The following is a 72,089-nucleotide window of genomic DNA, read 5'->3' on the forward strand; positions in this document are numbered from 1 at the left end:
TAAAAAAAAATCAATCATTTTATTAGGGGCTTATACAACTCTTATCACAATCCATACATACATCAATTGTGTAAAGCACATTTATACATTGATTGCCCTCATCAGTCTCAAAACATTTGCCCTCCACTTAAGCACCTGGCATCAGCTCCTTATTTTTCCCCTCCCTCCCTGTTCCCACCTCCCTCATGAACCCTTGAAAATTTGTAAATTATTATTTTGTCATATCTTGCCTCGTCCGATGTCTCCCTTCAACTGCAAAGAAACTAAGCAGATATTTTGAGTAAGTGTTCTAACTTTCCAAAATTGTAATCTTCAGCTAAGATTCTCAGCTAAGAAACAGTTTATGCTTTACCTGGTTCAATATCCTCTCAATCACACTTCAATTTAACAGAATTAAAAAAGTGTGAAGAAGTAAAATGAAAAGATTTGTTCTTCAAATATAACAGTTTATAAAGAAAATGAAGAGAGCCTCGTTAAAGTGCATTTGATACTCTGAATCATCTTATTAATGAATCTCAAGTAGAAAGAGAGGTCAAGTCCTTAAGAAAATATTGCTATTTATTTTTAATATGCTACTAAGCTTAAAGTTAAGATGTTCTAATAACTTTTGACTGGGTCATTGTGCTTGTCAAAATCAACAATTTAGTTGGTTGCATGGAATGGTCCAAAACTGAATTATAAGAGGTCTTACTAAATTTTGTTGAAAAGGCACCGAAAAAGTGAATCATCATATAGTCCTGGCTAATTCTTATAATGGCAATTCGATGTTTTCCACAGTGCTTTACCTCTAATGTCAACTTTTTAATTAATCCCTGCATAATTAATGTCTAGTATTTTTGTCCATAGAGGAGTCCTGGTGGTACTCTCAGGTAAGTGTTGGATTGCTAATCACAAAGTTGGGAAATCAAACCCTCCAGTTGCTCTGAGAAATAAGAAAGAGGCTATTTGTACTTACAATTAGGAGAGAGTGTGACTTAAGACACCATGCGTGATGAGAATTGTACGAGGCCCCAATAAAATGATTTAAAAAAAAGAAACCATGCTTTGTTTACCATAGATGGGGTACATATCCTGGTATCACTTTATGGTATCACCTCTCTCACTTCACCTGGAAAGTGATACATGTATTCACTGATTGAACATTAGTGGAAGGAAGACCTGCTGTGACCTTTGGATATTCATAGCTTTCGGCTCTGGCCACTACATTTTATTAACCTTTGGCTGACTTTTGGAAATGGGACTGAACAGTACCCACCACCACCTCAAAGTTTTGTGAGTTTCTATGGGATGTTTCAAGAAAATGAGAATATATATGTATATATATATATATACACACACACACACACACACACACGCACACTCAATGGAAAAGTGGGGAACATGGAGCAGAATAGCATCTTGGAAGAGTTAGACATTTAGGATATCTAACTCTTTTGGTATGCATTGGTGTTGGATCCTCTAACCATACACAGTCAATCTTTATACTTAGCAAATCATCTGTGAAGCTGGATTATATGAAGATGAATTAGGCATCAGGATCTGAGGAAGGCTTATATACAATCTGCAATGTGCAGATGGCACAACCTTGCTTGCTGGGAGTGAAGTGGACTTGAAGCCCTTGCTCATGAAGATCAAGGCTTGCAGCCTTCAGTATACATTACAGCTCAATGTAAAGAAGATCAAAATTCTCACAACATTGTGAGACAGGAGACAACATTATGACAAGTGGAGAAGATTCAAGCTGCTAAGGATTTTGTCTTACATTGTTGCACAATCAATGATCATGCAAGCAGCAGTCAAGAGATCCACATATGCATCTCATTGGGTAAATATGCTGCACAGAAGCTTTTGAAGGTGCGTAAGCGCCAGGCTGTTACTTGGAGGATTGAGGTACACCTGACCCAAGCCATAGTATTTTCAACTGCCTCCTATGAATATGAAAGTTGGACATTGAATATGGAAAGCTAAAGAAGAATCAAAGTGCTTAGATTCTTTTACTGGAAAACACCATGGACTGCCAAACTGTCTTTCAAGAAGTACAACCAGAATGCTCCTTAGCGATAAGGATGGGTAAGACTTTGGCTCAATTACTTTGGATATGTTTCCAGAGAAACCAGAAAAACCAGTCTCTGGAGGAGAACACACTTGGTAAAATATCAGGCAGACAGAAAGAGGAGGACCTTTGACAAGATAGATTTGGCCCAGCAGCTCTACCCAAGGGAGAAAACTTATGGAAAATTATGAGGATGGCATGGAATGAAATGATCTTGTTCTGCTAGTACATTGGTCTCCTCTCAGTTGGAATCAACTGAATGGCACCTCATAACAGGATCATTATATCAGATCACAAAATAGGGGATGATTTCATCCTATTCAGAATCATGGCTTAATTAAGATGACACATATTTCTAGGCACATATTTTAATACATAACAGCATGTCACCCTAGCAAGTCAAGAGTAATCTGTCCCTGAAACTGATCCAAATCTATTAGGTAGAAAGAACAGATTCATTCTGTTACACTCATTTTAATTCTGTGTCACTGAAGCTCTTGTTAGCCATCTTCCCATTAATAAGAACTTGAATTACAGATAAGAAACAGATCTCAAAGATGGGAGATTGTTGTTGGGAATAAAACATAAGGATTTATGCTCATTTCAGTTCTTGTTACTAGCGTTCTCTGAAGCCATCAGAACACTTGTATTTTTAAGTTGCAGCATGTCATAAGTCAGCATGACTTTTCTCATTGCTTAAGATATTACATTGTTTGTTTGTTTCATTTACTGCTGGAAGTTGAGACTAAGATGGTCAGCATCTACTGAGTACTTTTTAACTTCCTTGAAGTCCCATCACAAGTATCCACTACATGTTGTTATAATTAGAAGGCTTGGTGTGAGGGGATCAGGTCAGATTGTCATTACTCCTTGTCAAAGTAGAGATTGGTTAGTGAACAATCCCTGAACTCCTCCTTGAAAAAAAATGCAGGCTATAGATTGCTCTTAAAATGATGTTTTAAGGGCCAGCCCCAATCCTAACTACTACATGGACACCTGCCCCTTCCCTCAGAAGGATTTATTTTAAAGGATGGCATTGAATCTGCAGCTCTGGGAGAGGGACATTTCTGATCCGAGCACATGGGAGCAGATGACGGGAGAGGAGGAGAGAGTGGAGCACATCCTGGCCCACCAGGCCATGAGGAATATATTCCCAATTAGAGCCGCCAGTCCACAGAGAAGACCACATGGCCGGCCCCACTATGAGACATGATACCCCTCCCAGACCGATAGCCCTACAGGGGACAACACTGGAGACACCGTGTGGGAATTGCACCCGATCTGATCCCGCCACACTGATGCAAAACACTAAGGGGGTGCAACAGAACAGCAAGGGAATGGAGCAGTGAGGTCCGCAGGGAATGCTGAAGGTTGACTTTGGGGAAAGGGCATGGTGCCCCAACAGACTGGACTGGAAATCATTCCTAAAGGCTAACAAACAATCCTAGAACTAACTACAGGCTTGTCTTTCTTCTTCTTTTTTTTTTTTTTTTGGTCATAGGTTTGTTTTATATTGTTGCTTGGTTTTGCTCTGCCTTGATTTTGTGCCTGTTATTATCTCCTCAGGTCTGTCTAAATAAGATAGGCTGGATGAACAATCTGGAGGAGAAAACAATGGGACTGACAGTTCCAGAGGGACATAGGATATGGGGGGGTGGGGGAAAAGGTAGTAGTGTTAACAGACCCAGGGACAAGGGAACAACAAGTGATCCAACTCAATGATGAGGAGGACGTGGGAGGCCTGGTAGGGCATGATCAAGGGTAATGTAACCAAGAGGAATTGTTGAAACCCAGGTGGGGAATGAGTATGATCATGGGACAGGAGGAAAGTCAAAGGAAATAGAGGAACGAGCTGGGAGGCAAAGGGTATTTATAAAGGTCAAGATAAAGACATGTGCATATGCAAATATATGTATATATGAGGATGGGGAAATAGATCTAGGTGTATTATTTATAGGATAAGTATTAAGGTGGCAGAAGGACAATGGGCCTCCACTCAAGTACTCCCTCAATGCAAGAATATTTTCTTCTATTAAATTGGCATTCCATGATGCTCACCTTCCGGACACAACCGCTGAAGAAAAAGTGGGTGAATAAGCAAATGTGAAGAAAGCTAATGGTTCCTGACTATAAAAAGATTTAGCATCTGGGGTCTTAAAGACTTGAAGATAAACAAGCGGCCATCTAGTTCAGAAGCAACAAAGCCCACATGGAAGAAGAACACCTGCTGGTGCAATAACAAGATGTCGAAGAGATCAGGTAGCAGGCATCATCAGAACAAAAAAATCTTACCATAGTGAATGGGGCAGGGACTGCGGAGTGGAGACTTAAAGACCATTTTTTGGCCACTGGACAACCCCTTACAGTAGGGTCTCAGGGAGGAGATGAGCCAGTCAGGGTGAGATGAAGCAACGATGAAAAATACAACTTTCCTCTAGTTCCTAAATACTTACCCCTCTCCCCCGACTATCATGATCCCAATTCTACTGTGCCAGTCTGGTTAGACCAGACAATGTACACTGGTACAGATCAGAACTGGAAACACAGGGAATCCAAGGCAGATGATCCCTTCAGGACCAATGGTGGGAGGGTAGAGGAAGGGTGGGTTGGAAAGGGGGAACCGATGACATACATCTACATGTGTCTCCTCCCTGTGGGGCGGACAACAGAAAAGTGAGTGAAGGGAGACGTCGGACAGGGCAAGATATGACAAAACAATAATTTATAAATTACCAAGCGTTCTTGAGGGAGGGGGGACAGGAAGGGAAGGGAAAAATGAGGACCTGATGCCATGGGCTTAAGTGGAGAGCAAATGTTTTTAGAATGACGAGGTCAACGAATGTACAAATGTGTTTTACACAATTGATGTATGTATGTATGTATTGTGATAAGAGTTGTATGAGTCCCTAATAAAAGGCTTAAAAACAATAATGTTTTAAGAAAGTTTGTCTGTCCTCAATGTGAAAAACATGCTGTTTTTCATGTAGGCACTGCCTACGAAGTGAAAAATAAAATACTTCTTGATACACTTAGTGTTTGCTTGTTTGTTTGACCAGCAAGTTTATAATCATCTACGGTGTTACCAATTTTTGATCCTGGGAGAGCTACTTAACCTCTCTAAGCTTCACTTCTTTGTAAAAAGAAAACACAACTGTGGATTTATGATACCTAACTAAGGTTCTTAAGGAGCCCTGTAAGCATTAGGCTGCTAATTGCAAGATCGGCAGTTCTAAACCACCTGCCACTCTGCTTGAGAAAGAAAAGGTTTCCTGTTCCCCTGAGGAGTTAAAGTCTCAGATACCCACAGGGACAATTCATGCTTGCTGTATAGGTTTGCTATGACATAGAATTGGTTCTATGGCAGTAAGTGAGACTAAAGTTCTTAAGTGGAATATTTAGCAAATACATGAGCAAAGCTTAGCTAAGTCTAGTGCATACAGGACTCAATAAATGGAAATTAATATCATCCTTCTAAGGTTATTAATTCGTTCTTCTTTATCTATTCTATCTTTGATGGAAGTTAACAAAGAACGACTTATCTGCTATTTGAGACAGACCTGTGTTTTTATGTACAAATTACCAAAAATTATATACTGACTCTTCCCACCTGATATAATTTCTTCAAAACTTGCATGCCATAACCTTTTCAGCTTGTCTACTGCTCTTAAGTTAGCTCTACTTGATCAAATGCTTCTAGCTCAATGTGTGTTTAAAAGTGAAACTCAAGCCAGCTGTACTGATTTAGAATCTATGAAGTATAGTTATTTTTAGGAGACTCTGTAGAGGTTAACATCATTATTTTGATTATGAATCACAGACAGAACACTTTATTTTTGCAAATACTTTGGCATAATTTCATAATGTAAAGTCAAAAGTGGCTCAGTGAGGGATATGTCACCCGTTACAGATGGGGAAAAGAAAACCCGAGAAAGTTAAACAATTGCAGAGCAAGTCAGAGGGTCGGAGCAATGGTTTCTGCAAGTCTGTGTCCATCCAAGACTGATTTAACCCGAAAGGGAAAAATTCAAAATTCACACAACTGGATATTGTTAGTTTGCCTTTCTCATTCTCTCTCTCTCTCTCTCTCTCTCTCTCTCTCTCTCTCTCTCTCTCTCTCTCTCTCTATATATATATATATATATATATATATATATATATATATATATATATATATATATAATAAAATATATATTATCTATATATAAAATCGGTGAATAATCATTTTGTATAGAGATTTAATTAACAAGATTAATCCATTTTGATGATGGTCCAATAGTAACTTACCACCTACAATTTAATCAATTCAAACTCATGGTGAATTCATGCATGACTGTTCTCATATATGTTAGAGTGGGGTTATCTACTCTAGTGAGTTTTAAATGGATGATTTGGTTGAGAGTAGATTGCCAAAACCTTCTTTGGAATACCTCTGGGTGGACTCAAAATGACAACCAATTAATTAGTAGGCCATGTGGGTTGATCATTCATTAGTACCATCCCAAGCACTTCCAGTAGTAATTCGTTTGATATCACTTTATAGATTAAAGACATAAAAAATACCAGGGTACATTATGGCTCTAGTAATATTATTTTCAATAATTAAATCTTGTGTTATTTCAGGGAAATGCTCTTCATCCACTAGTCAGCCATTGCCACCTTGAAGTCAAGGAAGGTGACTTTCTTTATCTACTCTTTTTTTAAAAATGCCAGCTGTTGTTGAGTTAATACCAACTCCTAGTGACCCTGCAAGATAGAGTAGAGATGTCCTATAGAGTTTCCAACACTGCAATCCTTAGAGAAGCAGACTGCCACATCTTTCTTCTGTGGAGTGGCTAGTGCGTTCACATCACTGACCTTTCAGCTAGCAGCCATATACTTTACCGCTGTGCCATGAAGACTCCTTGCCCGGTTATATCGACTGCCAAAGGATCATATTAAGATTGATGCTTATAACAATGGAATTCCAGATAATTATTCATTTTATAGTGACTGTGTTAGCCAGGGTTGACTAGAGAACCAAATCCAGAGACACTCACATATATGTAAGACAGGACTTTATATTAAAAAGTAATCATGCATCAATAAAACACCCCAGCCCAGTTGAGATCAAGTCCATAAGTTAAAAAATAGCTCACAAGTCCAATAGTAGCCCATGAATTCCTCTTGAGACTCAAGCAGCACATGCAATGATGTTGAATGTAGGAAGATCACAGGCCAATGGCTGGAAAGTCCTGTGGGTCCAATGGCAGTGGACACATAGCCAGAGGAGTGGCTGCCATAAGCATGGCTCCATATGGCTTGTCCACAGGAAGGTGAAGCAAAGAGAGAGTGTGTCCTGCCTCCAGGGAGGAAGAGAGCAAAAATCCCAGAATCCTCATGTGAAAGCCTCACTCACAAGAAGGGATCAATCAGGCTGTGACCTGATTGAGAGACTAGACTCCACCCCTATAACCTCTTTATTGAGTTGACATGAAATTATGTAAGTACCCCAGTGCCCTACTTTACTTGCTTTATAATTTCAAAAGGTAAAGAACTGCATAAGATGTAAGAGCTGAATTTTTTTAATCTTACTTTTTATTATGACTTGGGTTAAAGCTTACAGAGAAAATTGGTTTCTATTCAACATTCAATACACATTTTGATTTGTACCATTCATGAAAATCCCACAGTGTAACAGAGCTTTCTGTGTTCTCCCTTTGTGAACCATAGCCATTCATTTTTCATGCTCGTCCTTTGCTGTCTTCTGACCTTGACTTCTAGGGAAACACTGTCTTTGTGATCTTCCAGGGTTGATTGCTCTGAGAAAAGCGTACCTCCCGGTGTTGGTGCTCACTTCCTAGACCAGTCTATCATTTCACTGAAAGCTGAGCCATGACAGTGAGTTTGGTTTCACAACTGAAGGACCTTAGTCAGTAAACTTATATTTTTGGCGTTTTGCTTGTCGATTTTGAGTTTTCTTCCACACGTCTCTCCTGCTTCATGTAGCACCTTCCTATCATGTTCTCTATCAGTGCGGTGCTGTCAGGATCGGTCATTTGCACCACAGAGTTCTTCTCTTCTTAGGCCCGTGGAGACTGGGGTTTATACGATGCATTAGTCTTCCAGACTAATTGTTCCTATTTATTTACTTCATTCTTCTACACATGGGAGAGGACAATATTATACCTGATATGGCTACTCATAACTTTTAAGACTCAGGTGCAACTCACTAAAGTTGGTCGAAGACATTGCCTCTATGCACCATGTTACATCACTTGACCTCAACTGTCCCTTCCGACCAAGTTCCTGAGTCCCCAGATCCAGCAACTCCTTCCTTCAAGCTGTTTGATTATGGATCATTATTTTTCATATGTGATACCCTTGCATAATCTATTCTATTTATGATTATATTTGTAGAACACATAAATATGTATACATACATAGACTCAATCAAAACTCTATATTTATTGGTGTAGTACCAGCCAGAGGGGACTAGGCATTTTGATATTAATATATTCTAAAAATTGTTTTCAAAGGGCTTATTTGGCTCTGGTAGATATTAAAATTGAAGTGAATGAGAAAACTCTCCATAAAGGCACATTTCTTCTTTCAAGATTTTTTTTAAGCCACCAGAATACTTTTTTTCCAAAACAAACTTATCACTTTCAATGTACTCTCTGTTGCACTTAATATATTTGTCAAATCTGTGATTCCATTCTTAGAAGCACTTTCTTAAAATGCTCTCCCTTTGTGTTCCTCTTCGTTCGAGGAACCCAAAAGAAGGCACATGGAGTGAGGTCAGGTGAGTAAGGTGCATGGGCAAGAGAGGCATGTTGTTTTTTTGGTCAAAAACTGGCACACTAAAATGGCTTCGTGAGCAGGTGCATTGTTGTGATAGCAAAACCAGTCCCTGTCTGCCACAAATTAGGCCTTTTAGGTCACAGTTCCACTATCTTTTCAGAACTTCTAAGTAGAAAGCTTGATTAACAGTCTGACCTGGTGGAATGAACTCCAAAGGCACTATAAGCTGACATTGTCATCTGTTAGTGAAGTTGACATGCATCCAGAACAAGGTTTGTCATCAAAAGAAAATTTTACCTTTTTTGAAATGAGAAAACCACTCATAACTTGAGTTTTTCCCATAGCGCCGTCCTTGTAAGCTGTGTCAACATCACAACAGTTTCTGTGACATTTGTCCTGAGCAGGAAAAAGCTTCATGCTGTTCTTTTAAATCTACCATCATAAAAAACAAAAACAAACAAAAAAAACCCACCAGGTTTGAGTGAAACTGCTTTTATGAAAATATTCACTATGACCAGTGAAAACGTTCCCAGGTGATTCCACTGGATGCACTATCTCAGCTTGAGTTGCTTGATGCTTGTCTTTTGGGGAAATGCATACCATGAAAGCTCTGCTACTCCCCGTGCAATTCTGTTTTGTTTTTTTTTTGGTGGTGGTGGTGGGGGTTGGTGGTATGCCCTTCTACATCATCAGAATTTGGTTTCTTTATCCTGTATTCACATGGTGATTCTACAAGCTCAGTCTCAAGTTTTCCCAGGTTCAACCCAACAAGAAAATATCACATTACATATTCATCTTTACATAAAAAAACAAAACCAAAAAACAGGGGCAGTGGACAGCGGGGGAGGGTTCTAGCCAGAGTGCTTTGCTAACTCCTAAATTAAATCTAGTTACTTGGCCACCATAATCTAGAAAATTAGAATCGCCAGTGGTTTAAATTTAGATCATCTGTGCCCCTCTAGTTTCGTGTTTTTTCACCCTTTGCAAACCATATGGAAGGAGAGCCTCAATTTCCTAAAGAAGCAACAGCTATCTTATTGAACGAGTGAAGGGTGCATAGTCAGAAAGTTCATTGTTACCATCTATTCTTGTCCCTGTGTGGTGCAAATGCACAGGTCCTCACTTCCCAACGAAAAGACAGAACGTTTGAGCTTTCTAGGGAGTGTTTTGGAAGACAGACCCAACGCTTTGCTTCTGGAAGGTCAGAGCATTGAAAACACTGGTAAGGTTCAGCTATTTGAGTGACATTTTCCTCCATGTATAAAACAATCAACTCAAGGACAAGAAATAGAAAATGGTTTTCATTCTCAGTCATGACTTCAATGCTAATACAACACTTTACAAACAATTCATATTGTTGTGATTCAAATTGTTCACTAACATATTTTAATAAACACAGAATTCTACATAAAGTTTGAGACAGAAGCATAGACATTTTCCATGAAAACTATTTTTTTCTTAGAGAAAATGGCTTCAACTTAGCTTTATCTGGACCAAGGAGCTCATGAAATAGTTCAACTAAAAGAATCAATTTCTGAGCACAGCTCATCCAAATATTTAATTTAATAGATATTTTTATTCTTTCTTTTTTTTCTTTTTACTGCTCCTGACATGTTCCTCAGCATTATATATTATAAGATAACTGAAACTCTTTCTGTTCCACCAAACCTGAGTTCAAGGCAGCCAAAGCAATGCATATGGTGATTCAGTAATTTCCCAAGAAGACCCTCAGACCTCAAATTAAAAGGAGTCAACTTAAGTGCTTAATTGTTTTTACAGAGTTTTTTCTTCATTGATTTTAATTAAACTCTTCCTTGTCTTGTGAGCTTGGAGGACTTTCATTGTCTATTGAAATAACTTCATTTGATGTCAGATTGACCAAGAAGTTACAGAGATCTAATAATTTGGCAGAAACAAGTCATCCTGAAATATTGGGAAAAAAGAATCAGCCTTCACTTGCCAGTGACAGTGACAGGTAAAATATCGATTTCTGTTACACTCCTCAGGAGTCCTGACAAGGAGGTGGTAGTTTTCAAGAAGGTAGAAAATAAGAGCCCGGCACTGTGCATGGACACTACTTTGGATTAGAAGATTCATACAATTAAGCAACCTCTACTTTTCTCTGTAAGAAATGAATGTGTAACTTTAAATGCAGTTTAATTTTCTTGGCCTAGAGGGGCATTTACAAACTTCAGTCGCAGCCTTCCAATACCACAGAAATAGCCAGTCTAGCTAAGGCATATAGAAGCTCTGGGTTCAATATAAGCTGCTGCTTAAAAGTGCAGGCTTTGTAGACAGATTGACATCCTACATTTCCTTTGCGTACTCCTCCCTGGATAATCGCAAATTCCCTTCAATAATCAGTGCTAAGATCTACGAAACGGGGCAAAATTTTTAAATACTTGTAGTTAGTCACTGTCAAATTAGTTCTGATTCATATCTGTACCATGCACAACATAACGCAATGTTGTCTGGTACCATAACCACCTTACAAATTGTTAGTATGTTTCATCCACTGTTGTGGCTACATGTATTTTGAGTACCTTTGAACCTAAGGTCCTGGTATCTTCTAGGACTTTATTGAACAATATTTTGTGTGATCCATTAGGTGGTTTTAGCTTTCTAATGTCAAGAACTAGATTGTTGAGTACTTTTATTTCTCTGTATTAGTTTGGAACTTTCACTGAACCTGGCCAACATGATTATTTTTGAAATGCTGGTGGTATAGCTCTCAACACCACAGCACCATTGCTAGTAGGCTCTAGCATCATGACCATTGTACTAACTTCTCTCACCGAGATCCTCTGTCACCGTTGCTAGTCAAAAACAATGATACCCTCCTCAATTGGTCCCTCCCAACAACATGTCTAAAGAAAGCAAATCAGACATGTTCCGCTGAGATCCATAAGACTTTCATTGAATAATTTCTGAAAATTACTGAGCAGGCCTTTTTTTACTAGCCTGCCTGTCTTAGCTTGAAAGTACCACTAAACCTGTCCATGATGATTTACTGCACTGGTATTTGAAATCTTAGTGGGATAGCTTCCAGCATCGCAACAGTACACTAGGTGCCACAGTATGAGAAACGGACAAGCATTGGCCATGTATTTTTGGGTACTGTTGGCTTAGGCTGTACCAGTGGAAGCAAAATCAGAAGTTATTACATATGTCTATATAGAGATAAGTTGACATCAAGGAAATGGCTATAATACATGTGACCGTGGGGGATTTCCAGCCTTGGCAGGTTCCAAGTCCTTGGTTCAGATGTTAAGCTGCAGGCTTTTCCTGGTTTGTGTAGCTTCGGGGGCTAATGAACCTACAAGGAGAGGAAGATCCCAGGATTCCAACTACAGAGTTAGAAAAACCCAAAACCCAAATTCAGCAGTTACATCTTCTGGTTACTGCATCAAATTAATCCGACCCAGACAGATGAGAGGGCAGGCCTCTGATAACACCCCAATCATCAGTGAGCCAGGTGCAGAATCCAGTCCAAGCCCAAGCCCAAAGCAGAGCAAGCTCTTGCATGCTTTCCAGATCTTGGAGGGAGGGGCCACGCCCTAGAGGAAAGGTCCTTTCAATTATTTCAGGGCAGTGACCTGAGTAAAGATGGTGCATTCTACTGTAATCTTACGCTCTCCTCCCACTATCAAGTCTCAGAATGAATTGGCATTGATTACAATGAGTTGGTCACATCATAGGGAATTCCTAGGTGTTGTCAAACCACTGAAATTTCATCCCAGTAAAATTGACATAAAACGTTAACTATGACAACTCTGAAGATGATTCTTATTTATAGCCACTCTATAGGACAGGCTAAAACTTTCATAAGAGGTTTCCCAGGCTGTAATCTTTACAGAAGCAGACTGGCCCATCTTTGTCCCATATAGTAGCTGGTAGGTTGGAACTGCTAAACTTCTTTCAGTTAGCAGCCAATACTTAACCACTGTACTGCCATGACCCATCTACCTCGGATTGTTAGCATTTAATGAATGCAAATTATCATCGTCATCACCAAAGTATTTTTTGGAGTTTTGTTTTCTTCAATGTTATCTTCTCTCCATGACTCGCTGAGTCACAGAGAACAATCCCTACTATTGAGTTGACTTTGAATCACCAGGGCCCGGTGGGACAGGGTTGAACTGGCCCTGTGGATTTCCCACCTGCACATTTTTCTGGGAGCAGACAGCCTTGTTTTTCTCCCACAGAGAACACGGCGGGTTCTAATTTCTGATCTTGCAGTTTGCAGCCCAACTTGCAACAAGGAGTTATGGGTAACTCATCCCGGTGCCTGCACACCCTACCTTTTATCCAGAACTGTATGCTTTCATAAATACCCTTTCAATGCAACCAGGCACATCTGAAAGCAGTCAATGATAAGCGTGGGCTTTTATTTCTCTTACAAATAGCCCAAAGGTCATGAACATTTCATTGAACCTCCACTTGCTTAAGTTGTCATCTCTAACAAGGTTTACACTTCAGATCTTGAGAAATCTATTTCATGGTTGAAAAAATACACTTTTATATTTCAGAATGAAAGATGCACTTCAAAATTTCAGGGCCATATCAAATGCATAAACATCTGTTGAAAACAATGCTTACTTTGATTGGAGGGGGAAAATGTTTTTTTGCCTGTTACCACAGTGCATAGAAATGTATGAAAATGTAATATGTTTTCTCTCTAGTTGTCTAACTTGCTAAACAACTCCAATCTTTGAAGGAATTGAGATACATAAGTCATGCTCTCTTATACAGTTGTAATTGGTACTTTACTTCTTATTTCTTTGTTCACAGGGGTATAATAAATTAAATCCTTGATTGGAAGCCTGTCAAATAATGCAGTTAAGCTGTCCCTACCATATTACATGGAATATCGACCAAACTTCAATAACATTTAACTGTTCTAAGATCATTTTCAACGACATAACTACAGGCAGGTAAAAACCCCACAGAGTCATGTAGCTGCCACAAGACACAGAAACCAAATACTGTCTGGGATGTACAGAATGCAGCGATCAAAGTTAAGGGGGGAGATCAATTTATTCAATCAACTACAATGAAGAAGTCAGAGATTAAAACTAGCCAAGTGGTAGATGTAAAAGTCCTGGGTCATTACTCACATACTTAATCTTTGTTTCTGAAGGTTTTATTTTTCATCAAATTGTCTCAGAGCGGCATCTCATTTACCGTTTATAATTACCTGAGTCTGCACTGATAGGAATGCTTGAAGAGTTTGGTATCTTTTTTTTTAAAGATAGAATAGAGTGAGTATTTAAACATCTTCCTTATAGTCAGAAAAGAAGTCACTAATGTTGCAATCAAAGCAGTCGGACTTCTGATAGAAATTATATATACAGCATATACATATGTATATGCAATCATATATATAATGCTGATGTTGGGTATGGTGGAATTGGTTGTGACCCATAAAAGCCCTATGTACAACAGAACTAAACATAGTCTGATCACCATCGTCACAACTGCGGACATGCTTCAGCCCATTGTTGCTGTCACTGTGTCCATCCATCTATCTCATTGAAGGCCATCTTCGTTTTCGCTGCCCCTCTACTTTACCAATCATGATGTCCTTCCCAGAGACTGATCTCTTCTGATAACATGACCGAAGTACGTGAGGCATAGTCTCCTCTTCCTTGTCTCTAAGAACCCATCTATCTGCACTTCTTCTGAGTCTAGTTTGTTGGCTGTTCCACGGTCCCCTCCATAGTCTTTGACAAAACCCTAGTTCAAATGCATTGATTTGTATTTGGTCTTCCTTATTAAACGTCCAATTTTCACATGCACATGAGGCGTATCTTAGTCTTAGAAGTAAAATCCCTGCTCTTTTACACCTTGGTCTTGTGAAGCAGATTTACCTAATGAAATGATTACAGATATGCATATAGATACAGATTTTTGGACATGCTGTCAGGAGAGGCCAGTCACGGGGAAGGACATCATGCTTTGTAAAGTGGGCACTAAGAAGAGAAGGTCCTCAATAGGCGGCACTGACACAGTGGCTGCAACAATGGGCTCAAGCTTAGGAGTACTGGTGAGTCTGGCACATCACGAGGCGTTGTTTCATTCTGTTGTGCATCGGCTTGCTGTGCGAGAGAACTGCCTCGGTGGGACCTAACAACAGCCACATAGATATCAATAGATAGAGATGGGAAGGCAAGGCGTTTTGCAAGGCAATGGAGAGAGGAATGGAAGGAAATAAGAGACATGCATTCCTGACTGCAGGGAGGTAATGATCCAACACATGAGTAGGGTGTGCTTCAAGGGCTTTAGTGTTCCAATTTCACTTCTGGCCTTGTGCAGTCCCAGGAATTAACTTGTACAAAATACTCGGAAAAGATTATCAAAACATAGGAAACTGTGTTAGGCCAGACTGACTAGAGAAGCAAATCTGGTAATACTCATATATGTGTAAGGAAGAGCTTTATATCAAGAAGTCATTATATATCAAGCAAGCATCACAGGCCAGTCCAACGCAAGTCCATAAGTCTGATACTAGTTCATAAACCCCTCTTTGGTCTCCTACAGCAACATGCAATGACACAGATTTCAGAAAGATCACAGGCTGTTAGGTGCAGAGTTCAGTGGATTCAAGGTCCATGGAAACATGTCAGGTCTCCTTAGTTCTCAGTTAGTGGCAGAGAGAGGCATCCCTAGGGTCCTCCTTTTAAGAAGACCGATGCCTCAAGGACACAGCATCAGGCTGTGACCTCATGGACAGGTTTGACTCTACCCTGAGCCAGGAATGTCTAGTTGACATAAAATTATCTGATTACCACAGAGATTAAATTGACTTCTTTGACTGCGAAGTGTATTATTAAATTCACAATTTATGGTCGTTAGATGATGCTAAGTAGGCCCCACATTTATGCAAGCCCCCTGGACAAGGGCCTGTACCACTGCTGCCTGGCTCTGTACTGGGAATCCCGTGACCAGACCATGGTGAACCATAAGGCTTTCACTGGCTGGTGTATGGAAGTCGACTGTCAAGCCTTTCCTCTTAACCTTTGTCTGACGTTTCTTCTGAAACCTGTTCAGTACATGCAACAGTACACAAGCTACCAGTACCAGACAGGTGGTGACTGTACATGAGGTATACTGACCAGGAATTGAATTCAGGTCTTCATGAGAAGAGAGCATTCTACCACCAAGTTACTCACTAAATAACAATAGGATTGCAATTGGGTCATGGCAAAAATAACATCAAGTAGTCAGTATTTAGTTCAGATTGGCGGTCACTTCGCTAAGCCTATTACATGAATTATGTCAGAGAATCTTCATAACGTAGTTTCTGGAAGCACAAATAGCTTGCTCTTGTCTAATCTAAATGTTGGCAAATCACACCCGCCGAAAGACACTATAAAAAAGCCTAATTACCTATTTCCTTGAGTGAGGAAAATCCCATAGAGGAGTTCTAATTGATAACACATGGGGTGGCATGTGATTAAATATATATCGATGATAGTAGACTTGTGGTTGTTTGATCCTCATAACAATCAGAAGAATTAGAAAATATTATTATCACCATTTCACAGAAAGGTAACATGGGAATGATTCTGAATAAATGGAAGATGTCAGTTGAATCCCAAGGGGTTTATGTGAAAATCCAAGCACTTACTCACAGCTTCCCAATGACTAGAAGATATAATTTGACTTATGAGCTCATACTCCATTTATTCCTGTAAAAAAGTGTATCCCAGTCATTTGATGGCTACCCCTCAAATTCTCAACTTAATTTTAAATTATATAATTTAATCAAGTAACTATGAATTTATAAGTCATAAGAATATTGAAGAACAGGGGAAGATTTAGATTGTATCAGCACATTGTGCCTTCTAATACTATTAATAATTCAGCTTCCAAAATTATACCCTACCTTCCAGGTCTCTAGATCAGATAGCTACACGTTAAGATAAAAAAAGGAAAGGAAAACATAAAGGCGGCCTCAATCCCTAAATCCTTACAAAAGTTTCTGGTTCCCTAGACCAGAGGAGAGAAGACAGAAACAAATCCAGACCATACTGAACTTATTTCTAGCAATTAAGATAATTCAGTAGGTGATTTCATTAGCTAGTTACTGATTCCATTCACTAAATTCAGGGTTGATTAAGAATATATCCAAGGACTCATAAGTCTGCGATTTATGGGGAGGAAGCATGTTGTTCTTGCTGTTGGGTGCCTAGAGACCTTTTGAACATCAGGACAAAACAGGTCTTATGCCATCCTCACAATTGTTACATTTGAGCTTATTGTTACAACCACTATGTCAATGCATCTGCTCGAGGCTCATCTCTTTTTCAATGGCCTTCTATCGTGCATGATGACCTTTTCCAAGGACTTCTCTCAGCTAATGCATGTCCACAGTACTCGAGAGTAAGTCTTCGCTCTAAAGAACATTCTGGTTGTGCTTCCTCTAATAGAGATTTTTGTTGTTGTTCTGGCAGTAGACAACACTTTCAATATTCTTTGCCAATACCATAATTCAAATGCATCAATCCTTCTCTGTGCCATTCCTTCTTTATCGTACAGTTTTCACATGTATATGACGTGATCCAAAATACCATGCCTTTGATCAAGAGCATCTGTTTTCAAAGTAACATCCTTGCTCTTTAATTCTTTGAAGAGGGCTTGTGCAGCATGTTTTCCCAGTGCAATATGTTATTTGATTTCTTGGTGACTTCCTCCATGGGCATTGCTTATGGTTATAAATATAATGAAATCCATTATAATTTTAATGTTTTCTCTATTCATCAGGAGGTTATCTATTGGTCCAGTTTTGAGGAAATGTGTTTCCTTTAAAATCTATATTTGTACCAAGCTCAAAGAGAGATGATCCAAAAGAAAGTAAAGTGTATCCAACATATCATTTATAATATACAAAATAAAGTTTTGGGGAAGAAAATCCAAAAACAGTCACCATAGTACACCAGCAGAGAATTCAAGCCTGATTCAGAAAAACAAAACAAAAAATGTGGATCGAGAGAAGTCATTGCTGATGTCAGATGGATCTCAGTTGAAAGAACAGCATAAAAGAAAGATGTTGAACTGTGTTTTCTTGGCTATGCAAAGACATGTAGTTGTGCGATCATAAGAAATGATATATAACAACATGAAGAACAGAAAATACAGAACACTTAATAGGCCTCATACAGACGCTGTACATTGACCAATTGGCAGTGAATGACACAGAACAAGTATGTACCACATGATTTAGGATCAGGAATAACTGTACTCTTTCTCATCATAAGTATTCAGTGTGTTTGCTAATCTCATGATTCAATAATCTGCACTATATGAAGGAGAATAAAGCTCTAGATTGAAAGTAAAACCCTTAACAACCTGTAGTATACATATGACACAACCTTGTTTGCTGAAAAGGAAGGCTTAAATCACTAACTGATATAATTTATAGAACACCGTGTTGAGTATGGGTTACATTTCTATATGGGTTAGTAAAACATTGCTACATTGGCTCCAAGTATCACATGCATGAATTTGTTTAAACATGTATTTGATGTCAGTAGATGGGTGCAGATAAGTAATACATATATATTTGCTTTCTTAGCATGTCTTAAAAAATAATAATACAAGATCCAATCAAAACCATGAGTGACTTCCAAGTGGTCTGCTGACACTGAAAGTCACACCACAGAAGTCCCCTGAGAAGGTGATGGTGACTGATGGTTGGAATTCCAGATTGGTAAACTTCATAGATTTTTGAGGAACAAAGACAAGAATGGAGACTTACTGTAAACAAGTTTTAAGAAAAAAGAAAACTGCATTAAGGAGAAAACGTCTCAGCAAGTTGTGCCATGAATTTTTTTTCCCCCCTCATCACGACAAGGCACATTCTCATTATGTGAGTGCGGCACAAACTGCCCTACAAGAACCCAATCCTCCACCCTACAGTGACCTTCCTGCCTCTTCAGATTCTTGTCATTCCCAAAGCTCAAAGACCATGCAAGAGCAATATAAACGGAGTGCCTCAAGGATATCAAAGTTACGGTTTTGACTTGCTATAAATTGCATATTGCACGTTTTGTTTTTTTCTGAAAAAGTTTGGGGAGATACAACCACTGCTTTCAGAAATGAATAGATCTAAAGGAAGGGTATATTCAGAGAGTATATTTAAATTTTGGTGCTCTTGTTTCATAAATGATTCTACGATTTTGTAGCAGTACTTTTGTCTTATCTTTATATGTTGAAGAGGAGATGCACACACATACACATGCACCCCATCGGCATCATATTATACCATTCTGGGCAACATCTCACCATATATGTCTGCTGTAACCCCCTATGAAACATATTATATTAACCAATCCAAGGTATATGCAATGGTTTATAGCAAGAGACAGTACTATTTTGTGACATGTACCAACATACTATTATTTTTACTATTATAATAGTATTTTACTATGTTTTAATGTATTTGAAAATTAAAAAAAAATTCTATGGATAATAGGTATATTAGTTCTTGTTGTAAGGTAGCATTTTGTCAATTCGCACCATCCTCACAATTGCTCCTATGCCTGAGCCCATTATTGCAACTGCTGTGTCAATCCATCTGATTTCAAGCTTCCTCTTTTTCACTTCCCCTCCACTTCACCAAGTATGATGTCTCTCTCCAGGGACTGGTCTCTCCTGGCATGTCCAAAGTGGGTAAGATGAAGGTATACCATGCATTGTATGCTAAGACAAACATTTGACTAACATTAGAGGTGAGTACTTAACTGTTCTGAGGCACATCCATATGCTACCTAAAGACAGTAACATTGTAACCAATGTCCTTGTTCCTATTGAAGGCAAAGAATGGGGGGTGAGTGCACGTGTCTGCAGCAAAGAAGGGCTATTAATCCAGTGGCTCTTTTCTGAAGGTGACACCCACATTGAGCGACATTTTATGCTAGGATGCATTGATAAAGAGAGAAACAGTAAAGATGCCAGTAAGAATACCCACCCCCCACCCCCCCACCCCAGACCATTACCACGCTAAAAGAAGGACTCATTTAGAGTGTTTGGTCCTCAGACGGAAGGAGAAGTGATTTTCACATTAAGGATGAGATAAATGCTTCACTAAGGAGATTCCATGTAATTTTCGTTTAGAAAGATCCTATGTATGAGAAAGTAATATTGCTTTACATATACAGATATGGAGGATTTTTACAAATCTATCGAAACACTATCTAACAAATATTTCATGGCATTGAAAATAGAACTTACAGATGCAAACACCCTATATTTTCTACTAATCTCATGACAATTGAAACTGTGTGTTTCATGGAGGTTTGCAAAAAATTAAGGAAAAGCAAATGAGAAAATATTCTCTTGAATGGGTGCTAAAAAATGTGATTGTGAAAAACACCAATATTTTTCTCATCCTGATGTTTTGGTCTACAAATTATAAAGAATTATATATATATATTTACCAAATTCCAATGAAATGTGAGAAGTTTCCTTAAGTAAAGATACACAGAGAAATACTGTCCATACCTCTGATCATTGTTCTAAGTCAAGACAGGCTTTTAAATTCCTTTGCAAAGAAGACTCCGGGAGCCGCCGACCTTAGATCTAGGGAATTGCCGATCTCTCGTGGACTTTGTAGGATGCCATTGAATTACCCAGTCCATCTTCTTTGCTGCAGAGTCACTAGGAACTGGAATGCACGGCGCAACAAAGGGCTTTTTGTTGCTGTGTTCATATGCCATGGCGGTGGTTCTGACGCATAGAGACCTTTCATACAACAGAAGGAAACGCCACCAAGCCCTGTGTCATCCTTCACAGTTACTATGTTTGAGCAGTTGTTGTGACTACGTGTCAATCCATCTCCTTGGGGTTCTTCTTCTTTTTCGCTGCCTCTCTACCAAGCATGCTGTCCTTCTCTGCAGACATGTCCGAAGAACATGAGATGAAGTCTTGCCAACCTTGCCACTCAGGAGTCTTCTAGCTTTTCTTCTTTCAAGACAGATTTGCTTGTTCTTTGTGAAGTTCACGGGACTCTCAATATTCTTCTCCAGCACCATAATTCAAATGCATTGATTCTTCATTGGGCTTCCTTATCCAGAGTCCACTTTCACATACATATGATGCAATTGAAAATACCATGGCTCAAGCAAATCACACTGTAGTCCACAAATTAACTTCCTTGCTTCTCAACATGTTAAAGAAATCTTGTACAGCGGATTCACCAACACAATGCATCAGTTAATCTCTTGACTGATGCTTCCATGAAAATTGATTATGGATCCAAGCAAGACCAAATTCTTGACAATTTCAACCTTTTCTGCATTGACCATGATGTTACTATGGGTCCAGTTGTGAAGATGTGGGTGTTCTTGACACTGAGTAGCAATCCATACTGAAGGCTGCATCCTTGATGCGTATCGCCACGTGCTTAAAGTCCTCCTCACGCTCAGCAAGCAAGGTTGTGTCATCTGCATATTGCAGGTTGTTAGTAAGTCTTCCTCACCCTGATGCCTCATTCTTCCTCATATAATCCATGTTTAATGATAGAAAGCAGCCATATATTTGGAATGAGTACTCACGTATACAGCTAATATAAAATCTCCAAAAATCCAAAAGATTTTGGTCACTAATGTAACTATTTTTATATCTCCCATTCACTTTAATTTCATTCTTTCTTATATTTCCATTCATATGTTTCTGATATTTCTCTTAGTTTAATGCACTCTGCAACTCAAAATATACACCCTATTCTCCCTTTTCATTTTTCTCCAGATGCTTGAATTTCTATTTTCCTCCCTGCTGACATTTTTCAACCTATGTTCAGCCAGCTAGAGATTAAATTTCAACTTAATCTATCCTCTCTCCCATCCTTCAAGCACTTCAATATAAACTAAAATATTACTTGCCAGCCATGGGGAAATCATGTGTTGATTTCTTTTTCTTTCTTTCTTTTTGTCAGATCTCTGTGTCCACTGTTTGCATTATTTAAATACTTTATAAAATGTCCTTCCCATCATTATCACCTATACATACACCCATGGACACAGTCCCTGGATTGCATGTGGTCTATGCCTCTATTCTGGCCTTCATTTTCTTCTGAAGCCATGCTTAGAATTTGCACCATGATTACAGCATTTTAATCTCTTCATGTACACATACTTTTTATAACTTTAAATATGGCCTTACCGGGAAATTGGTGAAGCAGGTAGTATGTCCCCTAATTTTCAGAGTCAAACAGAGGCACAGTACATAGCCACACAGTCAATTAATTAGAGGTGGGGACAGTAGCTAGACTCAGCTGTTTTCTCCAAATCCTAGACACTTTACTTGATGCCAAAATGTTGTAGCAGACATTTATTTTATTTTAAAATCAAATGTAAATTGTTTGATAGTAGTTTGTATATTGTATAGTTATTCCAGAAAGACAAAACAAACAAATCCAGGTATGTAGCACTTTTCAATATCTTCTTGCTGAATAACTACCTGGATAGTTAATATAAATCATTATTTCATTTTATTAACATGGTATATTCCCCATTTCCATAGTTTTCCCCATAGAATTCTCGCTCCTATTTTATTCTCACTTCCCATGAGAGAAAAACACACCTCTCTCTTCCAGAACCTGTATAAGGTGGAAACCTCCCTATTAATGAAAAGTCCAATAGTTGCCGCTAATGGACAATAGGAAAGTGAAGCAGCTGCACCCTGCCGATGGTGGAAAGATGGGAAGTCCCAGAACACTAAGCCAATCCTTTGAGGTCTAGCTGTCACAGATTTCCCTGAATCTCCCGGAAGGTAAATACTTTGTGTTTGGATTAATATTTTGGCCTATAATTCCTCTATTTAAGTCCCCTCTCTGATCTGGAAAAAAAATGCAAAAAAAAAAAAAAAGACAAACAACACAAAAAAAAACTACTTAAGAAGATTAGACCAGTAGATGGCTCTCTAATTCCTGATTTATGAAAGGAGAAAATGGAGCCAATCCATTTTTGACTTCTGGTGAACAGATTTGATTTGCTTGCACCAGTGACAGGAATAAACTTCATGCAGACTTGCTGAAATGGGACACTTTCTGTTGTTTTGTCATGGAGCTTAAAATGGGAAAGTTATTCTTGACCCTTCTTGTCCTTGACAAGTGCCAGAGATTGTCGAAGGGATCGGCGGCAGCAAGGAAGACAATTTGTTCGACTCTGAATAGAACACTGGCTTCATCAGAGCCCAGTCACATCTTCCCCAAGATTTCAGTTACCGCCAGCACTGGAACGAATAGCAAAAAATGGGCTTCTGCAGGCTGCCTATCACAGTAGGACACCTGAGATGACTGCACAGATGTAGGATCTATTTGTGTTTGGTAAGATGGATAGAAATCTTGAAAAATTTACAAATAAGAAATTAAAAAGAGGAATGCCAATGTATTCTCACCAGATAACATTCTATTTTTGTGTATGTTGAAATAACAATAATATGGGGAACTGATCACAATGATCAACATATTTACTTCCCCCCAGTCCCCTGCCTCCCAGGGTGATGAACAGAAGCATGGGTGAAGCGAGACAGAGTAGACATGAAAATAATAATTTATAATTTATCAAGTATTCATGAGGGTAGGGTGGGGAGGGAGGCAAAAAGCAGTGGAGCCTATACCAAAGGCTCAAGTAGAAAGAAAATATTTTGAAAAGGATGATGGCAGAATATTTATAAATGTGCTTGATACAATGCAATGGATGTATGGATTGAAATAAGAGCTGTAAGAGCCCCAAATAAAATTATTTATTAAAACAATTAAAAATAACAAAGGAGAAAAAGGAAATATCAAGAACAATAAAACTTGAAAGCAAAGAAAGTAATGTTTTAAACGTATTGGATACATTTTATCCAAATATTAAAATTAAAAGTAGAAAATCACATTTATCAATACATACATAAATGTATCTGAAGAAACACATTTGTGCACATAAAGTTAGAACTGTCCTGGTAAAGACAACGAACGTTTCCTCCTTGTTCAGGAAGCGTTAAGGCAACGGTTCTCAACCTGTGGCTCATGACTCCTTTGGGGGATCGAATGATCCTTTCACAGGGGTCGCCCAATTCATAACAGTAGCAAAAGGACAGTTAGGAAGTAGCAATGAAAATAGTTTGATGTTTGGGGTGGTGGTGGGGGGGTGTCACCACAGCATGAGGAACTGTATGAAAGGGCCACGGCATGAGGAAGCTTGAGAACCACTACATTGAGGAGTCCTGGTTACTTGTGGGTTGTATGCAGAGTGTCAATGGCAAACACGCCTTCACTTTGCCTCCAGCACCAGAGAATCAGGAGGCTTTCTCCTCTCAGCAGGAGTTAATAGCCCCGGAAACCCACGGAGGCAGTGCTACCCTGTTTGGTAGGGCGGCAGTGAATGGAGATGGCAGTGAGTTTCTGTTGTAGTTGTTGTTATCTGTTTGTTTATATATTAATTGCATGCTGTGTGTCGTTAATCCTTTCCAGAAGCCGAGAATGAAACATCTTGGAAGTATACTTGGTAGATGGCAAACATGTGCCACATCAGAACTTCCTCCTGTGTTTTGAGAGGTGGTTCATTTCAGCATCACGTCTTTCAAGCCAGAGGGAAAACCCAAGATGCTGTCATCAGAAGAGTTTGTACCAACAGATGAATTCCAGAGGGTGGGTTAGACGGGGAGGCGTGGGCCACATGCGCGTAGCTTTACTTTCACAGTAACTTTATGATGCATTGAAGAATTTAGAACATGTATAACTTCCATGGAAACAGCATTGTGCATTTTGAGGTTTGGTGTGGCCCAGCCAAATGTCCATTTATACAGAAAATCCACATGGCTAGGACACATTCTTGCTATTTTACATGGTTCATTACCTCATCGGGTTAGGACAAAATGTGACTGATCCCAATAAGTCATTTTTAGTTATTTGTGGGTATCTTTGAGGGTCTTGAATACGCCAGGTCTCTCTAAGATAAAGCAATCTGATCTAAAGCAGGAACAGATACAGGAAGATATCAAGAGGCCCAGTTTTAATTGGAACTCCCAGTGTCCCAGCCTCCCTATCAGGATATTCCAATGCTTCTGTCCTGGATTTGGCCCCTTTTCCTGCTAAGATTCTGAGGAGGGGTATAAGCCACTGCGCGTATCAATTTATTAACTTTCAAATTCATGAATAATGATAAAGAATGGCTCTTATCTCAAACTCCACAGGCAACTGGGAATACTGGCATAAAAATTGCTAGCCTTAAAATCGGCGGTTCTCCCCCTTTGGGGGTTGAACGACCCTTTCACAGGGGTCACCCAATTCATAAGAGTAGCAAAATGACAGTTATGAAGTAGCAATGAAAATAATTTTATGGTTGAGGCGGTCACCACCACATGAGGAACTGTGTTGAAGGGCCGCGGCATTTTCAATGGCCTGATATGCCTGTGAAAGTTGGCCAGTAAATAAGATGAAAGAAGATCAATTCATTTGAATGGTGGTGCTGGTGAAGAATATTGAGAGTACCATGGACTGCCAAAAGAGTAAGCAAACCTGTCTTACCAGAACTATCAGCAGACTGCTCCTTAGAGACCAGAATGGTGAGATTTCATCTGACATACGTTGGATGAGTTGTCAAGAGGACCAGTCTCTTGAGACACAATGATGGCATATCTACAGGCTTCAACACGTGTGAAGATGGCAACCAGGAGGACAGTGTGTCACTCTGTTGTTTGAAGGCTCACTGTGAGTTGGAAGTGACCGGATTGCACCTACAGTCTCGGTGATGTACGGGGCCGTTCTACCCTGACTGACAGGGTCACTGTGAGTTGGCATCAACTCGTTGGCAGTGAGTGAGAACACTTCCAACTTAAATTCTGCACTCTTCCTCGACACCAGGGAAAAATTGCAGTTTTGATACCCTTGAGAGACTCAAATCATATTCCTTTGAATAATTCTCTAAGTTTGAAGAGCAATGCTCTGTGTTTGAAGAACTGAAACTGTCTGACAGGGAAAAGCCATGGCTGTAGGGTGGATGCTGTAAGGTTTCCCAAAAAAGTGATCATAGGGCAACCCTTACTACCTATAAAAAGTGAGCAGGTACATTATTGATAAAAAGCAAAACAAAATCCTTTGCATAACTTTCCAAGTCTTGTTATCCATCCTGTTGTTTTCCCAAATATCTAAATAATGACTCCCCGTCATCATACTATGTTTTTAAAGAAAATCTTTCAATATTGTCCCTTTGACAATGAAACACTAACAACTGCAACAACAACAAAAATAGCTGGCAAAACTTTCTGAACTGACTTCTCAACCTTAACTGGCTCAGTAGATCCCCTTGCAAAGCACTGTCTGATTGGATTCGTAGTAATAGACTAAAACAAGTCTATTACTAAGAGGAATTCTCACAGTCACCTCAGAATGCAGACACATACTATTTATTATTTTTTTAATGAAGCCATGCATTTATGAGCTGGGACTCTGGGAACAATACCTCTGACTTACTCTCTTTGATCTTGTATCTCTTAGAGTGATAAAAAATTGGCATATGTTCACCTTATGCTTATAAAAAACAAAATAGGGAAAGCTAAACTGCATGTCTGTGTATAAGACAGAGTTTTATCAAGGGGAACAGAGCAATGAAGTCCCAGGGAATACCAAATATAGACTTTGGGCCCAGGGTCTGGTACCCCATCAGAGTCCACCGGAAAACACTCCTAAAGGTCAACAAACAGACCTTAAACTATTTACAGGCTTTTCTTTTTTCATCATTGGCTTTTGTTATTGTTGTTGTTTTCTTTTCTTATCTTTTTGTTGCTTTGTTTTGTTTTATCTTATTTTTTCGTGCATGTTGTTATCTCTGCAGATCTAGCTAGATAAGATAGGTGGGATAAGCTGCCTGGTTAGACCGATGGTTCTAGGGGGACATGGGAGATGGGGAGGTGGGGGAAAGGAAGTGGGTGTTAGGAAACCCAGGAGCAACAAGTTATCCAAAAATCGATAGTGAGGAGGGTATAGGAGGCCTTGTAGGACTTGATCAAAGGCAATGTCACCAAGAAGAGTTACTGAAACCCAAATGAACGCTAATCATGACAGTGGGACAAGAGGAAAATAAAAGGAAATAGAGGAAAGAACTAGGGGGTACAGGGCATTTATAGAGCTCTAAATACAGACATGTCTATGTGTAAATATATTTATATATGACAATGGGGAAATATATCTATGTGCATATATTTGTAGGTCTGGTATTAAGGTAGCAGATGGACATTTGGCCCCTCAAGTACTCCCTCAATGCCAGAATACTTTGTTCTATTAAACTGGCATTTCATGATGCTTACCCTCCTCACATGATCATCTGAGACAAAGTGGGTGTATAAACAAATGTGCTGAAGAAAGCTGATGGTGCCCGACTATCAAAAGATAGAGCATTTGGGGTCTTAAAAACTTGAAGATAAACAAGAGACCATTTAACTGAGAAACGACAAAGTGCAGAGTGGGGACCCAAAGCCCATCTGTAGGTAACTGGACATCCCTACATAAAGGGTCGTAGGGAGGAGGTGAGCCAGTCAGGGTGCAATGTATCACCTATGAAACAGACAGCTTTCCCCCTGTTCTTTAATTCGTCCTTCCTCCCACTCTCATGATCCCAATCCCACCTTACAAATCCAGCTAGACGAGAGCATGGACACAGGTGCAGATCAGAGCTGGAAACACAGGGAATCCAGGACAGATAAAGCGATACCAGGAAGGTAAGGGGAAGTTGTGGGGGAGAGGGGGAACCAATTACAAAAATCTACATATAACCCCCTCCCTGGGGACAGACAGCAGAAAAGTGGGTGAAGGGAGACATTGGACAGTGTAAGACATGAAAAAATAATAATTTATAAATTATTAAGGGTTCATGAGGGAGGGAGGGGAAAATGAGGAACTGATATCAAGGGCTCAAGCAGAAAACAAATGTTTTCAGAATGATGATGGCAACAAATGTACACATGTGCCTGACACAATGGATTGATATATGGATTGTGATGAGCTGTACGAGCCCCCCAAAAAATGATTTCCAAAGAGAGAGCTTTATATCTACAGGGATTTGTATATTAAGAAAACATCCCAGCCAAATCCTGATCAGTCCATAATTCTAATATTAGTCCACATGTCAGATACTAGTCTATAAATTTCTCTTCAGACTCATGCAGCACATGCAATGGGAGATCACAGCCCAGCGGGTGGAAAGTCTTGTGGATCCAGTGGCGGTGGAACCATCCCAGCACTAGGGTGGGTATCCACGCGGCTCCTCCAGCTTCAAGGCTCTGGTTTAATCAGGGTAGTTCTATGTGTCTTGCCAACAGGAAGACTAAGCAGAGAGTGAAACTGGGCCTGGCCTCCGTGAACTATTTATCTCCTTTGTGCCTCAAAAATCATCAAGCTGCAACCTGATTGACAGGCTAGATCCACCCCTTCACAAGTTGACAGGAGATTATGTAGCTGTCACACTGCACTTTTTGTTGGTCTCATCAATTACTGGAAAAGTAATCTTGTTGGAGTAGTCACAGTGGCAGGCGAAGCAGTTAGTGCAACCTCAGCATTAGAAGTTCCTTCCCAGATGCCTTGGAACTGATGACTAAAGTATATACTCAAACAAATAAAGAACAAAATGCGCACACTCTTAAGAGGGGGATGCCAAAGACTCGGTGCAGACACTCTTTACTCTGTTCTTGCCATGAACAAGATGTTGTGCCTTAACTCTCACTCAGCCTCGGCACTCCCAGATTTAATAAATGAAGGAGAATAAGAAAGGGGATCTTCAGATTTGAGAGACGTCGACTCAAGGAGTGCCAGGGTTTCCCTCTGTCCCATGGGGAGCGGGGCGCGGGGTATTGGGACGTGCTTTCTGCTCCTACATTTTGGTTGGGACAACATTAAGAGAATCACTCAAAAATACGATATGGAAGATTTCTGCAAGAATGGGAGAACAGTGTCTCCTTCTCACATTGACATCATTTTATGTAGCAATCTTGTTATACCTTCTACAGCTCCCTAGTTAAGAGAAAAGGCTCTGAAATGTACACCTGAACACAGCAACAGACCGAGTGGAATCAAGGACTACCCTACTCTTGGTTTAACAAACAAATATCTTGTGAAGTCAGATGTTCACTATAGTAGATAATACTGCACATGTTCTTTGGCAGCTAACTCCCTCCAGAAGTCCCGTGTCTGGGTGAGCGGACCTCATTTTCCAATGCCTGTGGGTGTATTGATACAAACAGACACGTGCGCCAGTGCAGCACTGTTCACAAACACCAGCAGGTGTACATGAAATGTGGCATAGACCTAGTAGAACTTACCATTCAACCAGCAGCAGGATTAAAGTCGGATGCATGTTCTAGCATGGATTCGTTATAAAAACGTTATACTGAGTGCATTACATCAATCACAGAAGAAAGCTGTTGCTTGAGCCTATCTCTGTTGTTGAAATATCTCAAAGGGAAAACATGTAGCGAGACCCAGTTTGTCAATAGTTGGAATGAAGGAATCAGGGGAGGGAGTCCTTGTTTAGGAAGCCTATGTTCCCGTTTATGGTGACGGAAAGCTTGTAAGGGCATAATTGTTGGTTGCTCAACTTGATTACAAACGTAATGAGGTTCACTCTATTGTACAACTTAAATGTGTTGAATAAGCAAATGATGTGTAGAACAGATCATTTTAAAGTTGGTGGAAGATCCTATTGGGGATCCAGGTATGGCGAGATCACCTGACCTAAGGGAGCTCATCCCAAAGCTCCTGAGAAACATTCAGGCCTAGGGTGCAAATGAGAGCTGGCGTTTGGCATGAGCAGCTCAGATGGAGCTATATTAAACTTGACCAAACTGAACTTAACGACCCCATAATATAGAAAAACTATGAGATTGGCCCCCCAAATTGAAACTTGTTTTTCTGATGAAGTTGAGATGTAAAATTCAACAGAACTCTCTTGAAGAATATTGTTGGGGAAAAACAAACTGTCATTGTTGTGACTCGTGTGTTCTGCGAAGCGTGGTTATGGCCATAACCGTCCAAGCACATGACCCATAGGCAATTAACTCGTTATTTATTTTGATTCCTCATTGTCCTTTTCATCACTTTAAGCCTGAATGCTTTGTTACTGCACTTAGGAGAGCTGCTCGATTCTTAAAGGAGTACAATGGTTGACTTACACGAGACCAAGGAAGACACTGATTTTATGACCGATCCTTAAATATTATTTTTGCTTCTAGGCAACTCAAACAATGAAGAACAGATTTTGCCATAGCAGTTACTGAGCCATACTTATGTCACTTGCTCATCTGATTCCTATTAGAACACTCAGAGAATTCACAGCTGAGCGGTTTCCACCCTCTTCCTCATTTTTGGTCGAGTCCAAAATGCTTCTATCTCTCTCTGTGGTAAACCAGCTTGAAAAGAATCAGGACTCCAGGGGAGAGGTGGAAGGGTGGGAGGAAAGAGAAAGTGAGCATGCCAATTGCTATTAAATAAATTAGAAACTGTTGAGAAGGGGCGTTTATACCACAATGTGATTGCATTTACCACTGGAATGTCTTTAAAGGGTGTATTTAGGAGCACATTTTTGCTTCACAGTCATGTCAAAAAGTCTGGACTGTCCTCTATCACTGTCAAGTGTGGAGCAGGAGGGGAGAAAAGGAGGGGCAGGACCAAAATTAGTAGACAGTGGGTACTTGAAAGATGTCTGACTATCTTCCTTGGTTGGCAAACATTAGGAAATGACATTACAGCACGGACTATACACAGGCACAAAGTCCTTATGATTATAGCACATTTATACAGCTTGTTGCCCCTACAGAGAAAACATGTTAGTCCCCAACACATGAAAAATTTGATTAAACATGATCCACCAAATTGTTTATTTTCTGCAAATAAGAGAGATTTGATTCTCTCAGGTTGAAATACGGTTTTCTTTGCTTGTTCTCTTTCAAATAAAAAAAAAGGAAGAAAGAAAACCATAAAAACTAAAATGTTATTCAGGGACTTCAAATATATTTTTGTTTATGGTTTGCACATGTGCTGCACATTATTTAAAACCCTAGTCCTAGAAATTCTGCCCTCTGAATACATTTTGACAGTAATATTGGGTGAGGAAGTAGTCATTTTCCATTTCAAGTTTTATAGGAATTCTTATAAGGAACATGCCTATTTGTGTAAATAAATCAAGATGCCATCGTGGGAAATGGACCCTTCTTTTTGACTTGGAAAATTCTACCACTGAGTTGAGGGTCCAGAAGAGAAAAGAGGGCTAATGATAACCAGTTCAATTTGTGTACAAATTATGTGATCTCTACAGACAGATTCAACTGGCAAGATACTGTGGAAAACAATCATTTGGGAAAAATTGATAACACAAATAAATTTGTACTTTTAGCATGCAAGAACTTTTTTATGAAAAAGCATGAGGTTTTTGTCAAGCATGACCAAAGTCTCCACAAAGCCCATCTGACTTGTAACATTGCTGTCTTGGTCTTGTAGTTAAAAAAAAGAAAAGAGAAAAGATCCCCTTCTCTTTGCAATGCATTCTTCCTCTGATTTGTAATTTCCACTACCTGCACCTCAGCATTGAATATGAGGGCAGACAGGAAATGGAACACAGTACTGACTGGAAAGTCCCCTGCAAATCTTCCTTTCAATTGGCATTGAACAGTGTTCCCAGACAATTGGGGATCCAGAGGATTCTGCAGAGTGTAGACAACAAAGGCTCACATGTGGACTCTGCTGGGATAAAAATCACCTTGGGGCGGTGGCACATAGATCTTGTGTTTTGAAAAGTTGATACATTTTAACTTCAAAGTCAAATAATATAATACAATGTAGCCTCTAAATTACTATTTTTTCCTCCTCTAAGCCCCAATAGTAACCTATCTGTGACTAAAACGCAGGGCAGAATTCTTCACAATCACTTATCTGATTGGAGTGATCTTTAGGTCACTCAATTCTTAGGAACACTTATATTTTATAGAAGACCTTGATAGGTCTTAGAAACAATTATAGATCAGTTGTTTTGTTTGTGAAACTTAAAAGTCGTTTCTATGAAATATTGTATTATTATTACTCTTTTATATCAAATGATAAAGAAAAGGCAGCTTTTTACACTTTTTCTTTAAGGCTGAACACTGGTGGATTTGTGAGCAAGTAAGCTGCATAGTATAAGTGATAGTCATTTCAAGTACCTCATGTATATGAACGTTGGAATGTAAAAAGGAAGACAGAAAATGAATTGATATACTTGAATTGTGATGTTGGGGATGCATATTTGTCCTTAGGAGAACAAACAAATCAGTCTTAGAAGACATACATCTAGAATATGCTTTAGAGGCACGCGTGTCAAGGTTTGGAATCACTGACTTAGTACATATCAGGAACATTCAATCACTAGGAAGGAGATCGCGTTTGTTAAAATGACAGTGAATCACAACAGAGAAATTCTCAAGAAGTCTGACATAATGAACTCCGACTTACGGTTGCCGTGCTCACAGTTTTGAGGCTCTCACTTTCACAGTTCCTGTCCTGATGGTAAGAAACAATTTAGGTAAGGGACAAAATTCAAACCAGAGTAAAAAAAAAGGGGGGGGGGGTTTGGACAAAGTGATTGAGTTTAGTGAAGGGGATACTTTGGAAACGATTCCAAAGGGCCATTGGCTATTCTAAAAGGCCTGGTAGAATGTAGAGTGGGACATTTTACTCTGATACTTGTAGCTCTCAACCATTGCATTGGCTGAAGTTCAGCCAGTTCTTCTGCTCTTATCTGTAGAGTAGACTTCACGCTGTGCCCTTGTTCATCAGCGATTATGGATGTAGGGTGAACATCCTGCCTTTCCCCACCCAGCCTTTTCACAATCTCTTGCTTGCTCTTCCACTGATAAGGGATCAGGTTTTATCTGCCCTTTCTTCCTTTGTGCTGGAGAGCTGGTAGGAAATAGCTCTCCCCTGTCCTTTGTGTCCGATGTCCACTATGATTACCTCTCCTCCCTTTGCTTGCCTCTAGCTAACATTGCCAAGGATCATGAAGATGGCGCACGACGGACAGCATTTTGTTTCATCAAACACACTGTCCCAGACTCAGTGGTAACTGTACCAACATAAGAAAGATTAATTTCATGGCTGCAATGCTTAATGGTCCATAAACTTGGTTTAATATTTAATAATGTTTAATAACTTACATTTAAGTTTTAAATAACTTTTATTTAAGAAAAATAATCTGTAGAATCTTTAGTTAACCCATGCTACCAGTGCCTCTTTTGATCCAAACATTATTTGATGTAGCGCAACACACTGAGCTTCATTTCCCAGGTATTCAGCCCTTCTCAATGAAGTCTAGGTGACAGGGTTTCCTCCAAGAATGGAGCACGACTGTTGTCATATAGAATGTTTCATAAGAGTCTTTATTTCTATGCCAACTTCTCCTCAGGGGATTGTTCTTCACCCAGTCAGTGATTCCATCAGCCAAAACGCAATATTGTAACCTTTACAAAGACATGTTTTGTTTTTTAATTCTTGAATTCCAAACCATTATTTTAAAAGTCTCTCATTGAGAACAGTAATTGCCGAGGAAAGAGGCTGTAAACAACTGTTGTGACTGCTATTGCTCTTATGATAGACATTTATTCCCATGAGACTATATTTCCATTGAAAGCTTTAAAGTTCCTAACACACTCACCAAACAAAATTTCTCCCTGTCAATACACTGAACACTTAAAAGATTTGATCATCTTTACTAACTTATCTGGTTCCCTATAAAGTTTTTATGAACTAAAATATAGACTGAGATTTCAGTCAACAAAGTAAATTAATGTAAATTCAAATATAACCATTCTGTAAGATAACGAGAGAAAAGCTGCTGTTCATGTGACTGACCCAACTTTAAAGAAGCTGACAGTATTTGGACTAGGTCTTGGACTCGAACTCTAACTACAGGGACTTGGGTCCTGAGTTAGTATTTCCATTTTACAGACGAGGAAATACAAACTCAGAATGGAAATAAACGCATCCACTACATAGGGATACTGAGAGAAATACAGACCTGTTTAGCTGAGGGGCTGGCACAGAGTTGAAGAGAATTCTTACCTCAGATAGCTGTTAAATTAATGAAGACGTCCAATCACGCATTGTAAGCTCCTTGAAGACAAGTACTGGGTCCTCCGCCGAATATATTGAGCCCTCAGCAAAATGGTCATTGATTGGCAGGACAGGCAAACATCTGCTTCGGAAAAAAGTGCAGAGAAAATCAGCTGGATGTCTAAATAATTCTTTAAACCGAGACTGTGACTGGGCAGCACCAATATCTAAGATTAGTCCGGCTGGGCCTCAGTCTCCTTAGAAGAATACAATTATTTCATGAAAATTAGTATCCAGTATTCATTATATTTTGAGCTCTGTAAAGAAAGACAAGGGAAAACAAAACAAAATGCACATCAAGCTATAACTGACCATTAGTAATGGCACTCAACTGGAAATAGAATGATCAGTATCTTGAAACTGCTTCCTGCTAATATTTTTAACATTAACTAAAAAAGTTGATAGGATCTGAATAATGGCTATTAGCTTCACATATTATAAAGGGTTGCTACTAATAGTATGTTTCACTGTTTAACGTGTTTATTCCACAAGAATTTAAATTCCACTCTTTGGAAATCAGAACTGGGCTCCGATAATCACTTACATGGATTTACAAAGAGTTCAAAATTCTTGTGATGAATGCCTCCTCTTAAGGAAAATCTGCTTGTTTTATGTAAATTTGCCAATCTGGACATACTTGGACATTATGTACATTTTTCTAATTGCAAATTTTACTTTTTATGCGATGATCTAAATAGTAGGATTTCGTTCCATCCTAGCATATATGTGAGGATTCTGAAGAATTTTCAAATGGCTATAGCGCATGCAGAAGATGGAAACAAGGAACAAGGAACAGTAATTGCTTTTTATGACCTTGTTGATAGAAATGAAGTTAGAGATAGTATTATAGAATGACACCCATTATGAATAATTTTATTCAATAACCTAAATGCTAACTGTATGCATGGATCTTACCAGATGAAATACACAGGAATCAAATTGATTACCATGGAAAACAAAAGGGAAGGAACAGTAGTTGGAAAATACTTGGTGACAGAAACAAAACTAGAGATTGCATGCCAGAATTTTGTAAGACTAATGATTTTATCATCAAAAATACCTGTTTTTTCCCCAACAACCTAAATGGCTGCTGTACACCTGGACCTCTCCAGATGGAATGCACAGGTCTCAAATGAACCACACCTATGAGAAGCTGTTGTTACCAGAATGTGAGTCAGGGCAACAAGCCTTGCTTAACTTGTAGAAACATTATTTAAGACCCCAAAAGTTTCAACCTTATGATATAATGCAATTACTCACACAGCTAGCTTATTTTTATTTCATTTAATTATATATACCCAAAATAACATTAACATATCTAATAGTGTCATTAATAAAGTATAACAAATTTGTAAAAGATTTATTTTCCTGGTATATTAAATACTGAATCTAATATTGTACCATGTAACTTCTGTGCCTCTGATTTTTTATCATAGAATTTTTAGTTGGCTCATAAAATTCAGTCCATATTGATATTCATTGGATTTATAGAAAATTAAATAAATCAATGCTTTTCAGAATCTTATATGATCACGTTGGTCATTTTTCTGGGGCTCTTGCTTTATCGTGTATATCAGGAAGTAGAGACTCATTCTTAGAATCTCTATTTAATTTAACTATTGTTCTCTTGAATTCTGAGAACATCTCAAGTATAGGCCTGAGTGTTGAACAGTGTTTCTTTATGCACAGGGTCACAATAAGTCATAAAGGAATAAACAGTACCAATAACAGCACATTATCTATCTGAAGAATTATAATTTATGTATCCATTCGTATCCTCATGTATTCATAAAGGATTGCTGATGCCTCCTTTTGGTGAATCAGAGAAGCTGTCATCGACGCACATATGGAACTCACAGTCCTCACTGGGAAACACATCATTAAGTGCTTACAAATGAATCTATTCAAATATATTTTCAATGCTCAGGCGATTACATGCTCTTCGTGGGAAAATACGCAGATAGTGTCAGGTAAATCTACCGGGAGCGTATTAACAAGAAGGAGCTATGGAAAAGAAATGAACTGTTTATTGCAATGGTAGTCCCATCTCAAGAATAATTGCACGAGATATATTTTCATACATCAAGTTGTGTTTCTGGAGAACAATACTGAAAAGTACCATGGACTACTGAAAGGACAAACAGATCAGTCTTGGAAGAAGTACAGCTGGAGTGCTCCTTAAGGGTAAAGATGGTGAGACTTCCTCTCACGTACTTGGGACACGTTGTCAGGAGAAACCGGTGCCTGGAGAAGGACATCATGTACAACAGATGGCATCGAGGAAAAGGAAGGCTCTCGATGAGTGGACTGACCTCGTGGCTGCAGCAATGGGCTCCGGAAAGCACAGGAACAATCGTGAGGCTGGCCAAGGAAGAGGCTGTGTGGCACTCTGGTGGACACAGGTTAGAACCATCTCGGTGCAGCTAATGGTATAACTGGTGGGAGTGACCCTCAGTTCTTAGATTGTTAAGGCCCAAGGGTTAGTTCAGAAAAGATACTTTCTCTACTTTTATGAAACCGCTTCTCTCTTTCTTTTTTGTCGTTATTTTCAGCATAACCATCAGGGTAGCAATGGCCAAGTGAGAAATGAGGCTAGGCACATTTGAAAACTTGACACTGTTCACATGGACAAGAGTTAGAGATGGAGCCTGGTTTCCCTCCCCAGTTCTAATTTTTCTGGTTCTTTCACAAAGCCAGCTGAAGGCAACCAGGTCACAGAGGGAGAGCTTGGGGAAGCTTGGGAATGCCTGCAACACAAGCCATGAAACGCACACTGGTTCTCGGGTCAACATCTGGTGTGAACTGCATCGAAACGTTCAGTGCACAATCATCGAAACCAAAGCCTGGCAAGAGCCAGATGGCTGCTAGGTGCCTCCTTTGAACCTTGGAACGGGCACCTTATAAATTTCCAAATCATCATTTTAAACAGCTGGCCTGAATTATTTCCTTCAATATCAACAATTCACCTAAGGTGCAAATGGCAATGAGGGACAGCTAATACCGTGTACCAGAAGGCAGGTTTGACCCAAACACTCTCTTTCCCTCCTACAATGTCCCGTCCCAAGATATCTTTAAAAACAATCATGTCCAGCATACTCACATTTCCACTTCTCCCTTATCTCCTCTTCTCTCCGAGTCGCACTTCATTTGCTGACGCCAGAATAAGTAATCTGCGCCATGCTTTCACATAGCAAACTTGATCCTTTGTGAATGATGTGTACATAAGAGGGAAAGTCTCTGGTTTATTTTTATTTTTAGTTCCTTTGAAATATGGAAACATTCTTTCCTCCACTCCATCATTTCCATCTTTGCTTTGCGCAGGACGAAGTGTCTAGATCCCAATATGAAATGGCAGATAAATCAGCTATTATCCTCAGTTTTGCATAATTAGTTTAAGTGTAATGCATACATTTTGAAAATGTCCATGTTTAGTGTAAGTGCATAATGGTGCCAGAATATTTTTCCCTCCCCTCTGGGGTTGGAGTTCTGCTCTGCCTCCCATCTCAGACACATAATTAGTTGTAGCAGGTACATTAGAGTGGACTCACAGCCTACATCACCCAAATCTTCTTGAAACATCATTTTAGCAAAGTCAACCCAAGAAATTCTGTTCACCTTACTTAAAGGCTTGTAACTTTAGTATTTTTACAATTCTTCCAGGCTCAGCACAGATGGGAGTCTGCAAATGAAAACCAGATGAAAGCAAACAGCAGTCTCGCCATGAAAAGCTAAAGGTAGAAAGGCCCAGGCCTAGCTCTGTGCTGTAACAAGATCTGCACTTGTAGGAAAAGTATGTTTCCAATAACTACACAGTTACCTTTCATTAGAGACCCAAATCAGCATTTTATTTTCCCTTTTATAATTTGACATGGTAAAAGGAGAAGCGGGCTTTCAACCCTCTAATCCGTGTCAACCTGAGATGAAGGATTTTAGCACTCTGCCTCTTTGGGGGTATTTGGATTTGTGGTTCATTTTCCAAATCCTGTTTAACATAATAATGTAAATATGTGACATAATCGCCCTTGGCTACAAACTTTCAATGACCCTGGCGATTTCCTCCCCTTGGGGTTTTCCATTTGATTTTGATGGCCCTACCTTACATTACAGACAAGAGGCTTCAGAAAATGTGTGGGCAAATGGAATGAAAAGATAATGGAATTTTTCCACATGCTGTTTGAAGTCGCCTTGTTTATCTTTTTTTTGTTTGGTTTCGCTGTCGTTGCTTTCTTGTTGTGGTTCCAAATTGTAAAGCACTCATTTGAATCCTCTTTAAATACACTTGACATAATTCTTATTAGAGCCAACAGACATTTGATTAAAAAGCAGCCACTCTTCCTCTATGGCTGATGCAGTTTGGGATTCTTCTTTCAACTCTACACCAAGCTTTGGCCAATGCAGTATCCTAAACCGATGGTCCCACCTTGGCTTGCGACATGACACAACCATCCGGGATGCTTTACCGCTTCACACTTCCATTCCCCACATGATCCGATGTAACTGGTCTATACCAGGGCCTAATGTTTGCAGATTCAAAACCAAACCCCAAAAGAGCCACTTCATCTAGTCTAATAGGTAACTGAGTTTGAAAATCATGGTCCCAGAGCTAACATCCTTCAGTTTTGAAAGGATCAATTCTTGAGTTGCAATGTTTGGGTCCGTCTTAGCACACACCTTCATGGCGGGGGGAAGGGGAATGGAGCTAAAAGTGGAAAGGATATGATTTCTATTGTGAACACAAACCCAACTCTCAGCAGGGGCAGGAGGATTCATTAGCAATAATACATCTCCTTAGCATCACAGGTCCTAAAAATGGTAGTGTAAGGTGGAAGTATACTTGCCCTATCACCATTTTCAGGGTCTCTATACCACTCTCCTCAATGGTCTGGTTAGCATTTTAATATCAACTTTCTCCAAATCAACAGTCTGTATACTTGGATTGTATTAGCTCAATGTGGGGTGCATGTAGTGAGCGGGCCTTGAGCATGCGACAGATCTAAAACCAATGTGTCTGTAGAAACGCAGGTGGACCTGCAGAATGGATAATCTCGCTGGGGTGTCTTCGCTGTGTATCTTTCAAGTGGTCTTCCTTGCATCTTGAAATGGATGAATAGAAGACATAAGGTGGAATCAGCTAGCCAGGCATAATTCGAATGGACAGTACACATTTTGTTTCACATTATTTGAAAAACGTGACGCAGAAAGAACACATGGTCCCCAAACCCAGCAATAATGTTATTCATCTCTAGATTGTTTTGAATGATTATTATTCCACTCAGTGGGTCCCTTTCTATTGTAATAAAAAAGAAAAATGCTATTTGTGTTAGATAGGCATGTTTATGGATGGCAAAATATTTTTTATTACAAATAGGAAAATGCCTTTTTAATTAATATAGATACTTGATGTTTTAAAGAAATCCATATGGAAAAATTACTTGTGGTATATCTTTAATGTATTTCCAACACTCCCAACTAGTATTTTTATGTTGCTACACAAATTAAAAATATTAGATATTCAAATTGTAATTTTAATAAATAATCTTTCAAAATGTGTTTCCTTTCCCCATGTCATATTATCTCTTTATTGCAAAATTCAGGGATAAAAGACTTAAATGATTTATGAAGACTTGATACATTTTCATTAAAAAAAAGTATTCAGAGCCAAGAACTGCTTCTGGTATGTAAATCCAGATGTAGGAATCTTGGGAAACTGGGAGTTTGCGTTCCTTTTAATTACTCAGATATAAAGTCAGATTAAGAAGTTCACACAAGTCTAGGGACGCTATAAATATGATTAAAACTCAGTTAATAAATAGAATAAATTGTGAGAATTCTCTATGCTTGATGTGCCATGGCTAAAGGACTAGCTATGGATGATATCTGAAACCAGTGAGAAATATTTAAATAACCTAGAGGAGGAAATATAGCTTCTCCATGAAAGGTCCGTGGTATTGGTTGTTGGTAATGGTTACCATGAGCTCGCATTTGGAAACCGAAGTCATGTGAATAAAATCTCTTTTCAAAAAGAGAGAATAGGAGAAAATAAATGAAATGAAATAAAATACTGTGGCCACTGCTTAGATTTCAGAAGAAAACCTTAATAGGACAATAGGACATGTGGTCATACCTAGGACAAATATCCAGGAGTAAGGACATGAGGATTAAAAATCACAGACCCCTTATTTACCTTCTTCATCTGTCTTTTGACACACAATGTAAGGCATATTAGTAAGAACAACACTGATTTGTTTCATTACACTCATAATACATTGTTTTGCTGTGTGCTATGAAAACACAATGCATTGCCTTCTGGAAGAGCTTTGCATAAGATAGTGATGCTCCTAGTACACATAGAACCTACAACTTAAACTGAAATCCTCAATTTTGACCAGATTCTCAAACTGATTTTTATTTTATGTCTATGCCATTAGAAGTGGTGCTTTTGCAGTGGAGAAATCCTTAATCTTGCAAATAATTAACTTTAATTTAGACTGACAATGCTTCAGAAAAATCTCTAAAATTGTAGGCCTTTCTTTCTCGTCATCTACAAGTGTAGAGATTGTCTGAATTGCGTCATGACATATGATTTAGTAGTGAAGGATACTTGAAATTGTCCCTGGCATTTTTAGCTTTTGTTAATGATTAACATTTGATATACAAAGGGGTAATGCCCACCCCACCCCCCAATGGAATTGTTTTTAAAGCTATGTATTTAATTTTTGTTTTACAAAACAGCGTTATCACTTTCAAAATACATTATCTGTGATTCCATTCTTGGAAAACATTTTCAAATTCATCTGTTTTGGATGGCTGACAGCACCTCCCTTTTTCCCCCTTCATCTCTTCTACATCATCAAATTGCTGCCCCTTCATGTCCTTTTGAGTTTGCGGAAGCAAAAAGAAGGCACATGGAGTGAAGTCAGGTGAGTCAGGTGCACGGGGCAAGAGAGGCAGGCTGATTCGCTGTGCACTGTTGCACTATCTTTGCAGGACCTCTAAATAGAAAGCTTGATGAACGCTCTGACCTGGCGGGCCGACTTCAAATGCACTGCAAATGGACATTTTCATCTGTTTGGGAAGTAAATGGATGTCTAGAATGAGGTTTTTCATCTAGCGACATTTCACCTTTTTTTGAGACAAGAAACCACTCATAACTTGAGTTTTTCCCATAATGCTGTCTTTCTAAGCTGTCCTCAACATCATTGCAGTTTCTGTGACACTTTTACTGAGCAGGAAACAAAATGTCACTGCCATATGCTATTCTCTTAAATTGGCCATCACAAAAAACAAACAAAAAATGAGGTTTGAATGAAATTGCTTTTACTATAAAATTCACTTTGGCCAGGGAGAACCTTCCCAGGTGACACCACTGGGTTCACTAACTCAGAGCATGTTGTTAGATTCTGTCCTAGTTGGAAAAAAAAATACAACAAAACACTATGAAAGCTCTACCCTGTGGAGCTTTATTCAGATATTTTTGGGGGTACACCCGCATATTCTTCCTTAAATTGGAGCCTGGCGAAGTAGTGGTTACTAGTTGTACTGCTATCTATGAAGGTAGCAGGTAGAAACTACTAGCTACTCACCTGGAGAAAGAGGGGGCTCTAGGTTCCCATAAAGAGTTACAATCACGGAAATCCACAGGGCAGTTCTAATCTGTTCTGTAGGATTCCCATGAGTCGGGATCAATTGATTGGCAGTTCATGAGAAATTAGGATCTATTGTGTCACTCACTCTCAGTTGTCCGCTAAGACCAGCTTTAATGAAAAGGAAAGAAATGGACTGAGAACTTACAGAGCAGATTCTATTTATACCCTCCCTAACCTCTAAGGGTAGGAGGAGATTAGTGATTAGCAGCAATCTATAAAATCTTACAGAAAACTTGAACCTTCAAGTTTGAGTTGGTTTTTTTATTGTTGTTGTTTTTTTGCATAGCTCTAATTTTTGGAGCTTCCCTTCTGAGATTCCCTTCAAAATATGACTAATATATGCTTTAAAAATAATCAACTGGGCCTACATTTCACAAAGAGAACTGTTAGTCATGTAATAGAGTTTTATAAAAGATAAAATATCTAAAGTAAATTCACTGCCATTGAGGTGATTCTGACTCATAGGGACCCTATAAAACAGGGCAGAACTGCCCTTGTGGGTTCAAGACTGTCACTCTTTCGGGGGAATGGAAAGCTCTGTCTTTCTTGCATAATAAAAGATAGAAGGTTCTTTCCTATTGCCCTTATGCATCCAGTGAATAGTCAAACATCTGGCAGCCACTGTGGTATCAATGTGCCACCCCTCAAATATGTGGATTAAACCCCAGCAAGAGCCCAGAGCTATAAATATAAAATCTGATTTCACATTGAAGCCACAAAGTAGGAAATTACGACAGGATTTCTTAAGACTCCTAAGTCAATGTCTCTTTGACTTTGAACAGGACAGCTAGATATAGTTCAATTGGATCATGCCATGTTTATGAAGTTCCCACTAAGGCCTGATGCTTTATAATGATGAATTGAGAAGACCCAGCTACTTCTTGGACCCATAGAGCTTCCAGCCCTTAGTATCATCCCTTCTTCCATCTGATGTCTGTCTTTAATTCCAGGGTCCCAAACATGGATTTTGCTTCAGTCCATTTACCTGATCTTTCATCATTTCAAGGATGTGATTTGAGATATACTAGTCCAACATTCTTTCTCAGTTTGACTTTTAAGCATGGAACCTACAGATCAAATTCAACGTCTTTCGTGAGAGCTACACCACCATGACTACCGGTTGCCTCTGATTTATTTCCACTCAAAGACACCCATGTGTTTCAGAGTACAGCTGTGCTCCCAATTTTTTTTTATGGCTATGAACTTCCAGAAGCAGATCAGGAGTCTTTCTTCTGCATTTTGCTCCAGTCTTTCACTGGGTTTTGAAGTACCAAGTTTTAGTTTAGTAGTCATAGATTTAGCTTTGAATCCATACGGGATCTCTTCATTCTGACTAGGGCACCTCATTAGCTCTGTTTTCTAAGTTTCTCAAAGCTGCACAAGTGTCTACTCAAGCCAGGACTATAGCTTTACTTTATTCTTGGATGCTATGAACTGTTATGCTTTCCAAAATTTGCCCCACTACTCTTATTTGCCTATGTTCATACTGTTACTCTAATCTAATGCCCCAGTATATATATTCATGAAATAAGTGTACATCGAATGATATTCATTAATAGTTAAGAGAAAACTTTATAAATAGTTCTTTCTACTAAGATTGATTTATTGCTTTCCAAAACTTAGTTATTTCAGAAACCACTACACCAAATAAATATTATATGTTTGGTATAGTGTGAACTATGATGAAATTGCTTAGCTCAATCACGTTCCTATCCTTTGGCCAAGATTGGTTGAAACACCTTGATGGACTAAATCACTAAGACTGTGTTCAAAGACAGCGGGAGAATGTCCCAAGGCAAACAGGGTTGTTTTTCTGGAATTACATGAAATCCATGTCAGACTCTTAACAACCAATTTGTTATTTCAAAATGTACATAGTACTTACTCTGTTCCAGGCATTATTCCAAGCACTTTACAATTAGTGATTCATTTAGTCCTCATAAAAATTCTATGTTCTATTGTTGTTGTTAAGTGCCATCGAGTCAGCCCTGATTCAGAGTGACCCTACGTACAGCAGAACGAAACACCCCCAGTCCTGCTTCATCCTCACTCTTTCAGCCCTGCGCAGTATATCTCACTGAGGGGCCTTCTTTTTTCATGGACCCTCTACCAAGCATGGTGTGTTTATTATTTTCAACTGCATAATATAGTTCCAGCACAGCAAAGTAACTTTCAAATAAAGTTATAGAGGAGTGGTGAGATTTGAGCACATTGCATCTCCTATATTCCTGCCATCAGCCCACACTATACTACTTCTGAGTGTGATCATATGAAGAGGTCATTTAATTACTTCTCATAAGAGTTTTCCCGTGGTTTCTCGTGAGTCCTGTGAACTGAATCCTCATAGCAGAGATAAGAAAACCCATCTCAGGTTGCCCAACATTCAACCAGCAATTCAAGGCTCCAAGGCTGTGTTGGTCTGGGTAGACTAGAGAAACAAATTCATAGAGACTCATAAGTGTATAAGAGAGAGTTTTGTATAAAGGGCAATTGAACATTAAGGGAGCATCCCAACCCATTACAGTAGAAGCTGATAAATTCGATATTAGTCCATATGTCTGATGCCAATCTATAAAGTCCTCTTCAGACTCACAAGTCACACTCAATCACACCGAATGCAGGAAAAACTCAGGCCATTGGGTAGAAAGTCTTTTGAATCCAGTGGTGTTGTAAGCATCTCAGGACTGGCAGGGGTCTACACATGGCTTCTCCATTTCCCAGGGAGCATCAGGGTAGGTCCATGTGGCTTCTCCTCAGGGATGTCTCGCAGGGAGTCAACCTTGTCAGTAGAGTATCCAAGGGAGTGAGTAGCATGTGAAAGTTTCTCCTGCCTCCAAGGAGGAAAGTACAAGTGTTCCCAGAATTCTCAGGAGAAGGCCACACCCATACAGAGAACTCATTGGCTATATTCTGATTGACAGGCCAGATTCCAGCCCTGTACTCTTAATCCTCAAATTGACACCAGATTATGTAACTACCAAGAAGGCCCACATTGTTTACGCCATATTATTCTTCCTGTCTTTACTCTTCATACAACAATCGACATTTGTTTGAATGGCTTACAATACCACCTACAGAATGAAATCGACCCTGAAATCTCTAGGCAGTATATTTCTTCATGCAACATTCAGAAGTAGTCGTTTCCTTTTACAAATGTGTGCATTTCCTTCAGAACAAATATCAAATCTTTGAGGGAGGCTATGTGAGTAAGACAAATCTTGGGGGGGAAATCTGAATCAAGAAGCCATTTAAGCCTTGTTTCTCATTTTCCCTTTTCCTGATCTGCCTGAAGTTATACGAAATAAAATTTCTCATTCTGCACATGCCTACTAGAGTTTAATTTTCAAGTAGATGAGCCAAGTAACTAGTGGATCTAAGAATTTGCTAATGGTCAATTAGTCCAAGAACTTAAAAAAAGATCATCCCTATTATCCCCTGTGAATACAAATGTGGTAGGCTGGTTCTAGATTGAATTGATAACCTAGCTCCAAGTCCAAGTATGAATAAATACAGTCATTTTCTAAAGATTTTCAACTTTAGATATTTTTTAAACATGCCTCCCCCCCAAATCCTCTATATTTTAAAATAGCACAAAATTTGTGGGGTTTTGAGAGAGCTCTTTGCAATCTGCTACTTCTGATGAAATGTGATCCTTTTGGCAGAAGCCGGAATGATGCTGACCATGCCCTTGGCCACCTTCCATCGCATGGGTCATCTTTGCTTGATCAAATAACGTCTGAATTCACTTTTTACTCTTGGGTGCTGACATGGCACGATATAGGTGACACATCAACCCAGGACATTTAGTCAAGGATATGGCTCATTCAGTGGCTGTCACTGGGGTGAATTACAAGACTTCATCCTTCCTCCTGCTCACTGTGGCCATTGTACACTACTGTGGCTTTTCTGAACAAACATTGCTTGAGCCCACTCTATAACTCGGTGAGCTGCTGACCTGGGAAAGAGTACATGTCTCTCTTTGCTGAAAGGGGGGGTGACTTTTAAAGCTCTTGTGAGGACTGTATGAGAGAATGTGTGCCTTAGAAAGAGCTGGCTGACTCAGGCATCAGCAGTCTTAAAACAAAGAGGTTGATAAAGCACTCAAAGCCAAACCCATTCCTACCACATCAGGACAGGAATTATGGAAAGAAAAGATAGGATAGCATAAGTAGTTTCACAATTAAAGCCTAATTTTAATTGCTTGAAATAATTTTCAGAATAATTAATAGATGCAATTTGCATTTGAATTATGGAAAAGAATATTCAAAGTGCTTGGGTTGTCGGAAGAACAAACCCATCTTTGGATACAGCCAGAATGTTCCTTACAAGGGAGATGGCAGAGCTTCATCTCATGTACTTTGGACATGTTATCAGGAGAGCCCAGTGCTTGGCAAAGAACATCATGATTGGTAAAGAAGAGGGTCAATGAAGAATAATACCCTCAATGACATAGATGGACACAGTGACTGACTGCAACAGTAGGCTCAACCGTAACAACCATTGTGAGGATGGTGCATGACGGGCCATGTTCACTGTGCTGTGCGTGGGGTCCCTGGGGAGAGCTAACTCAATAGCACCTAAAAAGAACAGCCACATTTGTCTTCATGTGGTCACCTGAGAATGAATGATTCACAAGTCTGTTGACATTAGCAGGTAATTTGATGAAAAGGACAAGCAAGATATAAACAGATAGTAGAGTCAAGGATACAAGAAAGTGCGGGTATAACATACTTTTTCATTTTTCTTGTGAACATATACATAAAATACTATTTGTCAAACCATTACTTTTGGATGTTTAATTCCAGATATGAACCCTACTAATAATGCTTTGCAGCCATCACTAATAGCCCTGACATTTTTTAGATATGACTTTCTATGTTTTATGGAATCAGACTCTTCAAACTATTTCAAGGTGGCCTTTGACTAAAGGATGGATTGCGTAAACTGGATCAATAATAGGAGAAAGATGAGACTGTCTGCTCCTGCAAAGATTTCCATTTAAACATAAAAAATAAAAATAAATGTTGATATCAGATTGAGGTTAGAAATACAAGACCTCTTCCATGCCTTGAAGTACCCTTCAAAGGAAAGCTGATGTCAAGCAAACACCATCACCAAAATAGGACAAGGTGCTGAAAACATGAAAGATGACAACAGAGCATTGTAATGCAGAGGAGCTCAGAAGAAATCACCTCTGCTAATATGGACCCTTACTTTATTTCAATGAGCACTAAAACCTTCAAAATAACTTAACGACGTCAATTAACAACGATAAGAAACCTGATGGCAGTGAGTTTACACATTGGAGTGCTAACCACAAGGTCAGTATTTCAAAACCTCCTCTGGTCCACGGGAGAAAGATGGGGCTTTCTACTCCTTCAAGGGTTTCCAGGGTCTGAAACCCACAAGAACAATTCTCCTCTGTCCTGAATCATTGGAATTGGAGTGACGGCCATGTTTTTATTTATTATTTTTATTAGCCATGATCTTGTCACTGTTAGCAGTCTCTGACTCTTAATGCTGTTGTTCTTATTAGTGGCTGCCAGGTCATCTCTCTCATGCAGGTCATATGTGGCCATATTCTATTGCAATTTCATAAACTTTGGGATGTTTGTTTCCATTGACTTGACTTGTATGTTGTTCCCTCCATCTGGCAGAGTACATCCTCTAGGATATATTGGGCAATGTCCTATGGTTGTAGATAAATTTCTTATTTGCTAATTTTCAGAATGAAAACATCAGATTTTTATTCCTACTCTGTCTACACTCAGGAAGCCCTGCTGAAGCTTATCTACCATGTGTGACCCTGTGGCATGGGTTCCAGCTTCCAAACAACATCTAAGTTTCACAGTACAACTCCATGACAGCTGGTTCCAACTACATACATGTGCATTAGGAGAGCACAATAGCAATGTCAAATCGACAGACATGCATGTTCTTAAATATTGCTGTGCTATCCAACCAAGCAGAAGACCTTGGCCATTTATAATGTGAATCAAAGGTGTGTTTGTTTTCTTCTCAATCTTTAAATAGTTTGAGTATCTTAAATGTACTTGGCATTTCAGTGCTGTAACATCATTTTTCTTTTCTGGTTATCATTCTATCACCTGACCCTGTAGGTTGATTGAAATTTGAAGATTTCGAATAAATGGCACTGATTCCTTTTATTTTTCCAGAGTAAGCATAGGTTTAATCAGGAAGGAACTCAGATATTTCCTTACTCACTATTTTAAATTGTTTCCTTTTCAAACCATTCCCTACCTTAGAGGATATAGCTGAGACCTCATAATTCTTTGGAGACAGTGTAATGTTATCATATTCTTTTAACATCCCTCAAGTTGCAATTTAGCTGTTTGTCAATCTGGTGTCTTGCTGAGCATAGGAATGTGATGCTGTTTCCATAATCTCCTCTTTCAAACATGAAGCTCTAAGAGCCTCTGCTAAGGAAGAATGAAGGAAAATACTATTTTTATAGTTCTCGGCCAAGATTGAAAGCAGCCTGGCTCAAATGCCACAGAAAAGTGCTAGCAAGATTTCCAGAAGAGTCTTGGCAACCAAACCACCCAGGAAGCTTGGATAGGAACTTGAACACCAGTTTGAATTTGTTTCCCTTAAATAAAGAGAAACGTAGCTCTAGCCACCAAACACAGTGATAAATAAATCCAGAACTCCAGATATGTGACATATTTATATGAGGAATAAACACTAGCCTACTGGCAAAAGGAATCAACCAAATGGGTCTTCCTGGAAAGGCTGACAATCTCCTAAGAACTATTGCATCCCAGTAGAGCCCATCGCAATCTCTGCTTGTGTCTCATTCATAGTCCATTGCTTCTAGATTGAGTTTCCTATACCATGAAGCTATGGCCATTTCCATCACCCATTGATATGCTCTTGATTATTTCTGATGTCTGCTTAATAAAACTGGCATTAAAATTCCTTTACTACTGGCATCAAGGTACTATTACATCTTGCCACACTCTCCTCCAAATCCAAAACTCAGTGCCATTGAATTTATTGCAACCCTTTGGGACAGAATAGAACTGCCCCTGTAGGTTTCTAAGACAGCTGCTTCCAGGAATAGAAAACTTAATCTTTATCCTGAGGAGCAGACTGGTGGTTGTGAACTGCCGACCTTGCTGTGAGCAGCACAACTTATAATCCACTACACCACCAGGGCTCCACATGTTCTACTTCACTCAGTCATGGACGACTCACAATTTTCTAAATATTTTCTCTAATTATATGCCATTAATTACCTATTGTTGCTCCTCACCATTATGATTTCATTCTTTCAGACTCTACTTGTTAATATGGATACCAAGCTCAAAATCCATTAGAATTCAGACATAATCAGTAAAAGGAAACAGAAAAGCATGATGCTAAATGTGAAGTTGCGGAGCTTCAGGGATGGAGGTTGATACACGAACTGAAGGTTCAAACAAACTGGAGAAGAAGATGACTTTATTTAAGTGGGCTTCTACTCTTGGATTCAAGTTGAGCCAAACTGATCATTTTCTTTTAAGGGTAGTCTATCAATTCCATAATTTATATGAAATCTCCTTGTATTTAAGTGATGTAAAATAATGCTATTACAAATGGCATGAACAGATTTATGTTGTATCAGTTGAGTCCGAATTATTGTTCCTAAAACGTACTTCTTGGATGGCTCCGGATTTATTCTTACGTCAATCTCATAGATTAGAAATTGAACTAATTATGGGTGGTATCGGTGATTGTTGTCCAGTCAGTAACCAAAGGGTTGGTTATTCAGATCCATCTAGCCACACCACAAAAGAAAGCCTGGTAATATCCTCATTTCAGATTACAGCCCTCGAAGGTCCCACAGAGTGTAGTTCTACTCTGCTACACAAGGGCTATTATGAATTAGAGCTGACAGGACAGAAACCAGTTTGGTTTGGCTGTGCATAATGCTATTGGCTACAAGATATGCGCTGACCAAAATGGACTTAAATAATAATGATAACCTATATTATATTACCAGGAAACTAGATGTTAGGCAGACCTCAGAAGCAATGTGTCATAACCACTCCATTTCTTGATCACTCTCTTGGCTCTATCCGCTTATTTTTTGTTGATTTTGACCCTCAAATTGGTAGGAAGATGACTACAGCTGATTTGGTAGTTTCATCTTCAATGTAAACTTTATAACAGAATCCCATATACCACCACAGACTGATTGCTGTACGTCTGACCACACCTGGACCATGGGAACAAGGGGAGCTGGTAGCATGGTACTGTATTTATCATTGGCCTCCAACCACCCTTTCAGTGGTTCAAAACTATCAACCACTCCACAGGAGAAAGGAGGCACTCTCTTCTCATGAAGATTCAGTCTTAGAGACCTACCGTTCAGTGCTGGTCTGTCCTATAGGCTCGCTATGAGTCAGAATGACAGGGAGTGAAAGATACATAGGAACTCTTCATTTTTTTTAACCTGAAAAACCAGACCTGTGTATAATCAAGCAAGTCATTGGCCCTTAATTTTCTCTATCTGTGTCAAAAATGATTTTTGTACGTATATGCCCACAAAGGTAGGGAATATGGATCAAGGTCTTTTCCCAGTTGACATGAAATTCATTTTGTGATATGGCAGATTGGTGGGCCATTTCCCATCACCGTGACATAGGGGAAGGGTGGCACTCATAGTATCCTGGTCTCCCTAGGGTTTTCTGAGGCCACTCCCTGTGCACCGCCCTCTTTTTCTCCACTCCTCCACCGTAACACGCATGCTATCCTTTCCCAGGCAGACTGGTTTTCCTGACAACATGTCCAATGTATGCTATTTGCCTCCAAGGAGCACTCTGACCATACTGCCAAGACTTGTTTGTCCTGTAGCAATCCATAGTACTTCCAATATTCTTCTTTAGCAACACAACTTACTTATTCAATGTCCAACTTTCACTTGCAGATGAGGCAATGGAAAATAGCATGGCTTGGGCACCCACACCTTGGTCCTCAAAGTAGCATCCTTGCATTGCCTTATGCAGCAGAATTATTTGGTGCAAAGTGCTTTGGATCACTGCCGTGCTGCTTCCATGAACGTGACTGGGGATCCACGTAAGACAATATCCTTGGCAAGTCCAACCTTTTCTCCATGTAGCATGACACTAACTTTTGGGCCAGTTGTGAGGATTTTTGTATTCTTTACATTGAGTCATAATCCATACCGATGCTATAACCTTTGATTTTCATCAGCAAGCACTTCAAGTCTTCTTCACTTTCAGCAAGCAAGGTTGTGTCATCTGCATATTGCAGGTTGCTAAAACGCCTTCCTCCAATCTTGATGCCAGATTATTCTTCATAAAAGCCAGCTTCTTTGACGATTTGTTCAGCATACAGATTGAACCAAAATGGGAGACCACGCAACCTTGATGCATACCTGGCCTGATTTTAAATCAGGTAACACTCCCTTTATTCTCTTCCCACAATTGCCTCGTGACTCAGGTACTAGCTCCTCACGGGCACAATGAAATGTTCTGGAATTCCCATTGTTCTCAAGGTTATCCATAGTTTGACATGATTCACACAGTCATATGACACAAGTAAACATCTATGTGGTGTTCGCTGCTTTGAACCAAGATCTGGGTGAGAAATACATTGGTCTTTGGCTTCGCATGAGAAAGAATTCATGAAGAAGCCTGGTTTGTGATCCAAATGGGTTTTTATAAAGGATAAAAGTGTGGGGTTTTACAGTCACGAACACGAGCACCCCAGGGACACTTCACCCCCACACGTGGAAACCTGAGGCCAGAGAAACTGAAGCACTGCAGAGGTGCAGCTAGAAAAGAGGGCGGTAGTCTCTAAGTTCCAGCCTTTTAAGGGCCTTGTGCTGGGAGTCATGGTAGAAGGTCCTGGTTGACCCTATTGGCTGAATTAGGGCCACCTGGCCTAGATTGGGGCCCACCCAGGTGTATCACCCACCTAGGTGTCCCAGTCCCCTGATTCAGGGACCTTCACTGGAACATGCCCTTTAGCCTTTCTCGGCTTCCTGTAGGGCGCTCCCTAGGCATGGAGAGGAACAACACCCTCTCTGGCTCCCTAACAGATCCATCTCTTTTCAGCAATGGTGTTCCTTATTCCATGTCCCCTTCTGCACCTAACCTGAACCTCTGGCAGTTCCCTCTCAATGTACCTCTACAACCATTGTTGGGTTGCATGAAAGTTAATTACTACTATTTTTATTATAAAGAAGAAGAAAATCCTGTTAGTTTTAAGGATTTAACTAAATCAGAATTTGCTCCTCATTTTTAAAATTGTAAAGGCAATGATTTTCATTTCACTCCCATTTCATTCAGATCAAGAAATTGTACATTGAGAGAAGTCTAAGATCATTCATAAAAGTGTCTATAATTTATTATTCTATAACATCAGTTTTCAAAGCTCATTCGCGTGTTTTGTGAATGATGCAAACAGATGGATTTGCATTTTCTTTCTGCAGATGAGTTTACCTGAAGTACACACCAATGAAAGTTGAGCCATGTGCCCAAACAAAACATCTAGTGACTGGGTCTAGTAATTCCCCAAAAGAGTACTTAGCTATAGTATTATGAGCATGTTTACAGACTGTGGAAGAAGATATGTATGGATGAATCTGGGCTCTGAGTCATGCCTTGTAATCACTCTTTTTGTATCTCCAACTCATATATGTAAATTGGGAAATGCTAATAACCCTCCACTTGGACTTTCAAAGGATCTTTCCAAGCACAGCTTTAAAAGAAAATGCATTGAGGGAAGAGGTTGGCACATAGCAGGTGCTCAGTACAGATTAACCCAAAACTTCATTCCCGTCAAGGCCATTCCAACTCATCGCTGCCCATAGAGGACAGAGTAGACCTGCCTTTGTGAGTTTTGGAGGGGACAACCTTTAGGGAATTAGAAAGCCTCTTCTTTCTCCTGAGGAACAGCTGGTGGTTTTAAACTGTTGATCTGGTGGTTAGTAACCCCACTCATAACCCAGTAACTATGATGGAAACCCAGTAAAAATTAATGTGTTAGTCTAGGTAGACTAGAGAAACAATTTCATAGACACTCATATGTGTATAAGAAAGAGCTTTATAAACGAGAACAACCAGTCCAGATCAAGTCCATAAGTCTGATATTAGCCCGTATGTCTAATACCAATCTATACATTTCTCTCCAGACTGATGCATCATATGCAATGATGCTGAATGCAGGAAGATCACAGGCCAGTGGGTGGAAAGTCTTGTGGATCCAGTGGTGATAGAAGGATCTCAGGGTTGGCAGGGGTCTCCATGTGGCTTCTGAAGCTCCCAGGGCTCTGACTATATCAATGTAACTCCATCAGGCTAGTCTTAGGAATAGCTCCCAGGGAGTGAGTGTGTGTCCTGCCTCCAATGAGCTATTTATGTCTTTAGTGCCTCCAAATAACGTCATCAAGCTATGACTTAATTGACAAGTTAAACGCCACCCCTTCATTAAGTCTCAAATTGACAATAGATCTGTAACTACCACAATGAACTCTTATTGTTACCAATTTTGATCCTTATGACATTCTGTTTTATGAATTAATTAATTGGTCTACCTCTATGAAGTCATTAACTAAACTAGTAAAGAAAAAAAATACATATATATATACACACACATTACTTATGTGCATCTATTTGCAGAAGCCTTGGCAATGTAGTGGGTATGCATCAAACTCCTCACTACCACCACCCAGTTACTCAGGAGAAACACAAGTTTCCAGTCCTTTAAAGAATTATAGTCTCAGAAACTCACAGGAGTCCCTGTGCATTTCTGTCCCTGTGAGTTTCTATAGGGTCGCTATGAGTTGCCATCAACTCTGTGGCAGTAGGAGATAAATTTAAAGAAGCCTGGTTTTTCAAATGATTGTACAATTGATTATGAGCATCATCGATCCTGTTTTACCTGTCCTTTATAAATGATGCCTAGATAATTGCTGGTTGAAATGGGGATAAAACAACAACAAATTAAAAGCCAACACGGTGTGCTTTTGACAACAACTTTCCAAAGGGTGGGGTTGGGTGGCAGCAGAAATGAGAAACAACTCACAAACTTCTAGCTTCCTGAATGTTCACCGAATGTTCAATCTAGCATGTTTTTCTTCCATAATGGATTTGTCTAATATAGCATCTTCCCTTTTTCATTGATAAACACATTATTCTGCACAATTTATAGCACTTTTATGCATCTTTTCCCCCGTATTGGAGCACAGTGAGAACATTTTTTGGCAGTAATTATATAATTTGCATTTTTAAAGAGTAAATTGCAATCAAGGAAAAAAATTATCATACAAATTGCTGTGTGTGTAATATGGTATGTTCAGAATATAGTGTTTATTTTTCTGATGTGCCCACTAGATCTATCTTAGAAAAACAGCTATGGAAGGAGAACAAAGGCAGCAGTTGCCAAAGAGATTGAGTAGACATAGTTTTCCTCTTAGGAGTGTTTTGCTTTTTAAAAAATTCTGTCTATGGTTTTGAGATGTACTGTTATTTCCTCATTTTAATTGAGAGAGCATTTTTGGTCTCTTTCACTCTATCACATTACCTGTCCTCCACTTACCCCTGTTTTCCTATTGTCCTTCTTTGTAAACCTTTGTCTGATTTACTGTTTTTAAGAAATGCAAATATTATCTTTTGGAATCCTAGATCTCTTGAAGGAAAAATTGAAGGGGGGAAAAAGTAAAATAGTGTGGTTGATTTAGGGACCAAAATATAGGCAGCCAGAGAAGTTAACATGAATTGCTCCTGTAGGCAAAAAAACCCAAACAAACAGAACCACTCCCACAAACCCCAATAACATATACATTACCAGCATCAAAATAAAACTTGCACGTGCTCACTTATATGTAAAATATATTGAATTTTCTTTAAAGATAAATCGTGTCAGAGACTGCTTAGTTTCTGTACATGAAAACAAACAAAAAGCCCTTTCCTTTCTCATTGATGCCACCCACTGTTGGTGGCCCTTTGAATCAGAGAAGCCTGCTGCTGGGGTTCCCTGATTGGGGATGGGAGTGGATGTCTGCCACCTCTTTCTCATGCAGAAAACTGAGGAACTCCAACCATGGACGTTTTCTTTACCAGCGCAGGGCTTAGTCATGGTGCCCAGGACTCCCGTGTTTGTATCACAGAGGACACATCTACACAGTGGGACATTTTTTGATAGCTGAATGACAAATTTCAGCACAGTCATCCAGTTTGGTCAAAGAGATATTCTGATTTCATTCAGAGTACAAACCATCAGAGTGACTCTTTGATCCAGTAATGTCACGGGAAGAAAGCAAACAGAGAAGTTTCACTAGGGATGAGTTTTTTTAAAAAATTATTTTCCTGCTGAACTAGCATATTTTAATCTGGAACTTTAGAAACACTATCATTTGTGGTACGGAATTCATGACATAAGAAACCCTTCAGGTCACACTGTCAAGTTTGATCGCTGGTTCTGATTTGATTCTGTACATAGAGAAAACTTCCAAATGGCTCTTGACCTTTTCAGAAGTCAGATTTGGAGATGTTTGGCTTATGAAAAGGACTTCAATAGGGATGGAAGGAACTCCCTGCAAAGGCGGTGAACATGGTTAAAAGCTGACTACTAACCAAAATGTTTGTAGGTCAGACCCACCCAGAGCCACTTCAAAGTAAGGCCTGGCAACCTGCCCCTCAGACACCCTGTCCCTGAGGACACTCCAGAGCACCACTCTGCTTGGGGCGCCTGAGCTCCTCCCGAACCAGAATCAAGTTGTGGAGAACAACTTGTTTAGTTTTCCAGTCACGGACGATGTTATTTTGTTTTCTCTGTGTAAAGGGGCTTCCCTGAGTTGGACTGGACACCAGGGCCATAGTTACGTGTGACTGTCAAGTGGATTCTGATTCATCGTTATCCTCTTGGTAGTTTTCTTTTGGTTTGGTTTATTTAGGTTGATAAGTTGGTAACTAAAATAGCAAAGCATTTGCTATGAAAATCCTGCTCATTAGTGCTAATATTGCCTGTTGTTTCAACGACAAAAACCATGAAAAGTAAACTCCTAAGGGGTTGAAATAAGTGGACACAGGAGTCCCATGAAGTGTGGATAGTATGCTTTCCTTATGTTTGTGCCTAATATTATGGTCAGACTTTGCTTTTTTAATTTTTTTTTTATTTTGCAAGCTCCTTTTTCCATTCTCAGTAGGAGTTAAAAGTGACAAGACATGAAGCCAAAAGAACAAGTATTGGAAAAGTCTCAAGTAGATTCTAATATGCAGCTTGATGCGTATTTAATTCAGGAGGAGGGGTGGGGGAGGACGGGGAAGGCGCCTGGAGGGGTGAAGTGTGAACCACTCACAGCATCCCTGTGGCAATGATTTTTTTTCATGCATGTGTATGAGTGTCTCAGAATCGACTGGAATGTAATACTTACAAGGTTAATTAGATGTGCTGAAAATGTAGACGCTCAGCACTCTCGAAATGCCTAGTTAATTCAGGTCTCACTCGGGCAGATATGCTGTCTTTTCAGCCACATTGTTTGGCAAGCTGTGGAGTTCAGTTATGGGTAACATCCTCTGAACCTTTTCAGTGAACGGAAGGGTATTTGAAATGCGCGGGCAGTCAACATCCAACCTAAGATCTTAAGCCTCGGTTTTTGAAAAAGAACAATGTGGATTGATGAGGCTGTTTTTTTACAGAGCTAATACAATTAATTGTCAAAAAAGACAAAGAAGGGAATTGCTGTTGGTATTCTGGTCAAAAACTGTGTTGATCCATCATGAAAACTGAAAACACTCTAGATAATGGATGGCTTCTGCGTTATTTGTGGTCCTAGTGAGAGGGATGCAGTCACGGGGAAGGTGCATGGATCATAAAGCAAAATCAATATGGATGCTCAATCAAAGAAAAGCATTTTATATTTGTGTCAATTGAATGGAAAAGGAATGGATCCTACACAGAAAAAAAGCAACAATGTTATGGATGGAGACCTTTATTTTATTTCTTCTGGACATGATTAGCATACCATTTACCTGTCCATTTGAAAAACAGGAGGATATTGCAGTTGCACATACGCTTCTCTTGTGTTAGTCCAGGTAAACCAATTCACAGACACTGTATGTGTATAGGAAAGAGGGTTATGTATAAGAGCAATTGAATATTGAGAAAACATCCCAACCCAGTTCAGATAAATCCATAAATCTGATATTAGCCCATATGTCCAATACCAATCTATAAAGTCCTCTTCTAACTCACAAAACACATGCAATGATGCCAAATTCAGGAAGATCACAGACCCGTGGGTGGGAAATCTGTTGGATCCAGGGGCATTGTAAGCATCTCAGTGTGCATCTCAGGTCTCCACGTGGCTTCTCCAGCTTCCAGGGCTCTGGCTGCATCAGGGTAGCTTCAGGTGGCGTCTCTTCAGAAATGTCTCCCAGAGAGGGAGTGTGTGTCCTGCCTGAAGCAAACTCTCAGTCTCCTTGGTGCCTCCAAAGGAAGCCATCAAGCTGCGACCTGATTGACAGACCAAACGCCACCCCTTTCACTCTTGACTTGACATTAGATTACTACCACACTTTCCATATCCTCTTTGAATTAATTTGGATCTGGATATCTTCGCTTGATCTAGAACTTAACACCCACTCCTAATTAGGATGGAATTTAAGGTTCCTTTTATTTTCCTGATTATTCATTGAAAATCAATCAATAAATAAACGGTCATCCAGTAATGAGTTGTTTCTAAGAATGTATGTTGTGGGTACATGCCATTGGATTTGTTCCACTTATTGTGGCTCAATGCTTAACAGTATGAAGGAAGTCCTGTCCTGCCCTGCACCATGCTTACAGTTGCTTTATATTTGGGTTCAATTTGCACCCATTGTGTCAATCTTCTCATTTTGTCTTTTTGGAATATTTATCAGAGTTAGTCCATTCATTAACTTCAAACTGAGGGATATTTTTCTAAAAAAATAGCTTTTATGTCTTTATATTTTCTTCTAAAGCATAAACAATTTTGAATGATGATTGTAATTTCTGTTACATGCCCTCAAATCTATTGCAACGCATAGCACACAGTCCTGGCACCATCTTTACAATCATTCCTATGTATAATCCCATTGTTGCAGCTATTAATCCAACCCATCCCCTTGAAAAGCTTCCTCTTTTTGACTGATATTCTACTTTACCAAAAGCAATAAACAGCAATGGAGGTGGCCATATCTGATATCCTCTGACTTCCCTAGAGCCAGGAGGCAAGACTCAGACGTGCCTGCACATGCTATCATTCATGAGTTATTCTGACACCGACCATTCCTCCCATGCTACTCTACATCTGCGCTGGGTTTGATCATTTATTACATGGGCCACATAGAACTCACAGATAATACTCACGATTAAGGGGGACTTCATTAGAGAAGTCAACGGATTATCTTCAATCACCATCAACAGTTAGGATGCAGTCACTGATCTCTCCTAGCAACCACATCTGCCTCTCCTTCTTGGCCTTGCAGTCCCATGGGAGCCAAGTCTTTCTCCAGCCTCAGTCTGTCAGGCACCTAGTCCCTGGATCCTTTTCTCCATGGGCCAGGTATCTAGCCCTCCTATTGCTCGGTCCGATGGTCCAGAGACTTAGTTCAGAGAAGGAGGAGGTATTCCTGCAGTCTTGGCACTTCTCCTCTGTCTACATTCCACAGTCTCTGGTGCATCTGCTCATGGAGGGCCCTGACAATTCAGGTATCTTACACATGCTCTTTCAAGTCCTCCGGGCTTCTCCCGCTGCCACTACTTCATAGACGACTCATCCTTTTCATCAAGGGAGTGGTCATGAAAACTGACCAATCCTCCCTCTACGTGTTCCACAGGCCCTGCTTTCATTGTCCCAAGCCACTTGATAATTGTGACAGAGACTTGGGGGGAAGAGCCATAATAAGAATTTTCACTCTGCCACAGCAAATATAATGCTTTCCACTAAGGATGGCTCCCTCCTGAGGACGTGCCTGCTCCGTGTGACATGAAATCTCTCCATCCTTACTTCGAAGGAACATCGGTCTGCCTGTGCATTTTCCCAAGACAGATCTGTTTGTTCTCTGGAAGTCTATAGCGGAGTCAGCGTTGTCTGAGAGCACGACAGCCTAGGGTAGGTAGAGCAGCATCTGTTTCCTTAGTGTCCAAAGTGTAAATATTTATGAGAGTCTCCACCATCATCTAGGTCAGGAACCGACGAAAGTTCATTCAGAACAATTAGGTTCATTGCTATTTCCTAAATATTAAATATATCAGTTGTATTTCATATTCAAAGCACACCCCTGGAGGATAATTTTTCACCCAAACTTCCAAAATTGTATGCGCTTATTTAAAAGAATTCCCTCTCCCTCTCAGCCCCTTTCAACATGTCAGTACAGACAACATCACATGGTAGACAAGTCTATGGACATTCTAAAAGCTACATCTCTGATGAAATTCTCCATTTATAAATAATGTCATCTTTATAATTATTTCTCTTGTCTTATTTTCTACTCTAGAGAGCAACTATAGATATTTTCACATGCTATTGCTTCTTGGAAGAGTCAACAAGGAACTACATGGCCCAGAATGCTGTTGTTGTTGGGTGCCATCAGTTCTGCGCCATCCTCATAATTATTCCTACACCCGAGCCTATTGCTGCTGCTCCTGTCTCAGTCCACTTTGCTGAAGGCAGTCCTCTCTTGTGCTTCCCCTCCACTTTATCAAGCATGGTGTCCTTTTTGAGGGACTGATCTCTGTCAACAACATGCCCAATGTATGTAAACCCAGTTTGCCCTTTGAGCAGTCCATGGTACTTTCCGTATTCTTCCCAGCACCACCGTTCACATGCATTAATTCTGAGGTCTTCTTTGTTCAATGTCACACTTTCAGCTGCATATGGGGCAATGGAAAATACCATGGTTTGTATCAGACACAACTTAGTCCTCAATGTAACATTCTTGCGTTTTAATATTCTGAAGCGGTCTTGTGCAGATTTCCCTAAGGCAACGCATCTTTTGAGTTCTTAATTTTTGCTTCCATGAGCATTTATTGTGGACATGAGCAAGACAGAGTCTTTGACAACTTCACCCTTTTCTCCATTCATCATGTTACCTATTGGTCCAGTTGGGAGGAGTTTTAATTGTGTACCAACCCAGACTGAAGGCTGAAATCCTTGATCTTCATTGGTAAGTGTTTCAAGCCCTCCTCCCTTTTAGCAAGCAAGGTTGTATGATTTGCATATCTCAGGTTGTTAATAAGCCTTTCTCCAACCTTGATTCTACATCATTCTTCATATCTGCCAGCTTCTCTGAAGAGGTGCTGAGCATATAGTTTGAATAAATATGGTTAGAGGAATCAGACCTAAAGCACACGTTTCTGACTTAAAACCATGTAGTATTTATTCCCTTTTTCTGTTCACACAACTGCCCCTTGGTACATGTGTAAGGTCCCCCGGAGCACAATGAAGTGTTCTGGAATTTACCTTTTTCTCCAGTTTACCTAGAGTTTGTTATGATGCATGCAATCAAATGCCTTGGCATAGTCAATAAAACACAAGTAAACATTTTAAGAGTGGTCTCTTCCTTCAGCCAACCAGGTTTATCTGATATCAGCAATGATATCTCTTGTTATATGCCCTTTCCAGTGATCTCACTTGTTATACGTTCCATTCTCAATCCAGTTTGAACCTCTGGTAGCTTGCTGTCAATATAAAACTGCAACTATTGTTAGATGATCTTCAGCAAAATTTTACTTGCACGTGATTTCAGTGACATTGTTCTATCATTTGAGATACATTCTGTGGGTCACCTTTCTTTGGAATGAATACAAATATGGATCTGTACCAATCTTTTGGCAAACTAACTATCTTCCAAATTTCTAGGCATTGATAAGTGAATGGTTCCATTGTTTCATCAAATTGTAAAAGCACTTCAATGGATATTCTATCAATGCTGGATCCTTGTTTGGGGCTAATGTTTCCAGTGCACCTTGAACTTTTTTTAGCACCATTAGTTCTTTGTCCTATGCTATCTCCTGAATGGTGGAATGTGGACTGGATCTTTTCGGTACAGCGACTTTGTATATTGTGCCATTATCTTCCGATGTTTCCTGCATCACTCATTATTTTCCCGATAGAAACTTACAATATTGTATCTCAAGGCTCGGATTTATTTTTCAGTTCTTTCAGTTTCAGATGTGCTTAGTGTATCCTTCTTATTTGTCCCAGAACTTTATTAACTATTAATAACTCACAAATGTAAGGGGCTCTCATTACCAAGATTATCTGGGATAAGTAGTCTCAGTTGGTTAAGTCTAATACTCTGAAGTCAATAACTCAGGTCCATAGCCTAGGGAAATGGGTTATTCTTTAGCAACCCAGTCGATCTCTGTAAATCTCTAGCCAACCTTTATTTTTAACTTATTCTCCACAATGCAAACATGGATGAAAGTAGTCAAAATTCATTGCAAATATTTTGATACACCTGAAATAACTCAGGGTATGTGTCTCATTGACAGCTCTTCATGCTTTTGGATACACCATGCTTTTCTTAAAAATATATATTTTAAGGTTTTGGAATAATGGTTCTCCCCCCTAATATTGCATGTTATATCTCGTGGAATGTAAATTCTGTCATTCAAGGAATATAGATCCCCTTGTATATTCAGTAAAACTGCAATGATTTAGGCTGAATTTCAATAAAATTCTCTAACTGAATAAAATAAGTCAATTTGATACCCTTTCATGGAAATAATTTCTTTTTGAAAAATGAGCACAAGACTACTTCCCAGAAGATGGAGATCAAAGCTGCCCCAAGGTGTCAAAATCATATATCACTCGATTATCATTTTACTCAACCACACTCCTCCACGTGTCCCAGGCTTCTGTGATTCACTGCAATGGCCACAAAGAACTCAGAGTGGGCAGAAAAATAGCCCCCGTAGTTGTGGGTGTTTTAAGTCCAAAATCAGATGCTCAGAAATTCATTTGAGGGTTCTTCCTTATCAACTGGGCTGTACAAACTGGTGAAATCAGGCTCCTGTGATATGCTACAACTCTAGCCCCCCAAATGAGATCGGAGGCCAGCCAGGGTCCACAGACTTTGCTCTGTTCCTAGCCCTCCTCTCTAGCGAGTAATACTATCCTTCTTACTTCTTGTGAGGTGGCTGATTTTATACCCGGTAGGAGGACCACCACAATTAAGCCTGTTCACAATCACTCACAGCTGAATCACACCATCCTTTTAACAATCACCATCCTGTTCACAATCACTCACAGATGAATCATACCTCTTACTCAGGCCCATCAGGGACATGAAGCTCATTTGTTGGGAGTAACAAGGTCATGACTAGAAGAGCCATATCCAATAATTCACTGCATCATATAGGCATAAGGTTAGAATATAGTTATACTTTGCCTTGTGATAGGATGATCTTTGATCCATTCAAACGTATCCCTGAGAGAGGTCCATACCGCTTAACAGCACTAGAATCAAGACATGTTGAAGCTGGATGAAAAGAGTCCCGGCGGTTTGGGGGTCTCCTATTCATTGTAGCGGTCACTGGGTGACAGAAGTGATTTGACTACAGAAAACAGATAAGTAGTCAAAATCTACCCAATTGCACCATAGAAGAAGGGCCTAGCTTTCTGCTTCCAAAAGGTCACACAGAGACAGAAACCTGATGGGACAGTTCTACTTTGCAACATGTGGGATGGCCGTGAACCAGAATTAATTCAAAACATAAGTTTGGTTTTAGAGAAAGCTTCAAAATGTTCTTGAAAAATATTCATACTTTTTGGTTTTTTAGTTCAACTTTTCCCTCAAGATTCTATTTAAGAGGTATTATAATTCACTGATAATAAATAATAATTTTTAATAATTAGAAAGTAATTATCTTTTCATTCATTTACCCGTAAACATTTTGAAGCTCCCCCCCCATATTGTTGTCCCTTTTGGATGACTTTGATGGTTATGTAAATAAATGGCTTTCCCAAATATCAGGATGATGGAGTCATGAGACTGGGAGATCATTTTCCAAGCCTATCAGGGGCAAGTCTAAGTGTTCAAGAAGAAAAACCACAGCAGTATCAAAGAATTTTCCCTTTGTTATGAGCTTATTTTAAGTTTTTTCAAAATTAGTTGACCCAAAATGAAATATCTAGCAAAGTGTCAACGATACAATTTAAACCTAGGCTATCTGACTCTGAGACCAACATTCTTAATCTGGACTTAGTTAATAAATGCCATTTAATTAAATACCAATGGAAAGTATTTGAATGGAACAGTGTAAGTCATTTTAGTTTCTTAATAATAGAATGAAGCTCAATTTGGGTCTTGTTATGTAAAGTAAAAAAGCACAATAATAATAATAATAACAACCCCATTATACCAAAATCGTATTATTTCCAGAATTATAGAGTCAGTGGTTATTTTCAGTAATAATGTCACTTATTCATAGACCAGAGGATGTACTCTTGTACAGATAGGAACTGGAAACACAGGAACTCTGGGGCAGATGATTCCTTCAGGACCAGAGGTGAGAGTGGTGATACCTGGAGGGTGGGGTGGAAAGGAGGATCCACATATAACCTCCTCCCTGGGGGATGGACAAGGATCCACATATAACCTCCTCCCTGGGGGATGGACAACAGAAAAGTGGGTGAAGGAAGACGTCAGACAGAGTAAGATATGACAAGATAATAATAATTTATGAATTATGAAGGGTTCATGAGGGAGGGGAAGCGGGGAGGGAGGGGGAAAATGAGGAGCTGATACTAAGGGCTCAAGTAGAAAGCAAATGTTTTGAGAATAATGATGGCAACACATGTACAAATGTGTCTGACATAATGAATGGATGGATGGATTGTGATAAGAATTATACGAGCCCCGATAAAATGATTAAAAAAATTGACACATTACCTAATGATGTGTCAAGAGGGAGTTAAATAGCTCTATTAGTGTACTGAGATTGGTCCTTTGAGTCAATTTGTGATGCTAGAAATGACAAGCTCAAGAGTAACACCACGTCATGCATCATGAAAAAGAACATATTAAGATCTCCCTGATGTACAAAACTGTCTGTTAGAGGCTAACATCTACATGCCTATAAGGAGCTCCAGATACTCCAACTGGTAATTAAATTTAGATGACAACCACTAAAGCTAATGATGAAAAGCTTAAAGAATTCTACAGCTCGTTCATTCTGAAGTTGCCCAAATATGCAACCAAGATACACAGATAATTATTGTTAATTTGTATGTAAAGTTGGAACCTAAAGGAAGAAACAGCAGCTAGAAAATGAGGCCTAGGTAATAGAAACAAAGCTGGAGAGAGCATGATAGAATTTTGCAAAATCAATGACTTATTCATCACAAATACTTTTACAGTAACATAAATGATAACTGTATGCATGGATCTCACTAGATAAAATACACAAGATTCAAATTAACTTTCCATATGGGAAGAAACAATAAAGAAGGAAGCTCACTATCAGTAGCCACGACAAGGCCATTGGCTGACTGTGGAACCAACGATTAAATACTCATATGCAAGTTCAGGTTGATATTTAAGACAATTAAAGCAAGCCCATAGGAGTGAGATTATGATCATACAATTGCCTTGTGTGCACATGAAATTTGGATGAAAAACAAGGACTCTCCAAGAAGAACTGATGCTTTTGAATTATGGTGTTGGTGAATAATATTGAACATGCCACCAAGTTCCAGAAAAATAAACATATCTGGCCTATGTGCTAAGGAGTGCGCCTTAGAAGCAGGAGGAAGAAGTCTCAAGTCCCCAGGGAAAAAAATTGTGCTTGGTAAAGTAGAGAGGGAACAAGTAGAAGGTTTTCATTCAAAGAGAGGAGTTTGACTCCCCCATCACAGTAATTGGAAGGATGCCACCGTAAAGGCCATCATTTCCTTCTGTTGTACATCATATATCTGAGTCGGAACAGACTGGAGCAGTCACCTCTGTGACACTCTGCTGAGATAATAACAACAAATCTCTGTGAGTCAGAACCTCCAGCACCAGCAGCATCAACAAAAACAAATGCCTGATGCATTCTTTCACCCACTAGTCAGACCCTGAGATGAGGCAGCGGTGGGACAGGAGAGGACCAGTGTTCGGGGAAGGTGTCCATCAGGAGGCGACATCTGAACCCTAACTACAATAGAGGACAGTTCATGACAGGTTGAGGAGCAAATAAGAAGGGCTGACAGTGACAACAAATGTTTGGTTTAGAACTTCCAGGTTAGTTCAAAATGTTACATGTTACATTGAAGGAGGCACGCTCTTAAGTGCACATAACATAGCTATGCGTTAATGTATTCCATGTTCAATTACTCTGACACTTTCTATTATAAAGGGATCCTCCCAACCAAATTCTCTTAATATCTCCTCAGTGCAGAAAAATGTGAAAATTCACCTGGTCAGTGCATCCAACTGTTGCTGTGTTGTTGTTGTTAAATACCCTCAATTTGGTTCCCCCTCTTAGCCACCCAAGTACAACAAAAAAAAGCATTGTTTGGTTCTGTGGTGTTCTTGCAATTGTTATGCTTCCGCCCTATGGCAGCCATTTTGTCAGTCCATCTTCTTGATGGTCTTCCTTCACTATTGACATCGTTAAAGTTTATTGTGCCAACCTGGCCAATACACACATGTGGGGTTAATTGAGGGGTGGAGGGATAAATGGCTCAGTGAACCTCGCTTTTCTAGTCTCGGGTCTCTTGCTTTGTGATGGTTGGACCAGGGTGCAGCTGCCTTGTTAGTTCCTTGCTTCAGCTGGCAAGGCTCACTTCCTGCAAGACATTCCCAAGGAGAAGCCACATGGACCTACCCTGATGCAGCCCTGGGTGCTGGAGAAGCCACGTGGCGACCTCTACCAGTGCCAAGATGCTTACACATTCACTGACTCAGCTTTCTTCCTGCTTTGGGCATCATTGTGTGTGTTTTGTGAGATGGAGGAGGACTTTGTGGATTGGTGTTGGACATATGGGCTAATGTTGGACTTGTGAACTTGGGCAGCACTGGGTTGGGATGTTTTCTTGATGTACACTTGACCTTTATATAAAACTCTCCCTTATACATGAGATTCTGTGGATTTGTTTCTCTAATATACCCAGACTAACAGAACTATTTCATCAAACATTATGTGCTTTTGTAGGGGTGAGTCTCTCCTGATAGCGTGTCTAAAATACAAGAGACAAAGATTGACAGTCATGACTTCTAAGAAACAGTCAGTTTGTACTTCTTTCAAAACAGATTTGCTTGTTTATGTCCATTTCTCTACTAGTTCCAAGAAAATGCCAATGCAGGTAAATAAATGACTAACTTTTAAGTGCTACTGCTAACAACCAATCAAAACATTCAAAATAGTGGGAACATAAAGAAGCAAATTAGGAGAAATGTTTAGGTTTTAGCTCTTAATTCCTTTTATAGAGTTATTTATAAATTCACATGTAGAATTTATGATTTACCCCCTCAACTAACTCTTTGATATCTTTCTTTGCTTTCAACCAGATGCATGCTAGTTGCTGCTTTTTTATAGGGTTGGATGATCCAATCCTACAATCCAAGGATGCCAGATTTATTGTTGTTTCAATAAACAACAATAGAGGTCATTTAGATGAGGTTGCTATTGAATTACATCATTTTTACACACTTGGCACTATTTCTTTCTTTCTTTTTTTTTTTTTTTTAGGGAAGAGAATGGCTTTATTTAGACAAACAGATGCCAATCATTGTGTGCTTCTGGACATCAAGAGCTGGTTCTGGTTAAAGGTAGTCTGTCCTTCTTCTCTCTTCTCCAAGAATTTCTCTTCCCCTTCATCATGGGCACTAGTTCTACAGAACCTTGATGTGTAAGTTCTGGGTTTCATGCCTGCTTCTTCCTGTACCCACTATTTACCAGTAACCCTGTCACACCTTGATTGCCAGAATGAAATATATTAAAAGTATTAGCCAACACTTTTAAACACATTTAGTTCTCTTCACCTAGCGGTACAAAGAGCCCAAAATGACACGCAGTAATTTAGCTTCCAGTTTCATGGAAATGGGCCCTGCTGTGATCATGGTAGGATGTCTGTATGTCTCATGTAAGAAAAGCTTTGGTCTATAAAAGAACCGAGTAATCGGAAAAGAAAGCAGACATTTCATGAGTAAATCATTAGCTGTACTAGAAAGAGGGGCCATTCCAACTTTCAGCTCTTAGTCCTTGCCTCTCTGAAGACAGGCTTTTTTGGGGAGGGGGGCAGGATCATATATCATTTGTGGTACAGTTCACCTCACCTCCATCTCAAGGCATGATCTGCCAACTTATGACATAGAAACGCTCGTGAAAGCAATCTGCTATTATGTGAATTAGATACTTCTGAATAATGACTATGTACAAAGACACACGGTATCAACCTTCATTGTAAATTGTCTTTACTTACATATTGACTCATTTATCTGCTTGTCATAGTTTATTCATTTGTAAGAGAGTTCCTGGGTCAGAACAACAATGCTGTATGCATTGCTATATTGTTGTATCATATATAATTCACCTCTGAGGTAGAAACAACGAAGACCAAACACAGACTATGACTCTCGCAGTTTAGGTAAATTATAGTCCCTTCTATACTGTGATAAGGCCAAGGAAGACTACTCCAGGAGACTTAATGAGTCTCACTTTATGCATTACTCCTAAAAAAATAGATCGGTTAGGCCTGTAACTGATCAGGGAGGCCTGCAAATTGGGGACCAGAGTGGTTGAGCCCATAGGCAATTGGTGCCTCGTGGTTATCATTGTTACTTTGTTCCTGGTTCGATGTGGCAATCTCTGGAGTTATGGGGATAGCCTCTAGCTGATATTTCCCTACAAGTTATATGGTTCACCTGATTATTACACGTCTCTTGAGGTAGGGACATTTAAGCGTTGTTTTAATGTATTGCTATTAGCAGTTCCCGTTTACCTGTGGAATGTAACACAAACCAGGAAAGACATACAATGTCAATTGCACACTTCATCACATCAAACAGTGACCCTGTCCAGGGACCCCCACTGTGTCTGTGTCTCTCCCTTTTTCTTTTCTATTTATTTGAAACTAGCTCATCACATTTTCCTCCAGTACTTTTTAAAAATATGTTAACGACTCCGTAACACTGTTATTGACATATGATCTATGTATCATACAATGCAATGATTTAAACATATTAAAAATAGTAGTGCAAACCTCACCACAACCAGTTTTAGGTCATTTTCTTTTTTCATGTCTGTGCTCATTATCATGAGTTCCTTACATCCCCCCACCCTGCCCTTCCACAGCACCAAGACAAATTTATATCCAGTTACTGTCTCCATAATTTTAGCTATTCTGGAGCTCATATAAAGAAAAATATACCATAACCACCACTCAACAACAACACAAGAGAAAACCTTCCATCGCAAAAGACAAAGAAAGAAAATAGTGAACAGCTAGAGCAAATTTAAAATGAGGAAAAAGTGAGAATGACTAAGAATGTGTTAAGTTTCCATCTAACTGTGTCTGCATCAGTCCACTTTCCAATGCATCCTCTCTCAGAGCAAGGCGATGTATAGCCTGGGGACCCTGTAAATGGATTAGTGCTTTCACTGTCATCTGTAGCCTTCTGCAAACCAGATGCTAAGAATTCACACTCTGAGTTAGAGGATTGAGGTAGGGACATTTAAAAAACCATATCGGACAAAAATGTCTCTATATTCTGAGTAAATTCTGAAAAATTTATCTAGAAATAATTATCTGGATATCATCATAAGAAACTCTTTTAAAGAAATTATAGTGCCTAGAGACCAAAATTCAGACCTTTATATATTTATAGGTTTTTCTTTCTTTTTAAAATATTTTCTTTTAATTAATTTATTCTTCTATGGGTAATTGATTTCCCTTTTTATTGTCATAGCTGGGTTCTCACTTATTGCCTATCTTGCAATGACTTGATTTTTGGTGCATATTATCATCGCTACAGATCTACCTAGATAAGATAGACTGGATGAATAGTCTGGAGGAGAAAACAATGGGACCAATGGTTCCAGGGGGGCATGGGAGAGGGGGAATGGGGGCAGGAGGTGGTGCTGACCAACCCAGGGACAGGGGAGCAATAAGTGATCCAAAATCAGTAGCAAGGAGGGTGTGAGTGGCCTGGTAGGGATTCAGCAAGGGCAAGGTAACTGAGAGAAATTACTGAAACCTAAATGAAGGCTGAGAATGATAGTGGCACAAGAGGAAAGTAAAAGGAAATAGAGGAAAGAACTAGGTGACAACGCGTATTTATAGAGGTCCAAAGACTGGAATGTACATATGTGAATATATTTATATGAGTGTGGGGAAACAGATCTATGTGCATATATTTAGAGGTTTAGTATTAAGGCAGCAGATGGACATTGGACCTCCACTCAAGCACAAATTCAATACAAGAACACTTTGTTCTATTAAATTGGCATTCCAGGATGCACACCTTTCTGACACAATTGCTGAAGAAAAATGTGTGCATAAACAAATGTGGTGAAGAAAGCTGACGGTGCCGGCTATCAAAAGATATAGCGTCTGGGGTCTTAAAGGCTTGAAGATAAACTAGAGGTCATCTAGCTGAGAAGCATCAAACCCCACATGGAAGAAGCACACCAGCTTGGCTGACCACGAGGTGTAGAAGGGACCAGTTATCAGACATCAAAGATCTAAAAACCATATCAGTGGGTGCCTACCTCCCTGATATGATCAAGGAAGACAAACATGTGCATAAGTAAATGTGGTGAAGAAAGCTGATGGTGTCCAGCTATCAAAAGACATAGTGTCTGGGGTCTTAAAGGCTCGAGGAAAAACAAGTGGCTATCTAGCTCAGAAGCAACAAAGCCCACATGGAAGAAACACACCAGCCTGTGTGACCATGAGCTGTCGAAGGGCTCAGATATCAAGCATCAAGGAACAAAAAAAGTCAAGTCATTGAAAATGTGGGTGAGTGCAGAGTGGAGACTCAAAGCCCAATGGTTGCCAACCAGACACCCCTTGCTGAGGGGCTGTGGGGAGGAGATGAACCAGGCAGGGTGCAGGATAGCAACGATGAAACATATAACTTTCCTCTAGTTCTTAAATACTTCCCCCCCCCCACTATCATGATCCCAATTCTACCTTACAAATCTGGCTAGACCAGAGGATGTAAATTGGTACAGATAGCAACTGGAAACACAGGGAATCCAGTACAGATGACTCCTTCAGGACCAGTGGTGAGAGCAGCAATGCCTGGAGGGTGGAGAGAATGTGGGGTTGAAAGGGGGAACTGATTACAAGAATCTATGTATAGCCTCTTCCCTGGGGGAGGTACAGCAGAGAAGAAGGCGGGGGGAGACCTGGGACAGTGTAATATATGACAAAATAATAATAATTGATGAATGATGAAGGGTTCATGAGGTAAGGGGATGGGGGGGGAAACGAACAGCAGATATTAAGGGCTCAAGTAGAAGGCAAATGTTTTGAGAATGATGATGGCAACAAATGTACACATGTTCTTGACACAATGGATGTATGTTTGGATTGTGATAAGAATTATATGAGCCCCCAATAAAATGATTTTAAAAAAGAAATTATAGTGACTTTCTGTCTGCATTTGGAAAATAAAAAACAACACAAATAACAACAGAGGATTTTTCAGTTATTATATTTCTGTGAGTTGTTCAGTACCATTGGAAATAGTCACTACATACTGTTCTGAATCTATTTCGTGTGTATTTGTCTCTCTGCAATGTCTTTAGTGGTCACTTCTTTCCATGTGACTAATTATAATAATGTAATAGTTTTGCCATTTCCCATCACATGTAATGAGCCAACAGATACTTATCCTTTAATGATCATGACGATATTTCCTCCTCAGATAGCCTTGAATTCTTTCCCAGGTCCAAATAACAAATTTCAGACTCTTGTTATATCACTTTTTTTTGCTTCAACCACTTGTGCCAATTTCTGTGTTAGTCAGCATTCGTGTATACAAGAAACAGAGACAGGGTTTAAGAAAAATAATATTGGATTTCACATAAATACCTGGAAGGCTACAGAAGCAGGCATTTGAAATGGCCAAGATAAGGAAGGCTGGGCAGTGGCCAAGACCACAGCAAAACCATGCCACTAAGCAGCTTCCTGCCAATGATGCTGCTCACTGGCTGCACTGTGTACGCAGCACCCATCGCCACACTGGCGTCAGAACAATGCTACTGCATGTTTTATGCCGTCGAAGCTAGTAATTCAAAGTTACTGCTTTTGCTAGATTGGACGCTTTGTTTTTGGAATATTCCAGATCTTCAACTGCTTGGGAAGAGTAACTGGTTAAGCTAGTGTCTGGCATTTACCACAGTTGCCATGATTAAGCTCTTGGTAGCTATCTGAATGGTTGGCAGTTCGAAACCACCAGGAGCACGAATGTGCCTACCTTCAAACATTGGACACTACCTCATGGCAGCCATTTGGGAACAGGGCAGGGCACCATCCTAAAACCGAAACACTAAAAGGGAACTGAGCTGGAGGCTGTAGTTGGAGTACTTGTTTTAAAGGCGACAGACTTGTCATGAGAGATCGGAAGCTACTGAAAGGAGAGAGAAAAGATCACAGAGAGAGAGACACCATACGAGCTTTCTGTCCCCGTAAGGTTTACAGCCTAGAAAATCCGATATGTCAACTCTACTCTGGCCTCCAGGGTCTCTCTGAGTTGGAAAAAAGTCAATGGCAACCAACAGAACAGACGGCACCTTCCCGTCATTGACAGTAAGGCTTATAGGTCTGTACTAATAACTGACAATGCCTGGCTCTTTTCTTGACCTCAATATTTTCGGTCCATGCCTCTCATTGGCCATCAAAAACATATCAAATCAGTGGGACATATAGGGTTTTTAGGGTTGCTTTTGTGTTCCCTGTTAATATAGTTTCAACTTTATCATCTCTACCCCACTTTTGACCTGCCTTGAGCATGAGCAGGATATCTTGAGTTGTCATAATCACTGTTTGACCATGACAGAAATTGGAGAATTACAGAGATACAAACTCTGATAATAGCAAGCCACTGAATTGCTTCCAGCAGAAACTAAGAACCAGACATCTTGTAATGTTGAAAAATTTCCTGTTTGTTTAAGCTGAAATTCAGCCTCTGAGCTGCAGTTTTCTATTATTTGAAGCTAAATACTATCTATATAACATAGTGGAACATTCCCCAGATCATGTGTAGTCTAAAAAAATAAGGTTAATAAGTCACATTCCAACTTTACACACTCAATAAAAAATATATGGAAACAGATATTCACAAGTTCATATCTGAAATATTGTTAAGTGCCATGGAGTCAGTAGCTGTGGACAATATTGGTGGTTAGAGTTTATGTCCACTTGCACTTGTGTGAACATAGATCAGAAGCCACCTCTCTCTGTCCCTTCACCTGCTTCTTTGGTGAACCTCTGTGTCTGTCTCCAGGGATGGCTCCCTGTGGGCAGCCACCGTACACCTGTTGGCACCCTGTA

This window comes from Tenrec ecaudatus, chromosome 14 (genome assembly GCF_050624435.1).
Source record: "Tenrec ecaudatus isolate mTenEca1 chromosome 14, mTenEca1.hap1, whole genome shotgun sequence".
Classification (NCBI taxonomy): Eukaryota; Metazoa; Chordata; class Mammalia; order Afrosoricida; family Tenrecidae; genus Tenrec; species Tenrec ecaudatus.